This window comes from Barbus barbus, assembly GCF_936440315.1.
Source record: "Barbus barbus genome assembly, chromosome: 27".
Lineage (NCBI taxonomy): Eukaryota > Metazoa > Chordata > Actinopteri > Cypriniformes > Cyprinidae > Barbus > Barbus barbus.
In genome coordinates this window covers 25,161,804-25,232,160 of record NC_136755.1, presented here as the reverse complement: position 1 = coordinate 25,232,160, position 70,357 = coordinate 25,161,804, and the positions used below count along the sequence as shown (strand labels likewise).

The 70,357-nt window shown below is 35.9% G+C and overlaps 2 protein-coding genes across 2 annotated transcripts in view; both read right to left on the bottom strand.

Moving 5' to 3' along the window:
• LOC306846904 (cell adhesion molecule CEACAM5-like) overlaps positions 1–2,247 on the bottom strand; it is a 13,351-nt gene extending 11,104 nt beyond the window's left edge. The window contains exons 1-4 of the mRNA XM_079380595.1: positions 2,156–2,247; positions 1,891–1,944; positions 1,142–1,426; positions 218–499 (exon numbers count right to left, since the gene is read on the bottom strand). Of these exons, the coding sequence (XP_079236721.1) occupies positions 218–499; positions 1,142–1,426; positions 1,891–1,944; positions 2,156–2,204 (670 nt within the window). The 5' untranslated portion in view covers positions 2,205–2,247. The remainder of the gene's footprint in view (positions 1–217; positions 500–1,141; positions 1,427–1,890; positions 1,945–2,155) is intronic.
• A 7,919-nt stretch (positions 2,248–10,166) lies between these two features.
• LOC306847467 (glutamate receptor ionotropic, kainate 5-like) lies at positions 10,167–59,154 on the bottom strand (the record flags this gene model as incomplete). Its single annotated transcript, XM_079381412.1, has 19 exons — positions 10,167–12,725; positions 14,260–14,426; positions 16,678–16,806; positions 25,606–25,831; positions 27,357–27,522; positions 31,587–31,760; positions 31,877–31,986; positions 33,243–33,356; positions 36,630–36,833; positions 43,288–43,395; positions 43,783–43,887; positions 45,358–45,510; positions 46,120–46,281; positions 51,439–51,492; positions 51,842–52,020; positions 54,605–54,770; positions 56,050–56,147; positions 57,799–57,963; positions 59,028–59,154. 19 exons carry the CDS (start codon positions 59,152–59,154, stop codon positions 12,111–12,113), a joined length of 3,222 nt encoding a protein of 1,073 aa, XP_079237538.1. The 3' UTR covers positions 10,167–12,110.
• Between the last annotated feature and the right edge of the window lie 11,203 nt (positions 59,155–70,357).

Sequence of the window (70,357 nt, the reverse complement as noted above, 5' to 3'; positions counted from 1 at the left end):
AGTGGTGCTTTTTTCTTTAGACCTTTTTCCAGCTTGAAAGACCTGTTCACTATGAACTGTCACTCCATGGAAAGTATTGCCTAAATGTAAAAGGTTACATCATATGAGCTTGGAACAACATAAGGGTGAGTAATCAATGACTACTCTTTGGCTGAACTGTTCCTTTAAGACATTTGAGTGTTTGTCTTAGACTGTGTGGGTGTGATCAGGTACCTACAGCTCACAGTGAGATTGAAGGGAGCGCTCCTCCCTGACTCAAGTGCGTTTTCTGCAATACAGAAGATGGGTCCTCGCAGATCTGTACGGCGAACTTCAGCGATAGTTAGCTCATTGCCATCTGTGTTTACTTTCATATGTGTGCCATCCACCACCAAAGGGACTGAACCGTTCAGCCACTTGTAAGTAAAGGAGCCTTTGGCAGAGCAGGAAAGAACCACGGTGTCGTTGACCTCTACAGCTTCAGGTAGATTGGACGAAATCTTGACGTCAGTTATGGGTTCTGGAGAAAAGAGAAGAGAACCATGGATTGGGTTCATTCAGAAACATCTTTGCTCTTGCTTAGACTTTCCCAGGGAATGAAACCCAAGAGAAACCTAAGGTTAAGTGCCTTGCTCAAGGCCATAATAGTGACAGGTCATGACTTGCTTTTTGGGCGATACAACCAACATCCTCTAGATAACCAACCCTGAGAGTTGACAACATACATATTACATCAAGAAAGTCTCCTAGACAGATCTAAAATCTCTGTAAACGCTTGATTTCCAGTCAATGGATGAATCATATTGCAATACGTTTAAAGCAAATCACAAAATGAGTCATAACTATTATCCATTTGGGTAGATTCAATCATATCATTCATCATTCATCATTCTCTAAAACCAAATGCAAATGGCATATTACCTGAAATTAACCCACTGTTCAACTGTGAAATTAACTGTTTTTGTGATTCAGTGCGACACTGTCTCAAAGAACTGCTATAAAGTTTACTTTTTGTATTCAACTAATGCTTTTAACAAATTTGTGCAGGCCTTGAACCTTCAACCATTCATTCATCTTCAGACCTTCAAACACTAGGCTTCACCAACCAGGTGTCTAGTAACTATACAATAAACCTGGATTGCACTGGATAGTCAACACTTACCAAGAACCTCTAGATCAATTTGTCCAGACAGTTGTTTTCCGTTAGTAGTGACTATATTGAGAATATATTCCCCTTCATCCTCCTTCACCAGCGGCCCAAGCTGAAGCTCACACGTCGTCTTATTGTAGATGATTCTGCTGGCATATTTCTCTTCAATGTTATCTGTGTTTGTTGATGGGACACTTGTAATTATCGGTGCAATTACTGATCCTTTGTTGAAATTCCATGCTACGGTTAGAAAATCCTGTGTTGAGGTGATTGTTGTCTTGAAGGTCACATATTTACCTGGTTCAATGAGGTAAGGAGAAATCTAGATTAAAACACCACTGTTAAGTTCTTAGAAACCCATCTAATATTTTATGAATAACTTGAAATGAATATTTTGATTTAATGAACAAATGGTGGTGCAACCATCTACTGAAATAATACTCAAATACTCTCCTTGCACATTGAATACATGAGTACACAGCAGGTGTTCTTGTCACGTGGCAACAAAATAGTTTAGTTATGCCACACTTAATTTGATTTGGCAGACATTTTTTTAAGTAGGCTAATAATAATTCAAACTATTAAATAAAATTATATTCTAAAATAAATAATACTTTGTGGCAAACATCTAAACAATCAAATTACTGATAGCACTTCTTTTTTAAGATTTCCAGACATTTTTTAAAATCAAGAATACAAATATTTTTGTTAATAGAAAACAAAAACACACTGAACCATGGATAAACCACACAAGGACTCACCGATAACGCCGTTTGTTTTGTCATTGAGAAGCGGGCTGCCCTCGGAACAGCATCCTATAACAGGAACGATTTTCAGTCAGGACACTTAATGTGAACTAATGCATACAAATTAAACTACACATTACCACATTATGTCCTGATGTAGGCTACTGTTAAAAAGCTTTCAATGATTTTTACATACAAAAATTTAGTTTTTGAAATTTAAAAGTAAAAGACTACATGTGCTAAGTGACAGTTTTGTCTTTAATATTTGTTTTTAACTTACCAAGAGCGGCCAAAATGAGCAAAGGCAGCTTAAAGTTATAGAAATCCATATGGAGTCTCTGGAGGGACAGACAGGAATGCGAGACGGTGTGACTTCTCTGGAAGAACTTAAGTTAACGAGACACACCCAACCAGTTTATCTGAAAACCCGCCCCGTTCAACCTGTACTCTACATGTCATCATTTACCGTGCTTTATTAAGAGGAAACATTGCCCCCTAGCCTTCATTTATCACTGGCATTTTGTTTCTTACCATATAAAAACACACAGCATGTTGCTTATTTGCATAGAGTACTTAAACAGGAAAGGTAAACTGTCAGTATAAATAATAACTGTTTTATTATTATTATTATTATTATTATTATTAAATAAGCATTAAATATTACAGTAAAGTATGCACAAGATCAGGCTGTTGTATTAACACTGCAATATATGCACATACAAATAAAACACTAATAATAAAAAAATATTTAAATACATATTTAATTATATATATATATAATAAAATTAAATAATGCACAAGATCAAGCTGTTTTATTAACATTGAAATATATATCCATGTTAAATCATGTATTATGATAATATTTAAACATATAGGCTAATATTTGTTATATAAATATGTAGATAAAGGGTCATTCCTGTTATACAGTGACTTTTCTGTCTCTATGATTTACTTACTCATATTTTCTCTAAAATAGTCACATATTTATAAGATTTGCTTAAATTATACATAATAGGCCTACTTTATCACTTAAACGGAGATAATAGACATTAAAAATATTATTTAGTTTTTTTTACACACCTTTTTATTGATACAGGCATTCAGTTTTATCATGTCCTCAGTGCAAAGTAATCAACTTACACTAGAAATATAAACCATGAAATAATAAAAACCTCAAAATATTTTTTAATTATGTTATGGACTAGACTAAATTTACATATATTCTAATCAAACATATAAATCATGTGAAACTAATATATATATATATATTTTTTTTTTTTTTTTTTTTAACCATGTCCCTAAAGTCATCTTCCCCGTTAGTATGTACTCCCTCGCCTTCCAAAATAGACTACAATTCAACTGAGATAATTTTCAGGAAGTGATATTGTTTTTCCTGGAATTCAAATGTACAAATGGAGGTAAGTGTCAACTCTCACTCCTACCTTTTTTTTTTACGTTTTTGAAATGTTCTCCTGCTTGTCACACTCTTAAAGTTCCACCCTGTTAGGCTATATTATGGACAATGTTTGTCCGATCAAAGAAAAATAAAAAAAAAACATATCTGACATAGTTATAAAAGTTACGTTCATCTATAGAAGGTTACAAAATACAAAAATACAGCATAAACAGTAATATTGTGGAATAATTTTACAGTTTAAAATAACTTTTCTATTTGAATACATTTTAAAATGCTATTTAATTCTGTGTTGGCAAACCTGAATCTTCAGCATCATTACTACAGTCTTCAGTGTTACATGATCCTACAGAAATATGCTGATTTGTTGATATCAATGTTGAAAACAATTGCGTACAATTGTTTTTCAGGATTATTTGATGGATAGAAAGTTCAAAAGAAAAGCATTTATCTGAAATAGAAAGCTTTTGCAACATTATAAATGTCTATACTGTCACTTTTGATCACTTTAATGCATCCTTGCTGAATAAAAGTATTAATTTCTTTCCAAAGACAGAAAGAAAGAAAGAAATTCTTACTGACCCCAAAACTTTTGAACGGTAGTGATAATGTTACAAAAGCTTTCTATTTCAGATAAATGCTGGTCTTTTGAACTTTATATTCATCAAATAATCCTGAAAAAAAAAACAATTGTACAAAACTGTTTTCTACATTGATAATAATAATCATAATAATAATAATAATACAATTTTCTTGAGCAGCAAATCAGCATATTAGAATGATTTCTGAAAGATCCTGAAGACTGGAGTAATGATGCTGAAAATTAGGATTTGCCAACAGAAATCAATTGCATTTTAAAATGTATTAAAATAGAAAAGTTATTTTAAATTGTAAAAATGTTTCACAGTATTACAGTTTTTTCTGTATATTTGATCAAATAAATGAAGCCTTGGTGAGCAGAAGAGACTTTTTTTAAAAACATTAAAAATCTTACTAATCTAAAACTTTTGAGCGGTAGTGTATATAATATATATATATATAAATACTGTGCAGAACCATTAAGCTACCAGGTCTCTGATAGAGAAGCCGAGCTTGGAGGAAAAAAATACCACCCAACCAGAGCGAGCAGGGAAATATAAAAATATTTAATCCTGTTTTTTTGGGTATACTCATAATCCTCAGTCTAAAATGAGTTAGATAACATATTAAATTAACTTAAAGAGTTGTGAGAAAATGAGATGTGCATCAGAGCAACAAAGGTATCAAATCAAAGAACAAAGGTAATAGCAATAATTGTAGCTATATGGACTAGTCTATATTTAATTTATAATTTATGCAGTTAAGACTGTAAAGTGTTTGATAACTTTATTTCTGTATATTACCTACAAAAAAAGTTGGTCCTTTAAAAGTTTTTTTTTTACATGTAGTTCAAATGCTGAGATGGTTCTTTGCATTATACTTTTTTCCTGCCTTTTATTTTTCAAATCTGTAACTGTCAAAGCCTGATTTCTGGTTTTCTGTAGCTCAAGACAGACTGTCAACATACTCTTAACAGCTAAATTATTTATTTCTTAAAATCTTTTATTAGATAAATATTTAAATTGTAAATTTCAAACTGTATTAATAATATAAAGATACTGATTAATGAAAATAAACTGTTATTAAAAAGGGTATTTACAACAGCAGGTCATACATAGGACTTTCAAAGCACGCTTCTTTATGGAAACTTATAAAAAAGGGTTCTATTTAGCACCAAAAAGGATTCTGCTATTGTTTCAAGCCAAAGAACCCCAATTTGGTATTGTTTAGAACCATTTTTCTTAAGAGTGTACCTGTTAGACGGGTAGGATGGCCACATAAATATGACATTTTTATAATGGGTTTATGTGAAGATTGTTTTAAGTTCACTTAAATTAAAACTTATTTTTAAAGTCTGATAAATGTTGAGTTTGATTGTAGTTATACCCACATAGCTATTTTTTGTATTGTTTTGAAACAATATTATGTAGGTGCAGTTCCACACATTACAGATGGCAAACCATGCTCATTTGCTGTTAGAACCTGTTAACACTGGTGTTCCACCCTGTTATGCTCCATTCCACCCTGCTAGACAAGTCATTTTAAATAAAAATTTGAAAGCAATATTAAATGTTTGCATTCCTTTGTCTTATTTTGTGAGGTGAGGAGCATTACCAACATATATATGTTTTTAAACAAAAAATTTTATATTATTTAACATCCTATTGGCAAAAATGGGCACAAAAAAGTACCTGTTCTTAATAATCTAGACATATTCTATTCATTAATAATTGTTTTGTTTTTGTTTCAAGAATAAAAAATACCATTATGGCATAAGGGAGATATACTATCTTATTATTGCTCATTATTGTTTAACATTTACATTATTACAATTTTGTGATAACTATGTATATGTCCCTAACAGGATGGAATACATTCACAGCGAGTGTCTGAACAATATACCCATAATTATTATTTTATTATTTATTAAGTCACTGAGCTTGACCAGTATGTGTTCCATATAGTTAAACATATCACTATTTTGGTAGAATGCTAAAAACATGAAAACCATGTAACTTGTTTTCCAAAAATTATGAAGCCAAAATGTTACCGGATACCAGGAATGACCCATGTATGAAAATAACAAAAAATGTATGAATTTTTTTTAATTATGTAAACTAAAACTTATAACCTGTTTAAGAAATCCTTTTCTTAGGAACCGTTGCATTAGATAACATTAAACTACTATGATGTGTAATGTCGGGATGAGGATATGTATTTCTTTCTTCTACTGACTCCTAGTGATAAAATGAGACACTTCATGCATATGGCTGTAGCAGAAAATAGAACAACAGCCAAAATTAGGAATAGAGTTAGTAATTGGTAAAAGGGATCTGATTTTAAAAAGCTTAAAGGAACTCAACAAAAATATTGGTTTCTGTAATTACTTTTTCCCCCCTCGCATGCGACAGTGTCTTATAGATCAATGTACAACCTGAATTCCGGAAATGTTGGGAAATTTTACAATTTTATGCACAAAATGAGCTCATTTCAAATTTGATGCCTGCTACAGGTCTCAAAATAGTTGGGACGGGGGCAAGTTTACCATGGTGTAGCATGTCCTCTTCTTTTCAAAACAGTTTGAAGATGTCTGGGCATCATGGTTATGAGTTTCTGGAGTTGGAATTTGGTCCCATTCTTGCCTGATATAGGTTTCCAGCTGCTGGAAATCATGGCGTCCGTGATTTCCAACAAGAATGTCAAATTTATACTCATCTGACCATAGAACACTTTTCCACTTTGAAACACTCCATTTTAAATGAGCCTTGGCCCACAGGACACGATGGCACTTCTGGACCATGTTCACATATGGCTTCCTTTTTGCATGATAGAGCTTTAGATAACATCTGCAGATGGCACGGTGGATTGTGTTTACCGACAGTGGTTTCTGGGAGTATTCCTGGGCCCATTTAGTAATGTCAATGACAGAATCATGCGATGAGTGATGCAGTGTCGTCTGAGGGCCTTGTCCCTTACGCACAGAGATTTCTCCAGTTTCTCTGAATCTTTTGATGATGTTATGCACTGTAGATGATGAGATTTGCAAAGCCTTTGCAATTTGACATTGAGGAACGTTTTTTTAAAGTATTCCACAATCTTTTTAAACACTTTCACAGACTGGAGAGCCTCTGCCCTCTGAGAGACTCTGCCTCTCTAAGACATCCCTTTTATAGCTAATCATGTTACAGACCTGATGTCAATTAACTTAATTAGTTACTAGATGTTCTCCCAGCTGAATCTTTTTCAAATTTCTTGCTTTTTAAGCCCTTTGTTGCTCCCGTGCCAATTTTTTTGAGACCTGTAGCATCAAATTTGAAATTACACTTATCCACTAAATGAGCTAAAGTTTCTCAGTTTAAACATTTATGTTCTCTATTTATTGTGAATAAAATATTGGCTCATGAGATTTACAAGTCTTTTAGGTTTCATTTTATTCAAATTTAAAAACCATCCCAACATGTCCAGAATTCGGGTTGCATTAACATCTGTTCTCTCTTACGTTACTATTGTGAAATCATGAGAAAATGTGACGGCCCTTGTGTTTTACCTCTAGCTGTCTGTTTAAACATGCTCTCAAGATGCTTTGGGGCTTTAAATATTTTTAATTTCCTATTCTTTGCATAGGAACATTTAAGGGTTTGTCTGTATTCGCCCACTGCCACATTTTGCTCTCTTTCCTCATCCATCCTGCAGTCAAAGAACGCGCAGCTGGGCTTGTGTGTGATTCTGCGAGAACACCTTACAGAGACAGATGCCTTTGAAATACACGGCCGACTATGAAGCTTTACAGGTGTTCATACTTCTTACAACGATACCCTGGAGAGCTGAATGACAGAGCAACAACACTGCTGGCAGTCGGTCTGCTCAAGAGTGAGCTGAAACTGAAAAACAATTATCTTAAGATAACACAATTTTCTACCTTTTTCTAATTTATGTCTACCTCTAGCTAATAACTGCCCAGGGGTGTTGCATATGGGAACTGAGTGATTTGACTTGCCATCACATGTTTTCTTATCTAGTGCAGGGCCCTAAATTAGACATTTTTTAACCTTCAGGGGGAAAACAATCAAGTTGATACATATTTTGAAATATGTAGTGCTGAAAGCTGTCAGTATAGACTAATAATAATTTTGTCTTCAGGTAAATTCTTGCCCAGCTGTAAGTTGTTTACTATATTACTATATATAGTTTTACAAGATACTGTCAGATGACGGCTTGTTTAAGGAATAATAACGTATAATGCAATGCCATGGTTTTAGGACAATTTTATGAGAAATTACTCCTTTAATTGACTTTTCTATGCACTGAAGGATCATTATTTCAAATTTAAGATGTTTTCTTATAAATTAATCATGATTCAAACAAGGAGAAAATCCTACTTACTGTTAAAAATAGTATGCAATATTCAGAAATGTCAACTATAGAAATACTATAAAGAAATCGGTTTTAATCACTTTCGCCATGTACATCAGGGACATCGTGCATTTGTGTCTTTGGAGGGGGGACTAGGGACAGTTCAGGCTCATTTGGTGTCCAAAACAAGATACAACATGACCAAACAGGGAAGACACTCTTTAATTACTTAATTTTAATGCAACTGTAAAATTTCCAGTGAGAGTCCTAACTTAAGCCTATTGTTTCATTTTCTAAAACTGAAGATGAAAATGAATTTTCTTTGACTTGTAAATGATTTCAGAACTTTCATTTTAAAGCTGTGGAACTTGCAACTTAATTAGGCTGACCAAATTTAGACGTGTACATGAATGATTTCAGCCACAGCGTTTCACCATTTTACATGCAAAAATTGTGCATTTTGATTTTTTTGGAATTTAATTAAAAATCCACTTGACTATAATGTTAGGGACCATGTGCGGGGCATGACACATTTAAGGTTAAATATTTTAAATGCATGATTACAGCATCCCTCTCTGTAACGTTCTTACCCTTTCACTAGGACTAGAAGACATTGTTTAAAAATAGATTCTCATTTTGTCCTGTTCTGTACTTTCCTTTAAGCCAGTGTTGCTCATTTCATTTGAACTCACAGTCTGTGCTTCTTCCCATGTTTTCTCATTTTGCTGCCCTAATTTTACCCCAGACACCCAGGCTAGAACATCCCATAAACATACTGCATTCTCCTGTGAACATCTTGATGAAGCCACTATTCTCAGGTAATGCTTCTGTCAACCACTGGAAGGCAGCTTTGTACAGATTATTTCACCGTTTCTCTGTTGCATGTAAAAGGACAAAAAGCAGGACATCTGCTCTGTTTAGTCATCTTATCATATCCCTTTGGCTGCCCTTATGTAATTCAGAAGCAAATGTCAGGTTGGGAATGCTTTGATATCATCTGTCCTGTTGAATTCTTAATCTTAAATGATGTTTAACAGTTCAGTAACATCAGGCTACTGTCTGCATATATTTTGTTAAAAACACGTGTGAAGTGTAGTGTGACTCACCTTGACTCACCTGCGCTTGTCCTTCTAAGAATGCTTAAACATTTAATTGTTAAACATAATAGATACATCAGATTATGTACAATATACAAAGAGATAGCTGTAACATTCAACACAACAATTGTGTCCTAACAAGGCGAGATGCAAGTAATTTGTCTATCCACAATGAAAGCCGAAAAAGCTGCACGGCATGATACAAACACAGGTAATCAGAACATGTATAACGTTTAAGCTGCGTTCACGTCATGTAAACATTTCAGTAAACATACTAGCGACTTCCTGCTGTCACGATAGCAGCAAGAAAGATAAAATGATTTGTAGGAGACCTCTAAAAACACCCAGGCACTATTAGAAACAATTTGCTACTATAATAGCTTCTGTATAATGAAATATTCACGGTTAAAACATTACTTGCACTGGAATATGACAGGAATATGAGGCTATGTGGAGTCAGTGTTGGCAACTAATTTTCAGGGGAAGTTGCTAGGAAAGTCAATTTGTTGCTAAAACTTGGTAAATGATGTTGTGATGTTATTGCGCAATGACATCATCAAGTAATCACAATGCAAAATTGTGTCACTGCATCAAAACTCAGCAACAAATACTATTTTACTATTTAAAATGACTTTTTCTAGATATTTTTCTTACATGTACTAACTGATCAACAATTGCAGGGACAAGCTAACAAGGTGCATCATAAATGAACAATTAATTCAATTATTAATATTAAATTGGACAATTGCAAATAACTTAATTCACGTGATGTGTGTACTGCTAGGCATCTAGCAGGGGTCAAACCAGATTATCAACTAACAGAAACATCAAGGGGCGAAAGTCACAGTTTGAATCACCGTTTTATTCCAAACATGTGTCTATATATTTAACGAAAGAGGGCAACAGCCCTCCTACATTACCCCACAGTTTTATTGGAATATTAATAACAATATAATCTGAATCATTTGCCTTATTTTCTTCATTGTGGGAGTGATTCTTCAAGCACTGGTATAGAAATCTTTGAAAATGAATGAGAAATAAAAAAATCAGCTTTGATTAAAAAATGATTATCACATTTTCATCTCCCTTGACACAAACGGACTCACTCTCACACACAATCATAAAGCACCAACATACGAATGCTATAACGCTGCAGATTCTAAACAGGGCTGCTATGTTTACACTTTGGATATAAATGGATATTGGCATCTCAACAAGCACCCAGACAGCAACTTCTATACACTTCAACAAACCATTCATGATAGAGGCTCATCATTTAGTTCTGTAATGAAAAACATCATTAATTGTCCTCTCACATAATCAGATAAATGCCCCTTCAGGTGCACAAAGGGTTTTCTGTCTCGTCTTGTTGTTATTCTTGTCATTGTTCCAGGGATGAAAAATGTTTCTCAGTGTCCTCGCGAATTGCAAATATTGACGGGCAGCTTGTTAAAGTCAACATGAAATTGAAGCTGATCCTATTTAGTTTCTTTACACACACATTCCTGGTCTTATTGTGAACGATTCACCAGTGTATGTTAGGGAAAATGCTAAAAAATTAACTTTCTTGCTTCTGAAATAACTCGCTTGACATCATCGAGGTTGTTAGTATTAACCAACAGCCAAATTGGTATTATTGTAGATTACTGTATTAAGTTCAGTAATGCAGCCTTTCTAAAAGCTTGCCAATAATTAACACAGTAATTCAATGACAGTTAACAATAATACAATGAAGGTTATGGCAAAAATAGCAAATAAAGTATAGATTTAAGTATAGATTTGGAAAGCAATGTTACCACTGGGATTTGCTGAGACGGTCTCAAAGGGTGAATCTTGAACTCCACAATCCAATGATATTCAGATCTGGAACGCTCACATTTTGCGAGATCCAATCAATTGTTGATGGATAAAATCCCACCCTACATATTCCTCCTTGAATATCCTGTTTTACCTGGAAATATGTCACATTATGGAAGTAAACTGGGTTTTTAATGCTTTTCATGTTGATTTTAACCTTTAACGGTTGGTGTTTTAAGACAGAAGATGAGAGACTGAAACCAGGTGCGTAGAGGTTTAAGAAGAGGTAAACCAATTCCTGACCACAAAAACTCCCCCAAAAACGTACAAAAATCTATATACTTTGTCTTCAGAGAAATTAACAAGAGGGAAAAAAACAGGTATCATTCAAAAAAAGAAAGAATGAAACCAAAGAAAAAGCTAGAAAGGAAAACAAGCAAGAGACATTCAGGAATACAAATGAATTGTAACCCTCCCCCCTTATTTAAAGAAAAAAAAAAAAAAAAAAATCTGTATTTGCACCAAAGTCATTTCAGTTCAACGTGCACACATTTTAGGTACAGATTCTATCGTCCTCTCACAGGAGCGTAGTCCCCAATCACAAAGCAGTGGAGAAGATCCGCACGTCTATGCAAAACTAACAGCTGTCCTCATAGTTTTCCTCCGCGTTTCCCTCTATGACATGTTGCATAGCATACTTTCACGGGATATGCATTACATAGTCTCAACAGCATGCCAATCCTCACTGGCTTTCTGAGCGCCGCTGTAAGACGTGGTGTTAAAACCGGACGCTTGGACAGCAAGCAATTGAATGAATCATCTTTCTTTCACTCACTCAGTGTCCATTAATGTAAATTTGCATCCAAAAATGGCCTTTATTTTCAGTATCCCAGAGGTCACTTTGACTGGAGGCGTGGGCTGAGTCTTTCCATCTGTCCTCCAGCACTCATTTACATAAAATTTTTGTCCCGACAAAAATTTCCTTACTCTCGGTCTCAGTCCTGCTTGCAGAGGAGATCGGTAGAGGGAGTTTTAGTGGGCGGCAGCGGCCTTGGAGGGGGCATGGGTTTGGCCCTGCATGGGCTGCCCGAGCCTCCTCCCTCGCTGTCGGTGTTAGTATTGGAGGTGGAGGAGGGGGGTGGCGGCGGCAAACGCGGGAGAGAGGACGTGGCGGAAGCCAGCGGCGAGATGCGTGAGCAAGATGATGTGGAGCGAAGGCTCTGGATGCGCCGGCACTCCTGGCATACCCGCACGTGTGTGCAGCCACGGGGCGCCGCCGTGGGGACCAGAGCGGGTGCGCTACTGGGGACGCTGGCACTGAGAGGGTCCTCCAGCAGTCGCTGAGGGCCCGGGCCCATTTCCGCAGCGCCCCCGCCAGGTCCCGGTCCAGCAGTGCCGCTGGTTAACGGTCCTGTCCCGCTGTAGAGTTTGCCGTTGCTGAGACGCATCTCCCTCACGAGCCGCATCTGACGGGGAGCTCCTAAAGGGAGACGGGCTGGGTGCCGGAGGATGCCCTGGGACGAGAGGGGCCGTCGGCGCCGCAAATGAGAGTTCTTTTTACAGGAGATAACATTTCTGAATTCAGTCATCATTTCCTGACATACTGACACCTTAGTGAGGATCAAAGAGGAAGAGAGAGGAAAGAGAGTCAGGAAGGAAATATATAAGGAAAAAGACTAAATGAAAATGGACAGGAGTAAAGTGAAAACAGAACATCATTTGCTCAATTATCTGAAGTGGGCATTGCTATTCGTATCTCATACTGAAAGTTAGGGCAGTGGTTCTCCACCTTTTTCACTTCAAGAGCCCTCATTGTGCACAACAACATTTGAAGGCCCAATGACTCATCCAGCTGCTTGTTATTGATTTCATAAGGATTTGTAAAACTATTTTCACTAACATTTTCTAAAATATTTTGAGCATGGCATCAATTTATAGTTATAAAATATGTTAAAATATTCATGGAATTATAAGGATTTAAATTTACGTGACTACCTGTTCTATTTTAGAATTAGGCAACTTCAGATGTGACCCTGGACCACAACACAGGTCATAAGGGGTCAATTTTTAAAAATTGAGATTTATACATAATCTGAAAGCTGAATAAGTAAGCTTTCCATTGATATTGGACAATATTTGGCCGAGATACATTTGGCCTTTAAAGTTGTCTAAATTATGTTCTTAGCAATGTACAGTAGGAAATTTACAAAAGTATCTTCATGGAACATGATCTTTACTTAATGTCCTAATGATGACATAAAAAAAATCAATAATTCTGACCCATACAATGTATTTTTGGCTATTGCTATAATATACTCCAGCGACTTTTGTGGTCCAGGATCACATATATCCTTGTTTTTCAAGACAAAAAAAAAAATCCTGGTTCTTCAAAGAGGGGGTGAATTAAAATAAGAAATATCTTGACCATTAGTTGTTTCAGCCTATTTTAATGCTTAATCTTGAGGCCACCTTGGAAGTTTGCCGAGGACCCGTAGTGGGCCACGGTCTCCTAGTTGAGTTAGGGGTTTATCTATTCGCTGGACTAATAAATGAATGTAAAAAAATTAAATGTATGCATTTGATAGATCATTTTATAGCGACTTACAATGCATTCAAGATACATATAACATTAATTGCTGTTGCTAATGGCATGCTTTGCCACTTGACCTACAGAAATAACCTGCACTGAATAACGTTTTGTGCAATGTAGAGTTTTCAGAACCAGAACAACTACATCTTTATTTTCTCCATTTGTCTAAAACAAAACGGATAAAATATGTTCTCAAATCTTGTGGAACTCATAAAGGCTGTGATCCATCATTGTGCCCATAAGCATTGCACTTCAGTCTCAAAATTGTTCAATTTTCCATTTAATTAACCAAAAGTACTAAAATGGTCTATAAAAGCACTCAACTTGTCCCTAAATTTACATTAATGAATCTGGCAGATGCTTTTATTCAAAGCAACCTATATGCAAGCACACACTGCATATACATTTTATCATTTCTGGGAATCAAACCCATGACCTTGTCACTGCTAGAGCCATGTTTGAGCTGCAGAAATATGATCGTTACACTGTGAGAAAGCTATGGAACAGTTATATCACAAACACAGACAGCTTGACTGGTTGGCGTCGTGACCTACTCGTGAGTGTCTGTGGTTTCGGATGGGGCAGGAGTGAGGGCGTACCTCATCTGTCTCGGCCGAGCGGCGTGTGGACCACACAAATTCCATAATGGCTACAAAAACAGCTATTATGAGTCCACATATCAGCACCACGAATATCCCGCCGATATTCTCCATACCTAGACCTGAAGGAAAAACACGGCAATGTGAGTAACACAAAAACGGCCTTCCACACACACACACTGTGGATCTAATTAGAGATCTGCATTCCCGCAGGATTCCAGAGGGATCCTATTAAACTATATTTCAGAGATGTAGGTGGGTGTAGGTTGTATTCCTAAGAGTTATCAAGCGGAAGCATGAAGCCAGGTGGTTTGAGAAGAATATTTTAATTTCTCTGTTTTTAAAAACTAAAAACAAAGCAGAAATGATTTGTTTAAATGAATTGATTATAATAATAATGATAATTTAGACATTTATTTCTATTAACACGAACTTGTTTGATTTTGTATGATAATCAACTTCTGTTGTGTGTTGGGTCACCATTAAAATTTGAATCCTGAAGCATCAACAACTAAGAGGAGACAGGGATTTTCACTTCCCTTAAGCAGGATTCAGGTGGTTTAGTTGCCAGCGATACTATTAATTAATTCACTTGCAAAGAAACACCAACTAAAAACTTTTTTTGTGTGCAAGAATAAAAGGAATTCTACGTTTAGCAGAATCACAAAATCAGAGCTCATATTATTTGACATTTTCTTGCAGACCTGTAAATAATCCTGAGAGACTGTAAATGTCACTTTCTGGTGAATATACAAGGTTTGCGAACCACACTAGAGAAATTACACACACAGGCACACGTGTGTTCATGCCTGTGGACCAAATAGCTACCATTTTCCCTCCATTCCCCCTGGGCCAGCATGAGTCTACAATACACAGAATGCAAATTTCACCAGACCAAATAAATAAACACTCATAGTGTTGGCAGAGTCATTTGAATCAGATGGATGTAGTACATCCTATATGCAATATTATAACAATATTGAGAGCGACAGGAAACCAACTATTCACACTGCCACTGTTTGTGTGATTTGAGCAAATCTCATTTTTTATATTTCACACAAATAGATGTTTATTTGAAGAGCAGATATACTTTAGGTAGGTTAGGTAAGGCAGCCAGGTAAACGAATCATACCATGCAAAAATTCAGGATTCCCGTACTTTATGACCAATGAATTTCTATTATCCACGTTTGTTTATAAAAATCAATTTGGTGACATTGCAGATTGCATTCACAAATAGTCATTTATAACCAAACAAATTCTTTAGAAATGACCATATCTAGAAAAACTTCCATTACCTTTTAAGATTTAATTAATATTCAGGACTTCACCAGGCCTGGAAAGCACAGTTGTGAAAATCTCTGATATTATCAGGTTTTCCAGGATGATCTGAGAGAGCCCTTGTGTATTCATATATATCCACTTCTAATCCAAAAATACAACTATTGGTATTGTTAGACATAAAATATTAAGGCAAGATGCTTCAGGCAAAAGCATTGTTTTTCCATGCACTGGTCTATTATGAGGTTTTGGGCTCTTTTGCTTCCATCTTTCAGACTAGTGAAAATAAAACATCCTAAATGCACATTAAGTGTTTATTTTATGACACTTTATCTATTTGTGCCTGTAGATTTAAATTACACTAAATTGTAAAGGCTGTTGTCTCAAAATAAGTTTTTTTCTCATACACTAAGCCAGAAATCTCCATGTCAATAGCTCTAACGTATACCAAACATGACAGTTTTATTCTATCTATATTCTGAATGTTTTCACAGAGAGGTTTATCCACATATCAGTTGCTTGATTTATATAACATTTTATTCCTAAAGACATGGTGAAAATGTATTTATTGTTGACTGTGTTTTCTGATTTATGGTGTGAATCGGAGATAAAAGAGATATATTTGTTGTACTGTACGTCAACAAAATGTAACAAGAATTTGAAACCTGGCTTTATCCATTGTTTAGATTTCTGTTCTGGAAATATATCATGCCTTATTTGCATATTTAAACATATGTTTATATATAAAACTTAAATCTTAATGTACTGTGAACTGGTGAATGCATGGTGATATCTATTAGTTATATTTACCCTATTTATTTTTACCCTGTTCACCTGTGGAGATAAGGAACCTTTGGTTGCCTTACATTCTTTTACTGCGAAGACATTCATCAGGTTTTAGTATTCATCTACAGGATAAAAGGATGAAAAACTATAGGACAAAATGAATACATTTGTCCCAGTGACACACACATGCAGGGTATTACCAGAACCATATATTAAAATGCCAGTACTGTTGGTATCAGGATGTACAGTAACAGAACGATATGTAATGTTGAGGTGCTAATGAGTAAAATAACAGCGTTTCACTCACCTTTGGCTCGATGGTCTTCTTCTTTAGGACACTTTCCACCTTCCCACCATCGGCGCTTTAGGATTTCTAATCTGTTGTTCTCTTGCAGCTGCAGTACGCCTAACGTGATCTCATCTCTGAATGGTGAACCTGCAAGAGAGTGAATGAAATTAGCTACACTAGTTTAGCTGTTAGCTAACTGGACTCCAAGGGTTACCTTAAACGTTTGCGAGGCTGAAAAACTTACCACCTACCACAGACAGGCTAAGGCTAGCAATGCTATGTTAAGATTAGCAATGATACACAAAAAGTAAACAGTTTTTGCCGTTTTGGACACCTATAGTGACAGGAACTGTTATAGGAAATGACCCAAACCAGTGTTGCCCTCAATAGGACTCTGGTTTAACGTGCCAGAACACATACGCTAACTGCTAAGACATGACTGAGAATGTCTTAAGTCAACTGATGTTGTGCAAATGAGTTAAATTAGCCAGTGTGTCAGAATGAAAATGAATGTTATAATAGGTTAATTCCAAATTATTTGACTTGTTAGAACATCACCCTTCATTAAACATTACTGTATCACAGCTAATCATGTCACGCTAATAACGATGTGACGTGAAAGGATGTGTTCATCAAATTATAAGATGTTATTTAAAATTAAACACTGCAGATATGCACTGGAATGGATCAGCTGTCAATGAATGTTAGTTTATTTTTCATTCAAAGGCTGTGAAAGTGAAATACATTGCAGGTGCATGTTTTTGCACCTCAATATAATAAGCACAAAACATTTATTTTCTGTGTCAACATCACTTACATCAAGCCCTGTGTTTAAAGTTGCAATTTTCTCATGTCATGTAAGCTAAGAAATATACACGCTTTCAAAAATACCTTCAACCTCATCAGAGAAAACCAGTGGCATTGCTTCTTGCATGTTTTGCGCTACTTTCAGTGAAATGTCCAGTGATTGGTGCGGAAAACATGTTCATTTTTATCCGAAATGCCATTTTTGCATGCTTCAACAAGTCTTTGAGCTGATTTATTGTGACTCAAGTTTCACAGGACTCGTATCTGAGCACTTTGCATCGCTGTACCAGGTGAGCTACCAAGCAAGTTTACATCAGGAAAGCCGTATGGAGATAATTATGTGATGCAAACATAAAAATGTATTGGTTTACAAATGCACTATGATAAAAGCGTTCTCGACATCAAAATCACGATGTGATTGTGCAGTCTTTTTTTAATTGATAATCCCCAGTAATAATAATTTTTATGAAAAAAATGTTGTTTTTTTACGGAAACTGCAGTTAATTGTTATGCATAGTTTGTTTGTTTTTTGTTTTTTTGGTAGGTAGAGGCACATTAACCTATGTTATTTCTAAAATTATTGTTTTATATCTTATAAAACTATTTGCAAATGCCTATATTTGTTAACAAGGATAAATCTGGTAGTTAAAACTGCACAGTTTTGAAAGGTCACCAACTGGATATTGCATTGCTCGGATGTAATTACATTCTAAGCTTGTTATCTCAGGTTATAAGGAATTTCTTTCACCTTCCAGCACTGAAATGTTTTGAGAAGTTTAAATATTTGTTGTTTTAACTGAAAATGACCTGATTGAACCTCACTATTGATGCTGACTACTCAACACAAAAGCACATACAGTACATTAAACATGAAAAGGTATTCACAAACAATTTTATTACTGTAATGTGATGTACTTTTTGATTGAAATAGAATATTTATAGAAGTACCTATTCTGACGAATCATGCAATTTCATAACATTTGTTATGCATTCAATGCATTAGGTACCTTTAGCCTTTAATCTATCTATATTTAAGTATCTAATATGAACTAAGAAATCATATGACCAGTATATCAAAATAATATTATACAACATCAATAAATGCTTTCATTTTTTTTCCTAGTTTATGTAACTAGTCTTCAACAAATTTAACCTTATTGTGAGGCATTACAGAAGGAAGACATTTGTATGGGTGTGATCAACTAGTCACTTGAAAGGTCAATTTTGATTTAATGTTTTACAGTCTAACCCAGTCTAAGGACTCTGTGGTGACAGCATCTGCACTCCAGGTTGTTATGGAAGTGGATGTGGGGTGTCCATGGTGACCAGCCTCTTCATGAATGAGTGGATGAGAGGATTTTATCACTTGGCACCAGAACTTTGGAAGGCGACCTGAAGAGATGAGTTAGAACCGGGAGGAGGGAATGAATGTTTGAGGTCCTGGAAGACATTCTATGACCTGGAGATAGTCTTTGAAGACGGATGCTGCTCCTGGCCTCTCATTTCAAATCTATTTACAGGATCATGCGATTATGAGCGTATGGTGATGTTTTGGAGGGCAGTTTAGCCTAGTGGTCATGAGGTTGTTGGACTGATCTTCCTGGAGGACAGAAGATCAAAAACAGCAAGCAGCACTGGTAATTTTCTCACTGTATCTATTAACCTACTGTAGGTACAAGTTCCCCACTGATGCTTGCGAGTATTCATAAGCATTCCAGTTTCATATGTCCTGTCTTTTACTCATACTCTCATAATTTTTTCTGCTAAAACAAGATTTGTTAATGTTAACTATGTTAATAGTCATTTTTCCCATACTATAGAAGTCAATGGCTACCGTCAACTGTTTGGTTAACAACATTTTTCAAAACACCTTCTTTTGTGTTCAACAGTTTATAGATATTCATATATTTTTGGAACAATTTAAAAGATGAGTAGATGATGACAGAATTTTCATTTTTTTTTTTAGGAACTATGCCTTTAATAATACCCACTAGTGAGTATTAAAGCTACTTCCCGAAACCTTTAACGCCACTAACAGTTTTTACTAAAAATCTTTGGACTGAATGGTTTGGATATCAGTGTTGTAATTGTTAGCTGAAAGTAAAACAATTTGAATCTTTTTTAGTTGATTGAAATAAAGCTGAAATAAATCAAAATATAATTATTAGATAAAAGAACTCAAACTTAACTTAAAAAACTCAAAAATGAAATTAAAGTTTAGAAGTGTTGCCTTTGCAACCAGCTGAAATAAAATAAGTTGAAATTACTAACACTGAAATAAATATAAATTAAAATTAAAATATATAAATAAATAAAATACAAATGACAAAAGCACTTTTTTTAAACTTTAACTGAAAATAAAATAAAACTAAAATATAAAAATTTAAGTTAATTTAAAATACCGTGAAAGTATATAAATATCATTAAAATAATAGTGTTGGACATGTAATTCTCATATATTTTATTGCTTTTTATTGCTAGCAGTGTTTTCAATTTCTGTCCAAGTAGATTTCCACTATTTCTAATCCTCCTACAGGTTTCATCAGATTTCATCAGAAAACCCACAGACCATGTCAGAAAAGAGGTATTAAAAGGTTTCTGATATAACACACTGTTCAAGTGTAACACGTCAAAGACATGAAACAATTCTTTACAAATCTTAGAGACATGAAACTTGATGTGTGTTGCTGCCAAGAGCAACAAGAGAATTTGGTGACAGCTCTACCTTCTCCTCAAAGCTTCATAAAAATACAACTTTTTAGCATTTTATTTAATATTATTTCATGAGTTAGAATAGTATTTTAATAGTATTTAAAAGTATTTCACTATCATGAGATAAAATGTATAAACAGAGGAAAATCTACTCTACTGGTGATAGATTTACTTCTTTGTAATCTTCTAGTGATAGTTTTAATTAAAATCCAAAACAATCATATTTTAAACATTCATATTTATATTCTGTCTTGTCTCTGTTCTTACAAATGCCAAAAGTAGCTGGTGGGGATCCAATACAGGACAAAAAGCAATACAATTGCTTAGTATTTTCAGTGTTGACAAGTAAATACATTTTGCATTTCAGATATTTGCTGATCAGCTTCAAAAGAATGTAGAAAAATATAATAGAACTATTAGCTTGCTTAGAAGTCTTTGGGAATTGGAGCAGTAGGCCTACTGTGCGAAATCACCACATGACGCCAATAACACTTTTATGGCCTATTTCACTTTCACAGCTGGATGTAAGCTTCTTAAATTTTGACTTGACAAGCCCCATTGCACTCAAGTCCAGAAAGCCCTTCTACATTATTCCAACGCATACAGTGGCTCAATAGTGGCCATTATCTCACCAGCCCAATTCTTTAGCCACGATTAAGACCTCTCTTTTCTAGCTTTCCTCGTTGTAACACCCACTAGTAAGTATTAAAGCCCTCAATGCAAAACACATATGCCATAAATTGTTTCTTTTCCCTCCCTCATATCTCTGTCTGTCAAGGAGTAATTGCTGAAAATGCCAAATGTCAAAGACAAAGTCAGAATTGCTATTTATCAAGCGTTGTGAAAAGTGGCAAGCCATCTATCCAGGAGAAAAATTTGAAAGAAATGTGCAATACCAGAGCGTGAAGAGATGCTATCATTTCTTGTTTGTGTAATGTTCTCTGGGCCATCATCATATTTATTTCTGGCAGAACTAAAACACTATTTTTGATTTTACTTTTTATGCAGAGGGACAATGGAGAGAGAACAATAAATATTATGGAGAAAAAGAGGGAGCGACTTCAGAAAATGCCACAAACCACACTCAAACTGGCAACATCCACTTGAGCACCACGGCTCAACATATCAGAGTATGTGAGGTAACAGCTAAGCCACATCTCAGACACAACTAAAACACAGAAAGTTGATGTTTTGCCTAATAAACAAATGTTGGAATGTGTTTAGAATTATATATTCATATTTATTTACTGGCATATTTACTGCTAGAAAAATAAATACATATACAAATAAAATGTTTGACTGTTTGGTTAATTAATATAAATACTGTACATTTAAAAGTGCATAATTTCTGTGCCACTAGAAGTCATTTTTTCATTTTAGTTGCCTCTGCACATTACACTTGGAGAAGAGAAAGAGAACTATGTGATTTTTTGACTGTACTAAAGCATACAAATACCATAATACATTTGCAGATATTTAGGAAACAGTTAAACAAAAAAAAATAAAATAATAATAATAATTCTACAGCCAGTTATTCTACTTTGAAGTGTGTATTCCGTGTCAGAATGTCTGTTTTGGTTTGATCTGTGTGATTCTGCCCACTGCCAATTTAAAGGGGTGGTTGACTGTTTTTTTTCTAGGCTTGATTGTGTTTATGGGGTGCAGTCAAACATGTGTTCATGCTTAGTTTAAAAAAAACATTATTTTTCACATAATTTACCTTTATTCCACACCTCTGTCCCTTCTATGAGAAACGCACCGATTATTTCCTGGTTTTATGAAGCCCCTACCTCAGAAATATGTAAAGGGCTCAGATTGGTTAGCTGGTCCAGTGTGTTGTGATTGGCTAAACCGCCTCTAGTGCTCGTCTGAACGTCCCGCCCCTCAGCTCAGTGGCATGCGTCCCGGTTGTGTTGTAAACAATGGTGTTGTCTATATTGCTTATCCATTTGAGCCCGAATGAGACGCAGAGGATATTAGTGAAGAGGATCACACATAACCTGTGCAAGCATGGCTTTTAATGGAATGTTTTTTGTTGTCTCATACCTTTAGATACTCTGTTATTTGTAAGTGCAACTGCTTCTGTTAGCTTTTAATATACGGTTTTATCTGAATTAAAGCCTTAATACAGCATGGCAACCGCACGCATGTATAACACTTCTCATTGCTGTGTGAAATTAAGTGTATAATTGGAACAGTTTGTTATTGGAGCTGATCTGACGATCTGAATGAGAGAGAGAGATGCAAAGCTTGTGCAGACAGAGCAGGACGATGCGAGGAACAGTATTAAGAACTGCTGCTTTAAAATATATGATTTTGAAACTTGTGAATCCATTAGAATCGTAAGAAGACCGAATCATGATTCATATAGGAATAGATTTTATGTGCACCCCTAGTTTTCTCTTCCTCTTCTCTAAAGCAGTGCAGCATGGCCTCGCCCCCTTCGTTGCGTGTTCCCGGGGGCAGGGTTTATCTGGGTCCATGACGTATCGGACCCAGGGAGTCGTTCGTTGTAGTCCCTTACCAGTCGTTTTTGTAGGCATTAAACTGCCAGAATTTTAAAAGAAGATATCTCCGTTTGCACTGAACTTTCAGCGTCGTAACTTTGCAGATATTGTTTATGCTCAAACAGCAACATAACACATTAACTAACATTAAAAACGTGAAATCGCAATCAACCACCACTTTAACCAATAGTATTTCGACACCCTGGGTTGCCAGATGCCGGAAAACACAGCGTATTGCAGCCATGGAAACCAGTAAAAAATATGGATCAGTGAATGCAGATTGTATCTGACCTTAAAAGCTTTGGCAACCATCGAAAAAGCTGCAGTTGATAAATCAACTGATCAGCGTAAGGCTTGTTGCCTAACATTGTCAGTTATCCTCATTCTTTGTGGTACCTGGCAACCCGTGTGAGCATCGAGTCTGAGGTGGCAGAAGTATGGAATGCCAAAGCTGCCGTAATTAGAAATAAATAAATAAATGTACTAAGAAATGTAAAAAAAGCAAAAATAAATCATTATTTATAATTTTATTTCCTTATGTATTTTTTTTTTCCACATTTATTTTTTTTTTCTTTTATTAATTTATACATTTATTTATTTCCAGTTTTATTTATTTTCACATTTATGCATTTATTTATGTATTTATTTATTTATGTATTTCCACGTTTATTTATTTCTACATTTATTTATTTTCACATTTATTTATTTCTACATTTTTTCATCCGTAGGGTAATGAGGAGGGCGTGTTTTACCGCAGGAATAGCAATCGAGCCAGAGTAGTCAAGGGGTAAGCTTCGAGGCCACAGTGACACCTCGTGGTGCCCAAACGAAGTACAAGAAGTGTAGCCTACATGACGCGCCTGTTGATAGTGTGGAATGAATGACTTAGATGGGCAATATGGCCAAAATCTTATATCATGGGTTATTTAATTTCAGGTGGGGAGCTGTTTTGGATGGGAAGCGTGCAGTCTGTGATCACGTACATTTGCTGAAGCTCGTGAAAGCGTGCAGATGCTTTCTTATGCACGCTGTTTTGTTAGGTTTCACTTTCAACACATAACATGTTTCAAAGATTTGGGATAGGAGGAGGCATCAGTTACTGTAGAAGATTTGTCACCTCGTGCCACTTCCTGTGTGGACAGTCACCACATCAACTGGGTTCTCTTGGTGTAGACACGGTTTCGGATTAATCATACGTCTTAGGCTGAGTCATCAACTGGAAATATCCAGAATTAGATCAAACAAAAGGTGTCCATGAGAACGGAGCTAGTGAAACACAGATGCCATGCATGGCAGCCTAAAACATGTTTAATATTTGCGACTGACACCAAACATCAAGCGTCAAACATCACTCAGCATTCATTTTGTAATTTTGTCTAATATTTTTTCTTTTGTTCTTATTGTAAAATATTTTGTTATTGGTTTGCTATATTTCTTGTTTTTCATTTAATTCATAAGTTAACACTGCAAATTAAATGGTTTCATTTTTTCTGCAGTCAAAGAAGCATAGCCTAAATTATGTCAGTGATTTTTCCCATTTGAAATATTATCAAGAATTATTATTTTTTTTCGATCTGCAGACTAATAAAGGTTAAGAAAACATAATTAGCCTATAGATCTAGACTACAGGCTAATTCCATTCTGTCTTAACTTTTTACTTCTTAAAATTCATTATGAAGAATTTAAAATCAACTTCATAACAAATAGGCTAGCCTAATGAATTTTCGTCATAAGGAATATACGAACATAACGAATATCCTAGCTATTCTTCTAAATGAAAGTGTTTAATAAATGTCACAGCAATTTGTCTTGAATATATTTTGCATTAAGTCCGAAGCTTCTCTTTCTTTTTGGAATAATTGCTTGAGAAGACACATTTCATTATGTAGGTTATTTTCAAATACCTAGGCCTATATGTTTAATTCCCTTAATTATAACATTTCTAGCGCTATTTTTAAACATTTAGTCAAGCAGTAATCTATTATCTCATGCATGTCTAAAATCAGGGATTAAAAATGAATTGGTTATATATATATATATATATATATATATATATATATATATATATATGTGTGACCCTGGACCATAAAACCAGTCTTAGGTCGCTGGGGTATATTTGTAGCAATAGCCAAAACTACATTGCATGGGTCAAAATTATTGATTTTTCTTTTATGCCAAAAATCATTAGGATATTAAGTAAAGATCATGTTCCATGAAGATATTTAGTAAAATTCTTACCATAAATATATCAAAACTTAATTTTTGATTTATGCATTGCTAAGAACTTAATTTGGACAACTTTAAAGGTGATTTTCTCAATATTTAGATTTTTTGCACCCTCAGATTCCACATTTTCAAATAGTTGTATCTCAGCCAAATATTGTTATATTCTAACAAAGCTTATTTATTCAGCTTTCTGGTGATGTATAAATCTCAATTTCGAAAAATTGACACTTAAGAATGGTTTTGTGGTCCAGGGTCACATATCCCTCCAAAAGTATTGGGACAGTAAAGGCAAAATTGCTCTGTTGGCTTATTTACAAATATGATTAAAAGATGAATATGAGACAAAACTACAGAATGTCACATTTTATTATTGGGTGATTCAACACATAGATGTTTTACCAGCTAAGAAGATCAGCACTTTTAGAGTTTCATCCCTCTATCTGATGTGAGCATAAGTACTGGAACAGTTGCCTCACAGGTCTTTCTAAGTGATCAGCGTTTGCTGCTTTAACCACTTGGATAAATAGGACTGATAACCGCTAGCTTTTTCCAGATACTGCATTAAAGACCTCCTTGCTGGACACTCAAAAGTATTTCTACTTATATAAGAAGGTTAAAATCAGATTTTGATTTCTCTTAATCCTTTATATCCCACCTGAAGCCTTTCTCTCTCTTTCTTTTCTGTCCTACTCACCCAGAGGCATGCCGATGCCGTAGCCCTTGGTGTCCAGCAGGCCTCCGATCTGCGTGAGGTTGCAGTTGAGGCGTCGGTAGTACTCGTTCATGGTGCTTTCCAGAAGAAAGGCGTACTTGGAGTTCAAAACCCGTGCTATGCCCTCCTCCGTGCTCTTCACGAACACGCTGGGCTGCTTGGAGTACATGTAATTCCACATGCGCTGGTACGTCTGGTAGCGCGAGTTCTGAGAGAGGCGATGAAAGTCATCGGAAAAGATGGAGAGAGAAAAGAGAGGTGAAACAGATATTGGAAGGCAGAGAAAAATCAAAGATGAAATTATATTAGCGGTGACATGAGGACAGGTGAATGAATAAAGAGGCATTTTATTGGCAGACATTGAGAGTGAACTAGATTAAGGTGAAAATGTAAGGGAAAGAGAGATGGATAATACATTATTAATGTAATGGGGAAGTGAACTTGGCCTCCAGTGTGAATATGGATGTAGCTGTGAGTCACTAAGCCAACTGCTTATGCCACAAACAGGACATGATGCATTATAACATGAGTCAAAGCACGCACAGACTAGTCGATTAGTTTTACCACTAATTAAAGGGTCTGTTTCGACTCTTTTTGTATCACATGGCTTAATCTGCATTTGTTTTATATGTGGTGGTGACAACATTTTGGTTTGGCTTTGGTTTTTCGGCCTGTATTTTAATTATTTAATTTTTTTTTTACATCAGGTAAATATTGAAACGGAAACTAGTCCACTACTTTTCTGTGCGACTAATCAAAAAGAGTAGTTAAGAAAACTCTATTGGGAAAGGCTGCATCTATGATTTGTGGAACTGATTTAAACTAAGCTATACTTTAAGTATTACAAAATTAGCCAAAGTATCAATAATAATAAATATTAATACATTTAAATATTACTCATTAATAAATACATTGTTAAAAATAAAATTTATATATTTTTTAAGTATTAATATTCATTAGTAGTAATACATTAGCAATAAAAATGTTATAAATGTGTAATATTTAAATTGTCATTTGAAGTTTTGGGCTCAGTAAGATTATTTTTAAAGAAATTAATATTCAGCAAGGATGCATTAAATCAATCAAAAGTGACAGCACTTATAATGTTACAAATTATTTCTATTTCACATAAGAGCTATTTTAAACTTTCTATTGATCAAATAATCCTGAAAAAAACTATTGCATAAAAAATAGCATAGCGGTTTTCAAACTTCTCGAGCAGCAAATCAGCATATGAGAATGATTTTTTGAACGCTCACGTGACATTAAAGACTGGAGTAATGACGCTGAAAATTCAGCTTTGAATCACTGGAATAAATTACATTTTAAAATATATTTCAATAGAAAACTGTATTTTTGATTAAATAAATGCAGTCTTGGTGAGCACAAGAAACTTATTTCATAAACAAAATGTTTTTTTACAGACCCCAGTGTTTTAAATGGTAGTGTATAAATATTGTCAGAATTATTAATACAAGACCTAACATTACCATTATTGAATATTCGTATATGCGAGGAGTGGGGCATGTGTAGAATTTTGTGAATGAACAGTTTCAGTTCTGCGGAAATCTGAAGCTTTTAGTGAAGTTTAGCCGGCAGATTCTGTGTGGGCCTGAATATGAGTCACTAGTTAAAACTGCCGCCATAAACAGGAAGTGATGCATTATGACATTGCATAAGCAAGTGACACAAATCTCACACATTAACAGTTTCACACAAACAAAGATACGTACCATGAAGAAGGTCATAGTACTTCCTCCTTGAATAGTCCCATACTGGATGTTGGTCTGATCAGCCAAGTCGTCAGCAGATTCGATTGGCACCTCCATCCTCTGGACCGTCAGGAAAGCTGCGAGGTTCGCCGTGTAGGAAGAAATGATGATCAGAGTGAATGCCCACCTGTTTCAGACACACACAAACAGATTGTTTATTTCCTATCAGAAATATGAGCATGTACATTAGAGACAGATGTTTACATTAGACACATCTGCTGATACACACAAACATCATTCAATAAAATATTGAAAATTTTGCAATGTTGACCACCAGATCAACCTGGTTTGATCAAATGCAGAATAACAAGCTATGAAAAATGAATCAGTAAATAGTGTTTGAATTATCGGTAATGTGAATGAATTAAGGCACATCAAACACATAAGACAAACATTTTAGCACATGAATCTATATATTTATGCCAGATATTAGAACCAATAAGATCTGCAAAAATTAGGTCATTCCACGTTTAAGCTGGAAAACTAGAAAAGTGTGTGCGTGTTTGTTTTAGTATCCTATGCTCTCCAAGACTGTACTTTATTTGATCAAAAATACAGTGAAAACAGTAATGCTGTGAAATATTCTTGTAGTTTAAAATAACTGTTTTCTACTTGAAAATATTTTAATATGTAATTTATTCCTGTGATGCAAAGCTGAATTTTCAGCATCATTACTCCAGTCTTTGTTGTCACATGATCCTTCAGAAATCCTTAAGAAATATGCTTATTTGTTGCTCAAGAAATATTTCTCATTATCATTGTTTAAAACAGTTGTGCTGCTGATGATTAGTTTGGAAACAGTGATACATTTATTTCAGGATTCTTTTTGTAAAGGAAAAAAGGACAGCATTTATTTTAAACAGAATCTTTTATACAATTATGTCTTAACCGTCACTTTTGATCATTTGGATGCATTCTAGCTGCAAAAAAAGTAATGATTTCTTTGGGGGAAATAAAGAATTTCTTGAGAAAAAAGAATGCATTTTTTTGCAGTTGCGAATGCTGATTTAAGTTATCTATAATGCATTTCCAGTAAGAAGTTGGAGAGCCCTTCCCAACACAATCACGGAGCTCCTCACAGCAGTGAATAATGGCCAGATGAAAGGAAACTCCTGAAGTCCTCAGAGAAAAAGCTTTCATGAGACCATTTGAAACTTTTCTAAAGTGACTAGCTTCCAAAAATACACAAACTGCCAAATTAGTAATTTGTCATTAAATAAAAGCTCTTTATCAAATATTAAAGTACACCAATTGCAGACACACGTCCCCCAGAGCATCACAGAGTCAGAGCCGTGCTCAGGGAAAGACGCCAGCTCTCCGCTTTCTGGGTCACCCCTGTGTGGGATTAAAGTCACATCTATTGTGTTTATTCACACCACAGATGATTAAGCATTCGGCTTCCACTACACACAGATCGAATCATTTCAACTCCATTGTTATTCTTCCTAAAAGTGGTTGTTCAACATAAATGACCTCAACAGCACAGCGCAGGATAGAAATTGAAGAGATGGAACAGAAGACAGCTTGACTTGATAGCAGAAAAAGCTAAATGAACTGAGTAACATGATTCGAGGTGGGCGACTAATCTAGAAATACACTACAAAAGTGTGAAGCACACAATGTATGTCGGCACACAAAACAAACATGCCCAAACAAACTTCAGTGAGAAAAGACACACTCTTAATGGTCTCTTTACACAGAGAACAGATTTTCAGTCCATGATAAATAGAAAAAATGCGTTCCCATGTGTGAAAATATGCCCTGCAGAACATTTTCTCACAAAGTAGGTCATTTTTTGGTCGCTTGGCCAACACATTAATAAAAACACCTACCAACAAATAAGATATAAGCAGATATTCAGTTAGAGGCACTTCATATGAAATCTTGAAAACTTAATCTTTCAACTGTAATTAATTTATGTTTAAACATGCCCCGAAATGAAGAGCTGATCTTGGTATTTATTAACCTTTAAGTAGATATTGCTAATATGTATGTGTTGATTTTTAACACCAGAAAGTAGTCAATTAAATATATAAATGGTTGCAGTCTTAACAACCTGGAGCTCAACTCTCTCAAAACAGTGGAGATGATCATGGACTTAAGGAGAACCCCCCCCTGCACTCCCCCCACTCACCATCATGAACAGCACTGTAGCAACAGTGGAGTTATTCAGATTTATGAGCACCACCATCTCTCAGGGCCTGAAGTGGGACATTCACACTGACTCTATTGTGAAAAAGGCCCAGCAGAGGTTGTACTTCCTTCACCAGCTGAGGAAGTTCAACCTGCCACAGGAGCTGCTGAAACAGTTCTACTCTGCCATCATTGAATCCATCCTCTGCACTTCAATAACTGTCTGGTTCAGCTCCGCTACCAAATCTGACCTCAGAAGACTACGGAGAGTAGTCTGGACTGCTGAGCGAATCTTTGGTACAACCCTCCCCACTCTCCAAGAACTGTACTCATCCAGAGTGAGCAAAAGGGCTGGTAAAATCACTCTGGACCCCTCACATCCAGCACACTCCCTCTTTGAACTGTTACCGTCTGGTTGACGCTACAGAGCTCTGAGAACCAGAACGACCAGGCACAGGAACAGTTTCTTCCCTCAGGCAATCCATCTCATGAACATTTGAACTCTTAACAATAAACATGAAGCACACAACACTATCATACTTTTTATTTTTATTTTTTATTTAACACACATACTTATTACATTTCAAATTTGTACCTAACATACCTGTACATACTGAATTGTCTATTTTGTATATTGTGTTTGTGCTATTTTGCATAGTCCATTTTGTATATTTGTACATTATTATTATTATTATTTTTTTGTCACTAAAACAAATTCCTCGGATGTGCAAACATACCTGGCAATAAAGCTCATTCTGATTCTGATTCTAAATATTCATACAAATTAAATTAATATACATTTAATATTTACATTTAAATATTAAAATAACTTTTATTTCTTAATTTAAAAAATGAATTACATTTCTGATCTTTTAACTGTTGTCACGCCCCATTTTTATCATAACAAAACAGCCTTTTTTTTTTTTTTAAATACTCAATTGTTCTCAAAATGTTTTGTGTATATGGTAATATTGCTGATAGTGATTCTATCAGCAAAACAAAAACAAATTGTTTTGGTTAATTGGCAAAAGTGCAGTACAATGAAGTTTACTTTTCATCATTTTTGAACAGTTTTAATGAATTTACTATAAAAGAGAAGTTAAAAAGTGGGTTGGATGGGACAAAAGCACAAAACCAAGAAATTCTGGAAAATCTAACCATTTAAGAATTATATTCTAAGACTAGAAAAAGCTATTAAAAAGAAGCAATATGAAATATAATGCTTGTATAACCTTCCTTTAAAATCCTGTAAAATAAGGATTGCCTTTAAAAAAAAAAATAATTTTACCTTTTAATCATACCTTAGGTTTTAGTAATTTATGTGCTTTTATTTATAGTACAGCATATAAAAAAAAATGTGTAAATGCATTTTTTTCCAGGTAGTTTAATTTTAACATTTCAAATTTTCTTAGTCTAAAGTTTGTGTTTTTTTTCCCTAATATTTATATTTTATTATATTTCAGATTTATTTCAGCTGGAAGCTTTTAGTGAACAGTTACTAAAAGTTGTAGATTTAAGGCACACAATTTTTTAAATCTGAAGAGATCGTCATCCACTTACCGACTTTGTAAATAGTTATAGAGGAAAAACTGGGCATTATACTCTAAACGACTGAGGTTCATACATTATCAGACTTTAAAGTCATTCTGATCACAAAAACCTCAGAAACATGCACCTTGTTGCTAAAATCGGCTCAAAATATCAAACATGTTTGTCCTCCGACTGGATGGAATCAAAATCTGTCTGAGACCATTAAACAATCTGCTATTTTCGATTAAATTTATCAACTCAAATCTGCAGACCGGCTCTGACTTCATCAACATCAACTTCTCCAGGCTGTAAATCGAGGCAAAAATCTTGTAGCATATTCCAGCCTTTAGTTTATAGCTTTGCTGTCACCTATATAAGTTTTTGGATCATGTGTGCAGGGCCAGCTGGTGTCAATAATGATATTGCACTCTGTGTGTTGAAGTGTCTTTAATACCCCCAGATACACATGCACACTTACTGCATGGGCTCTTACACTTCAAAGGAAGTGCGAAACATCGGCACACTCACCAAACGCCGCTGACACAGCGTGTGGACAGAGCTCGGGGCATGATCTCTGAGCCCTGCTGCATGAAACCACCGATCGGAAACCACAGGCTATTCCCCAGCGTGTACTGATTCACCAGAAGGTCCCTGCGGTCCCGCCAACACGGGAAGGGGTTGTACCACTCATACGGACTCAGCCTGATGGAGGGAGGGGAAGAAACAAAGAAAGAAGCTGTTACCTCAAGAAGAACACTGGACTGTGAATATAATGATATTCAAAATAGATGTGTCTATATTGAGTGACAGTGCGGTACCTGGCAGCCAGGAAGAGCACACAGCTAACAGCCAGATAGGCTAAAAGCATAAATAGCCAGACAGCTGGAGAAAAGGGATCCAAGAAGGAGAAATAGCCAGGCTTCCTGCCCTGTAGAGAGCACATAACAATACAAACAATGCTTTTACCACTCCTACAGCCAGAGACTCTCCAAACATTTGAAAGCTTTTCCTGATACAATCGCTGTTTGTTGTTGTTCTGCTGAGTGCATGCTTTCATATGAAGAGATTGGGTAAAAGTTTGATACGGACAAAACATTATGCACAATTTTTCATTTTTGCATTTATGCATTATGCATCAGGCAGGTGCTTTTATCCAAAGCGACAATGCATTCAAGGTGTACATTTGATAAATTCATGTCTTCTCAGAAAACTGATGCCGTTTTACTCGCGCCATGCTTTACTTTTTGAGCTACAGGAATGCAATTATTATTTAACATTTCAAATTTTCTTATGTGGTCGGCAGTTTTATTTGCCTTTTTTTCTTTAAACGAATTGTTCAATTATGCAGTAATGATTAAAAATAGACACTGTAAATAATAATTGAGAGAAACATTTTTATAATAACAATAATGGTAATACTAATTATTCTAAAATAATTAAGCATTAATTTTAATAACAACATAAAAATTTAAAAATTTAAAAATTTTGTTGTTGTTATAAATTAGTATTATCATAAATGTTCTTGATAGTTTTTGCGGGGAAATAAGTAAACAAATAATAATAATAATATTTAATATAAATAAATTATTATTTCTGCAATATTAAACATTAATAATAATAAATCATTATAATTATTATTTTTACTATTACAATTATTATTCTTATTATTAATGTTTTCTTGTTTTTATTATAAATTAATATTATTATTAGAAATGTTCTTTTTTAAGAGAGAGAAAAGTAAACAACAACAGTAATAATACAATTTTTTAATAATAATTATTATTATTATTATTTTACATTTTATTATTATTATTATTTCATTATTATTATCAATGTTCTTGATAAGTTTTGTAATATTGACCCAAGAATACTATACCGCCAAGCATAATAAACATTGTGTTTAAACATTTCATTTACTTCACTGTTTGAGCTATTAGCTGCATTTTAAATAATTTCCAGTATATTAATACCAATGTAGTATAGTCACAATTCAATATATTACAAATGTCAAGTCAAGTTCAAGTCACCTTTATTTATATAGCGCTTTTAAACAATACAGATTGTGTCAAAGCAACTTTACAGTATCAAATAGGAAAATAGTGTCAATAGTGTAAAATGACAAGATTAAACACTCAATTTTCAGTTAAAGGTATTTCATTATTGAATTCAGTGATGGTGTCTTACTATGTGGACGCGGTACAGGATACTGATGCCAAGGTTCATGAAAGGTTTGGAGAAATCGATGACCTTCTCCCTCTCTGATGTGATGGTAAATCCAGCCACCGCCAGATCCGCTTTCTGTAACAAACAGAAAAAGAGAGAATTACTAGTATACTAGATTGATATAGTGCTCTTAGTGATTTTGCCACCAGTGCGGATGCATCATGCAAAAACATTTTAGGTAACAAATTACATTTGCAGAGGTATTTGTCACCCATGATGTCTAATAACAGAGGTAATTTGAATAAAGTAGCACATTAATGACCTTAAACACACATGAACTACAGCAAAAGACAAAAACTAACCCTGATTTTTATTTCTCAAAGACAAAAATAAGTGCTATATTCATAGATTAGTTACAAAAACCTTTAAAGAAATGGGCTGAAGTCTTACTGAGTAAAATCAGGCATACATGTACTTCCTCTATAATTTGAGACCAATTAAATCAAGTGAGCTTCGGTCACTGAAACATTTTAAAAACTAAATGGACAATAAAAGTATTTTTAAAATGACCTATAATAAACCTGATGGACTTCCGGTACACCTGCAGTATGCTTCAAGGTATACTGCTTCATTGTACTAGCTATCAACTCTCTGTCGTGCTGATAATTTAACAATGTTGCTAAGCACTCATTGGCATATCATTGTGTCAGTTGTAAAATGCTTGACTGGGAGCAGGCCTGTGATTTGGTTACATGTTTGTTGGTGCGCCACGTGTGTTCCCACGATAAATATTGACCTTGGCTTCAAGAAGCACTCGAGAAGAAAAGCGTTTGACATTATCTGAGCTTCCTTGATGAAGACAAGGAGTGGCAGACAAAATAAAAGGGATATTTAGCACAAGGAGAAGGAGCAAAGAGATAGGAGAAGGGGAAAAAAAGGGGAAAGTCAAGGCTGGAGAGCTGGATGGATGAATGGACAGATAATAAAGGGATGTAAGTGCACTTCGATATGAGAGTCCTTGGGTAAAAGGAAAGAGATTTATTTCTTACGGGGAAGGAGAGAGATAGAAAAACAGGGCTAAAGAGTGCAATACAGCCCTATGAAAACGGAAAGAGCGAGGGGGAGAAATAAAGCGACGATCCTTGAGAGAAGAAACAGATACAGAAAGGGGCGATGAGGAATGGTTAAGAACAAGGACATGGTAAAGACAGGCTTCCAGCGAGGACACAGGCAATATTGTGGCCTTGAGAGATGAAGGGAACGAGGGATACGCATGAAAAATGAAGGGGGAGAGAATAAAAAAGAACAAGAGTGAAAGTTCCTGAGGAAGGAAAAGAACAATAATGAATAAAAAAACCCATTGTGGCATTGTTTTTGCCCTTTCTCTTTCCTTCCTCCAGGAGGAGGGGGGTGACAGTGTTAGAGTAACTAAAAGTAGTGAGGCTACTAACTTAATTGCATTTTTCAGTAGTGTGACAGTAGATGAACTGTTCCAAAAGTAGTGAAGTTGTTTTTTTTCCTAAAAGATGGGACATATTTTTTCACACTGCTTCACATAGAGCGTTATAGCCAAACAAACTCAGGTAAAAATCATATATATATATATATATATATATATATATATATATATATATATATATATATATTATATATATATATATATATATATATATATATATATATATATATATATATATATATATATATATATGCACATATATAGCCTACATATTGTAAATTGTTCTTCTGAAATCCTCATAATTTTTGAGCCCATTTATTTTTAAACCATTGCTTCAGGCTATAATCCATAATAATGCTTTCTCCACTGAAAAGCTCCACTGTGGATTACTTGTGGATTATTGTGATGTTTTTATCAGCTGTTTGGATTCTCATTCTAACGGCACCCATTCACTGCAGAGGATCCACGATGTAGAAACAAACTCTACATTTACATCCTGGATGGCATAAAATGGAGTAAACTATCAGCAAATTTAAATTTCTGGGTGAACTATTCCTTTAAACAGCTTTGACATCCCCCGAAAAGCTTACGTGTAATTACTCTAGCTGCTTCTATCGGAAGCTAGTAGTCTAACTTTGTCAACCTGAACAATTTGAAATAACAAGTAGCTTGCAGTTTGTCAAGCAAAGTAGTTTCCCCAACAGTAGGGGTGATCAATAGCAGTTTATTCTGCTTAAAAAACCAAGTGTACCCCAGATATCTCTCAGTCTGCTTAATTAATGGCTAATTGATTACTGAGAGATAGCTTTGTAAACCATCAAACGCTGGTGTTAGGCAAGAGCTGAAGTGCATGTCCATAGAGAAATATGGGTGGTATGTGTGCGTACAGTTTACACACACAATACGTCAACAAGTGCCAACAGTACACTAGTGTTAGCAGCTGTTATGGTATAGCGCCACAGGACAATTAGACACAGAAAGAACTGATTAGTATGTGTGTGTGTGTGTGTGTGTGTTGGCGTATTTCAAAAGGGCTTTGCCGAGACCTGCCCACACTGGGGTTAATAGAATGACATCCTCGTTCTTATTACTGCTGCCATTATTTTTAGCATTAGTGCAAATAGCGTTAATATCAGTAATCGTTACTCTAATGGAAACATCAGCTGGCAAAGGTTCATTGCGGAAATCCTGCTAATTGCATTCAACGTGCAAACATATAAAATAAGTTATATATGATATAGATGTTATTTCAAACATTTTTATGAATGAACATACACTTACATTAAACAAATAGTACCTGTAAATTCAGATTGGACAAGCAGTATTCAAAGATTTCAATAAATGCTACAAATATTTTTTATTTAGATTATCAATATTAATACAGCTGATTAATTACTAAACATTGGTACCTTTTATCATATTGCTGTTGCTGAAGTTTAATTACAGCAATTAAGGCATGTGTATTTTTAATAGACATAAAAGCAAAACAAATTTGTGGTTTAGCTTTGGATTTTAATTTTAAACATTAAATATTATACAATATATTATACATTACATTTAATAATATGTAATATATTTAATATATAATACTGAATATAGACGGTTGGAGGTTATTTCAGACATTTTGATTAATATAAAATCTCATTAAACAAATAGCTTTTAACACTAAATTCAGATTATACAAGCTGTAGAAATTTTTATTTTTATTTGATTAATATTAATAAATTTAATAGCTTATGGAACATTGGTGCATTATCATATTCCTGTTGCTGCAGTCTTATTAAAGCAATAGGAAACAAGTGCATTTCCAATGGATATAAAGCAAATAAAGCTCATATTATAAAAAGCCCAAGAGTTTCATTGAGGGTCAGGGTGACTGAAAAGTGTCTGTATTTTTACATAGTGTGTCCACAGAGCTTAATTATGGACATGCGCGCAGACATGCGTACCCTGTTGATGAGTTCCCCCACCATGCCAGTCCACGACCCATTAGGTTCTGGAGCTCCATACAGCCCGTCATCCACCAGTTTGATCCGGAAGGAAAACTTCAGTATGTCTGCCAGCTCCCACAGCATATCCACACAGAATCCCTCGTACTGATCATTACCCTGAAAGTCCTGGTATTTTGCCTTGCGCATCACGTATGGATTTTCCTATAAAACAGGACGAAGGTAACATTTAACGCTCTAATATTCCACTCTCAGTTTCTACACAGTGAAGCGCCATAAACTCAATGAAAGTCAATAGCCATACAATGGAAGTGATTTTGATTGGTGTTAAGCCATGAAATGACAGTAAAATCCAGTTAAATCCAGTTCCTTGGCCTTGACATGTGAAAGTTCCTATTTGGCTGCAGATTCCTGGTTTGAATGTATTATGTATTATTTCTTCTACAGTGTGTTGTCGCCTCTGGATAGCAAACTTATTTTCTTCATTTTACAAGCAAATGATGCAAATAAGATGGTTAACAATGAAGGGATGGCTTGTTATGCCATGAGATTTTTTTTTTTTTTTTAACATAAATACAAACAATAACACATTTTAAAACAATTACAGTCCAATACATTTGTATGTTATTAGGAATCGCTTAAATGTGTTTGTTGCCTTGTATGATAGTGGAATGAATAATGATGCAGTGAATATGGATGCAATCAATGAAGGTACTATAGAAATATTGCTACTATCATTTGTTGTTTTTAATTTACATGTTGATCTTCTGTGGTATTATCCACTCTACTTTCAAAATGGGCCATATTTCAGAGTGAAACACTAAATTAAATTTGAAAAATGCAAGGCAATTCTCTGTGTTATTCTTCTAGAATTGACTGGATGCTGAGAAGTGGGTGTTATATACCAGAATGGAACGAGACCGAAAGTTGATATAGACATTGATGCTTAAAACAGTGTTTATTAAAATCAGCTTGGTTAATATCACCCAATAGCCCGAGGTAGAAACTGATGACTTTTCCACAAAAAGACTAGGAAAGTGCATTAAAGGAAAAGTTCACTCAAAAATGAAAATTACCCCATGATTTACTCACCTTCAGGCCATCCTAGGTGTACATGATTTTCTTCTTTCAGACAGATACAATCGGCGTTATATTAAAAAAAATGTCCTGGCTCTTCCAAGCTTTATAATGGCAGTAAATGGGGTTTAAGATAAAGTTGGATGGATGAAGTCCAATAAATGTGCATTAATCCATCATAAAAAGTGCTCAACACAGTTCCGGGGGAAGGGTTTCTTCCGAAGTAAATCAATGCCTTTGTATAAGAAAAATATCCATATTCAAAATTGTATAAACCATAATTTCTAGCTTCCACTAACTGTCGTATACACGTGTTCATGAGAGAGTCGTGCTCCAGCGGATGACGCAGGATGTAGGTATAGCGTAAGCTCCAGTCAGAATTCGCTAGTCTCACGAGAACCAAGTTTTGTTTAGAGCAAAGGAAAACCAGTCTCCTTTTGGCTTATAGGGTGAATTCAGCTAAAATCAGGTAAAATGGGCCAAATAAGGTTGTAGCATCATATCTCTTTAAATTTTTACAGAAAATCACAATAAGTGAAGTGACATAGTGCCAAGTATGGTGGCCCATACTCGGAATTCATGCTCTGCATTTAACCCATCCAACCTGCACACACACACAGCAGTGAACACACACACACACCGTGAACACACACCCGGAGCAGTGGGCAGCCATTTATGCTGCGGCGCCTGGGGAGCAGTTGGGGGTTCGGTGCCTTGCTCAAGGGCACCTCAGTCGTGGTATTGAGGGTGGAGAGAGCGCTGGACATTCACTCCCCCCACCTACAATCCCTGCCGGCCCGAGACTCGAACCCGCAACCTTTGGATTACGAGTCCGACTCTCTATCCATTAGGCCACGACTTCCCCATTAATAACTGATCTTGCAATGTTGCTTCAATATTTGATGACATGTATCAATCATTTTTATTGGTCTGAGTTTTTTAAGGCGGGCAGGGCAGAGTGTTACATGAGGCTTGTCAGAGAAATTGTAAGGTAATTGAGCCTGACATAGAACATTTCATTAATCACTAATAAGGGTACTAAAGCAATTATAAGTAAGCTTACCAACAAAGCAAAGGGTTATGAACAATGTTTTGACATGCTCTTTCAAATAAAAAAAAGTTTAATTTATAAAAGAAACTTTAATTTTTGTGGAAAAAGGTAGAAATGGCTGGTTAAGCTAAAATGGGCCACAATTTTCAGATAAAATGCATACACACACACACAGTTTTAGATAGAAATTAAGACTGAAAATAGGTTTATAGGCCTACTGTAGATATGTTTCCATACAAAATCACATGCATGCGTACAAAAGACACCAATGCACAGAAACACACACCTATACAACATGATCAGTTCATTTTTAATTGCATTGTTTAATTAAATATGCATTCACTTTATATTTAATGAAATACATTTATGGTGTTGCTATGGCACACTAAAGACAATAGTGTCAATTTACTGTTAAAAATAAAACGATTTAAGCTGAAATTACCTGTGTTGTTCTCTTCTTATATTGGCCCATTTTACATGAATGTTGTGCCGTGGCTTAAGAAGGTACCTGCTGATACTCTAACTCTCATAATTGATACTTTTTCCACATTTACAAAATATAAATATATATAATAGACCCATGCTAATTTATAAGAATAGCTTATTTGATGGTATTATAAGTGATTTACCAAAACGTGGCCCATTTTAGCTGACTTCACCCTATGAAAATCCTCCGACATTTTCCTTTACAAATTCTCATTTTGTACTTCTAATTTGTGACTGGCGTTTTGTTTTGCTTTTTCCTCTGTGCTTCTGCATTTGTCACTTCCGCGTTCTTCACCACATTTGCCTACGTCATCCGCTGGAACACTACTCTCTCGTGTACACGCACACGACGGTTAGCGGAAGCTAAAGATTATGGTTTATAAAGTTTTAGATAAGGTTATTTTTCTTACACAAGCGCATCGCTTTGCTTCACAAGGCCTTTATTAACCTCCGGAGCCGTGTAGAGTACGTTTTATGATGGATTTATGCCCTTTATTTTGCTTCAAATCTCTACAGCCATTCACTGCCATTTTAAAACTTTTAAGCGCCAGGACATTTTTTTTTATTTGATTTTTTTTATATAACTCCGACTGTATTTATCTTACAGAAGAAAGTCATATACACCTAGGGTGGCTTGGGGGTGAGTACATTATGGGGTAATTTTCATTTTTGGGTGAACTATCCCTTTAAAAAAGTAAATAAAATCAATTTCGATTTAATGCTTAACTTCAATATTACTTTTTCATAATGAATTCGACACAACAACATAGGTTTGCTTAAAGACCTACTTTGTGATGGCATGAATTAATCTAGTCTTAAATGGATATTTCACCCCAAATTTAAAATTGTCATCATTTACTCACCCTCACCCTTTACTCAGAAAAAAGAAACTCATACAGGTTTTGAACAACATGTGGGGGAGTAAATGATGACTCATTTTCATTTTGGGGTGAACTATCCCTTTAATTTATGATTTGAGATTTTTAAGTTGGAATCTAATAAGCTTTTCTTAGGCAAGGCAAGGCAAGTTTATTTATATAGCACATTTCATACACAGTGGTAATTCAAAGTGCTTTACATAAAAGAAAGTGAAATAGACATTAAAATCAATAAAAACATGGAAATAAGAATAATAAAAACAAGGAATTTTAAAATGATATAGAAAATGATTTAAAATAAATTTAAAGAAAATGATTATACATAAAATGTATTGCAGTCAGTTCGGACATACAGCACAGTGCTCATTCAAATGCACAGTTAAACAGATGAGTTTTGAGTCTTGATTTAAATGTTGCTAATGTTTTAGCACATCTGATCTCTTCTGGAAGCTGGTTCCAGCTGCGGGCCACATAATAGCTAAAAGCAGACTCCCCTTGTTTTGTGTGAACCCTTGGTATTTCTAACTGACTCGATCCTAATGATCTGAGTGGTCTGTTTGGTTTATATTCAGTGAGCATATCAGCAATATATTTAGGTCCTAGGCCATTGAGTGACTTATAAACGAGTAAAAGTACTTTAAAATCAATCCTAAATGTAACTGGAAGCCAGTGTAAGGACCTGAGGACTGGTGTGATATGCTCAGATTTTCTGGTTCTAGTCAGAATCCTGGCAGCAGCGTTCTGGATGAGCTGCAGTTGTCTAATGGTCTTCTTGGGAAGGCCGGTGAGGAGACCATTACAGTAATCCACCCTGCTGGTGATAAAGGCATGAACAAGTTTCTCCAAGTCTTTACTGGAAACAAAACATCTAATTCTTGCAATATTTTTGAGATGATAGTATGCTGATTTAGTTATTGCTTTGACATGACTACTGAAACTAAGGTCTGTCTCCAGAATCACCCCAAGATTTCTGACTTGATTTTTAGTTGTTTGACCCCTAGAGTGAAGGTATGCATTCACCTTGAGAACTTCATCTTTGTTTCCAAATGCAATGACTTCAGTTTTCTCCTTGTTTAACTGAAGAAAGTTCTGGCACATCCAACTGTTAATTTCATCAATGCATTGGCAGAGGGAGTCAATGGGGCTGTAGTCATTTGGAGATAAGGCTAGGTAAATCTGAGTATCATCAGCATAGCTGTGATAGGCAATTTGGTTCTTCCTCATTATCTGACTTAGTGGGAGCATATACAGGTTAAACAAGAGCGGTGCAAGAATTGAGCCTTGTGGGACTCCACATGTCATGGCCGTCCACTTAGACTTATGCTCTCCTATACTCACATAATAACCTCTCCCTTCTAAGTATGACCTGAACCATTTGAGTGCCATCCCAGAAAGCCCGACCCAGTTTTCCAGTCTCTCTAAAAGTATGTTATGATCGACAGTGTCAAACGCAGCACTAAGATCTAGTAGTACCAGCACTGATATTTTGCCAGAATCAGAATTGACGCGAATATCATTTATTATCTTAATGAGTGCTGTCTCTGTGCTGTGATGTGCTCGGAAACCAGACTGAAAATTGTCCAGGTATCCATTTGACTTTAAGTAGTTGTTCAGCTGATTAAAAACTACCTTTTCAATAATCTTACCTATGAAAGGAAGATTTGATATGGGTCTATAGTTGCTCAACATGGTGTTATCAAGATTGCGCTTTTTCAGAAGGGGCTTAACAACTGCAGTTTTGAGGGAGTTTGGAAAAGTCCCAGAAAGAAGTGAGGCATTCACCACTTCTAAGAGATCAGCCTCTAAACAGTTAAGCACATTTTTGAAAAAGGATGTGGGAAGTGTGTCAAGATAGCAGGTTGAAGATTTAAGGTGCTGTACTATTTCTTCCAAAATTTTGTTATCAATTTCTTTAAAAACACACATAGTCACTTCTTTTTGAAATTGCGGTCGAATCTGTGTGACCTCTGCATAACTTGAGGATGTGCCAATCTCCTTTCTGATATTATTGATCTTCTCAGAAAAGAAGGAAGCAAACTCATTGCATTTGCTGTCGGAGAGCATTTCACTGGGAATCTGACTTGGGGGGTTTGTCAGTCTCTCAACAGTCGCAAAAAGAGTGCGAGTGTTGTTTAAGTTACTGTTTATAAGGTTTGAAAAGAAAGTCTGTCTAGCTGTGGCTAGTTCCACATTGAAAGCATGAAGGCTGTCTTTATAGATGCTATAGTGAATTTCGAGTTTCGTCTTCCGCCACATCCGCTCAGCTTTTCTGCATTGTCTTTTCATGCTCTGAACTGCTGTTGATTTTCTCCAAATTGATTTCTGTTTCCCCGTCTTCTTGCTGACCTTTATCGGGGCAATATCATCAATAACATTCTTAATTTTTGAGTTAAATGACTCCAGGAGAAGATCAACAGAGTCTGCAGAAATGGTTGGTGTTAATGATATTGCCTCCATAAATAGCGCACTAGTGTTCTCGTTAATGCATCTCTTTCTGATAGAGACAGATCTAGATTCAGTGGTGACCGAGATCAATATATCAAAGAAAATACAGAAGTGATCAGATAGTGCTACATCCTTGATTACAATGGATGAGATGTTTAGACCTCTACTGATGAGTAAATCTAGAGTGTGTCCACGATTGTGTGTGGGTCCGTGCACATGCTGACTCAGGTCAAAAGTGTTTAAAACAGTTATAATTTCTTTTGTAGTTTTGATTTCTGCATTATCTATGTGAATATTAAAATCCCCTGCAATAGCAAAACAGTCAAACTCTGAGGAAATCATTGATAACAGTTCAGTGAAATCATCAACAAATCATAAACTCAAGAAACAACATTATTACACTGTATAAGATCTGTGTAAGCAACCAAGGCTTCTGAATTATCTCATATCCTCCCTGATATAAATAATAGATTACTTTTACAAACATTTGTAGAGCCCATAATAACATTTAAGACACTTTAATGCAGAATTTGGTTTAGAGAGATGCTCTAAAAAGATCGTGCCTGTTCATGTGCAATATTTGAATCTGAAAAGCTTGTACCAGTGAGTGGCAAATTTGTAAAAGCACTATAATTCACAATGATCTCTGGTCTGAAACGCTCCTGCCAATGTGCTGCCAAACCCACACAGCCCATGGAGTCTTATCTGGAGAGGTTCTTACCAGTATTGTCGTGATGATGAGCGTCTTGTTGGCTAAGGTCTCGGAAGTGTTGATGTCTAAAGATGTAGAGTTCATAGCCAACGTGTTATTGGAGTACCAGACACCGATCTGCACATGTGAAGTAAAAAAATTAATAAATAATGCTTCGCTTTAATAGCAAAGACGACACAGTTAGAAGTACTTTCATGAGTAAATCTGCACTGAAAGAGCTGAATCATATCAAATATTTGTATATTTTCAAAAACATGTTTGATCTCGCAGGAGGGAAACAGGCAGGAATAAACGAGTTGATTGAATAAGACGAGGGGATGAAGGAGAGATAAAAGAGCATGAAGCGAGGGATCAATACTATGATCAATAAGAGAGGAGTGAAGTGGTGATTACTCCAGCTACCACCCATTCATTAGACCTCACAACCTCTCCCGTGATTCCGGATAAAATGCAAAGTTAGTGTTCATGAGAATGAGCTTGTGTGTGTGTGTGCGCGCACGTTACCTCTTTGTGACCCCCCTTGGATTTCTCAAGAATACGCAGTGTGTAATTGGTCCTCTGGCCTTTGCTGTTAAACTCCACGCGGCCTGTTAGGCCATCATACTCTACCTAAAATGAAAAAGAGAGAGAGGGTTGGGATTTAAACCAAGGCTAACAAACAAGAATGACTAATAGCATTAATTTTGACCTACAATATTATGGTAGAAATTATAGCGCAGGCGGTGAAAAAGAGAGAGAGACAGCCAGAGGGCAAACTTTGAGATGATTAAGAAAGTTAAGGTGAAGTGTCACTTCTGCTTCACCAGTGTCACCAAATGCAATCGCAAAAATAATGACTGTTTTCATTATTATTGGCAAGGGAGGTAAACACTTGGAGTTATGGAGACAAACCGAGAATGGCGGACGAGAGGAGGAGTGGAGATGGTGCCAAATGGAGTGCTGAAATGATGGAGTGATGGACAAACTGCAAAACAGATGGAGGGGCACAATGAATGAAAGAGCGCACTTGTGACTAGACAACATAAAAAACACTGTCTAGTATCTCACAGAGTGTAATAACTGTATTAGAATGATAAAATACAAGCAGGCCTTCAGACAGGTTGCAATAAACAATGCACATCTGGTGTTAAGGGCACAGCTATAATTGCTCTGAAACTAATGTCATTTGTAAAATTACTGTGGCTGGGTATAATCATCACAGAGGACATAAAAGTTATACTGCATTGGTCATCATCAGGCCTGTCGATGGATGGAACAACCGGGAACATTGTCCTGGGCTCTGTGACAAAGGCGGCTCATTAAGCACTCCAGCTTCTTGTGAAAAAAGGCATTTATTTTAAAATGAACATTAATTTTTTTGCATAAATTACAAGATGTTTTGTGGTTGTAGTAGCATAGCAAATGAGACCTGTGAATTCATTTCAGCTATTTTTTTAATTGAATTTGTATTATTTAAATTATTTATTATAATCATTTTATTAGAATTTTATGTCATCTATGTGCATAAATATTATCTATTTATTCATTTTATATATAAATATTTTTTTTTCAGATTTAAGTTGGTTCATTTGCTGTTGTTATTGCTGTTTTCTGCATAGTTTCACAGTGATGAACTGTGCTAAATGTTTCTTGATGTTAAATGATGCTCAGCGACACTCAATGCACAATAATGCATTAGCAAAGGTTTAGATTTATTGCAGAGTAAATTGAAAAGCAACCGTCATAAACTCTCTGAATCTTGTTTATCGACGCCAAGGGGGCCGCTGCATAGATTACAAAGAATTTTTTGTTTCCATAGCATGCTCTGATAAACTGTGCACAATAAGACAGGGAACGTATATTTACAAAGTAAATAAGGTCAATTTCATGTTAACAGAGCCTATAAAAAGTGGCACACAGAATCACATCAACAAAAAATCCAGATTAAAGCAAGGACACTGATGATTAGGCTTCTACAGCTCATCAGAGACGACATCAAAGTGGCATACAGTAAGAACAGCTGTAAAGACTAAACACTAAAGTCATCAAACGCAGAAGTCAGAAAATGGCTGCAAACGGTGTAGCCATGGAGACACGTACCATGCGCAGGTAGTTCATGAGACTGGTGCCGTGCTGCCAGATGAGTGAAGACGTGCAACTCAGAGGCTTCACTCCGATCTCCTGACTGCGGTTCAGTTCTCGCACCGCTCCGACCACCACATGCACTGCATCGAACATCAGCGCTGATGACAACTGTAGGTGGAGAGAGAGCATGATAGAAACGAGACGAGAGATACGCCGAGGCGAACATAGAAAGAAAGAAGAAGAAAAAGAGAATAAAGGAATGTAGAATTGAGAAAGACAGCAAATGAGGTCATTAGGGGGGCAAGGAGACTTCATGTCTATTAGGGCCTTACAGCAACTGTCTTCCTAACAGAGGTTCCTAAATTGGGTTGTGTGGCACACATCCTATTTGGACACATTCGAAAAAACCTTCTGGCAGAAATAACGTCTCATTATTCCATAGACTTAGTAGTTGCTATGGTTTACAGTTCGCATTTTTTCCCCATCTAAGCAATAGAATATCAATGAATATCAATAGAATATCAAATTACTGAAATTATGGAGGCTCTTGGATTTAAAAACGCTACCAAATACATCACTTTTATTCATATGCATCTCCTGACAGATCAAGTTTCAATTGCTTGATTTAAGAATGTTAGCAGAATCTCAACCTCTCAACAGCTCATACAGGTAAAGGGTTTGCGTCCTAATACTGAATTGCCACTGATTAATATATTTGTGAGTTGTAATGTTTCTCATATTTAGTGTTATTTAGTAAGTCTATCTTTGTAAGCTCACCGCTGGACCAGGATAGGGGCTGAGATCACATCCTTCCCTCCATGACAGGTTTAGACTCCTGATGAACTCTAGGTAGAAAGGATGACTGCTGTTCAACATGGAGAAGCCAACGATATTTGACTGATCATCTACCACATCATCCAACCTCAACAGAGGGAAATCCTGAGAGAGAGAAAGAGAGTGATTATAACACCTTTATTTATTAAAGCTATGGTCTACGATTTCAAAGATTGTTCATTATTAATAACCTCGTTTAGATGCTGGTTATGGTTCTACAGTACAATCCTAATAACATGAAGAGAAAAAAGAATGAAAAAAATCCATTCACTCTATTGGGTGCACACCCGCAGAGAAATTGACCAATGTAAGCTGTCCGGCCGGACAGCTTACATTGGTTAACTGCTCTCATCCAATCCCCTGCTCCACTCGCGTCTCCACCCACCGCACCCCACCCCGCCTCCTCCTGCGACATGAAATTTTGCGCGAAAGTAGGCAGCATCAACTCAGCAATGGAGAAAAACCAACAAACAGACAGCAGCAAGCGGCCCCTGCTCGCCCCAACAGTCAAGGTTAGAAGAAAGAGAAAGTCAATTGAGGAAAGAGCAGAGATTAAAAGAAAATGTGAAGAACGCCGGACTCAAAGCCGAATCAATATAGGGTCCACCATTGCCCGTTGGAGGAAGCTTCAGAGAAACCTTGGACTTAAAACCGACGCTGACATGGCTGACTTTTTGTTGAGCAGGTAAGCATTTATTTATACTTTTATGGTGTGGTGTATTACATAAATAGCTTTTTATCAGTCTGACAACATGATCATGCTACCGGTCGGCATTGGAATGTTAGCCGACATCGCACATGGTACATCTCTGTTCCATGTTTACTCCTGCTTGACTGAGTGACGTTGTTCAGGTCGTTTCCCGGTGGGAGGGATCAGGTAGCACAGAGGGGAAGGGTGTGCGTGTGGAGGGGCGGGATGAGTTTTTTAAAAATTCTGGCTTTCTCGACTGATTTTCAACATCGTAGACTACAGCTTTAATACAAAACATCAAATCTAAACAATACAAACAAGTTATAAACCTCATGTTAATTTACTTAACCTAAATCATTTAACAAAAAGCAATGCATAATTTTCAGTCCAGCACAACTTTTCTACACCCTGAACCCAGAGGTGTGTAGTAACGAGTTACATTTACTTCGTTACATTTACTTGAGTACATTTTTGGGTAACTAATACTTTTAGAGTATATTTTAAAATGGGTACTTTTACTCTTACTCAAGTATATTTTTAGAGAAAAAACGGTACTTTTACTTCGTTACTGTGGGCGACTCTCCTCTCGTTACTTTATCTTAATGCAATACAAGTTAAAAATGCTTCGGTTTATTCCAAACGCTACTTTTCTCTGGGCAATGAACGATGCCCATTCGCGAATGATTCATTCTTTTGAGTCGATTCTGTTTAAAGACTTTATCAAACCAGTGAATCGGTTCGCGAATCAGTTTGAATGATTCGTTCAGTTCCCTGCCGCACGCGCTGAGTCTCTGAAGCGGTTCTCACTCAGATAACAGAGAGTTTAAGAACATCAAGAGCGCTGAAGACGTGGCTTTGGATCTACAGTCAGTTGAAAGCACATCTGCAAAGGCTTGTTTGCAAGAGCTATATGAAGATCTTTATTAAATGAACACCGCGTGTGCTGTTTACTGTTCCACAGGTATAGGCCACGATACCACTATGACATTACCAGTTTGTTGTACATGTACCTTACATTAAATACAATGTATAATTTATACATTAAATAAGCTGTCACAGAGTATGAAATGAACACCCGCGGAACCCGCGTTAGCTCTGCGCAGCGGCGCGTGGCCTGTTCTAGACACAATTAATATTCATATTTTTATAATATTTAAGCTTGCAAAAATATAGGCTACATTTTGCAGAACAGAAGATCCGTCAATATGCATTGTTTCGTTATGTTCAGAGCAGTCATGTGAGGCGTTTTCAGAGGTTTCAGTGTCAGAGGTTATAGGATAATACATAATTTACTTTAAAATATAATTTAATTCAGTGATGCAAATCAGAATTTTCATCAGCTGTTACTCCAGTTTTCGGAGTCATATGATCCTTCAGAAATCATTATAATATATCGATTTATTACCAGTGTTGGAAACAGTTTTGCTGCTTAATATTTTTTGGAACCTGTGACATTTTGTTCAGTATTCTTTGATGAATAGAAAGCTAAAAAGAGCAGCACTGATAATAAATCAACATGATTTCTGAAGGATTATGTGTCTCTGAAGACTGGGGTAAAGGCTGATGAAAATTCTGATTTGCACTGGAATAAATTACATTAATATATATATATATATATATTGAACGGCAGTGTGTGTGTGTGTGTGTATACACATTACATAAATGTAATCTATATATCTAAATAAAAATAGACTATATTCAGTATATGATCCAAAGTAACTAGTAACTAACTACTTGAGTAGTTTTTTTATCTGATACTTTTTTACTCTTACTCAAGTAACTATTCAGGCTATTACTTTTACTTTTACTTGAGTAAATATTTCTAGAAGTACTTTTACTTGATTTTTACAGTTTTTGGGTACTCTACCCACCTCTGCCTGAAACTCTTCAGATTTCTATAGTTTTTCCATGAGTGATAAAAAAAATGAATTTGTGTATTATTCTTGCCTTTATAAGCCCCTTAAACGTCCATTCAACATTCTTTTTACAGCCATAAATAATTCAATTTACTAAACAGACTGCCATTTTTGCTTGACCTAAAAGAAAATAATTTTTTTTGTCTTTAAAATATATATAAAAAACAGGGAAATCTGAAGAGAGAGAGAGTGTTACCGAAAAATACGGTGAACATAGAATGCTGTGGTTTTTGCATTTAGAAATAGTTGAACTAACGCTTTAACTAACAGTTTAACTATAAATTACTCATGGTTTTGTCCAAGTTTTTAGTATAAACTGTATTTTTACCAAGCACTGCTAGTCAGTCCCGCTTGGCCGCTGTTTTATCATCCTGTTAGCTTGAGCTGAGGTGAATATATTCTCTAACACCTTGTCAGCACAGCTTTAATGCTATAAATATTTCAATTTGACCGTTTTACGGATAAAAACTCGGTCTGTATATTATTTAAAAGCATTAATATAGTAAAGAAGTTGCTGTAATAGTTATTGAAGCGAATTTTCAGGGTCATACTGGTAAAAATGAGAACTTAATCATTGAATATAAAGTAAAGAATTGAATATAAAGTATACTCCGCACAGTAAAGCTGAGTATACTGAGAGCTTTTAAAAGTAAAATGCATTTTTTGTAATGTCATTGCATTCTCTAGAAATTGCCTTGACTTATAATGATGTAGTGTGTCTTCAACCCTCTGTGATTGCAAACCTAAGCACAGCTTTTAATAAATTTATAGTAAACTCAAACAAATTCTTCAACCAATTTAATTAGCTACTAATGAACTGATTTGAAAACTACTGATTTATCTACTGAAAATCTTGTAGAAATGACAGAAATGGATGCAACAGTGACATACAACATAATAATAATAAATCTAAAATTGTATTACACATTTATAGTGATTTAATAAATCTGTGCTTCACTCAAATTCAATATTTACATATCATTCTTTTGATATGTAATGAATAGCTACATTAGCCCAGCCAGTTTTTGCAAATATCTGCTGCTCCCTATGGGATTGGGAAAACCCTCATCCATAAATAAATAGTAATTTACTGAAGGCAATATTCAACCCAGCTAGAATTCCACTCAACATAAGTGGTACCCACTAGGAACTTTCAAGGGAAATATTAAAAATGGGCTCAGAAAAAAATGATTATTTTAGCTGTCCTTGAGTACCATGGCTTTCACCTTGTCTACCAAATCAATCAGCTCTTGTGCTTTGTTATTTACTGGCAAGTGGATAATCCCAAGAGGTACAATAGGCAGTGAGTTTGTCAATGGTAAAGTCAACAAAGACTTTTTCTACAGCCGTGTAGCAGCAGCAGGGAAACTATTGGTGAATCCATCAATTGGTGCCAGAGCAAAGCAGCTTTTAGGTTATTTATCACAAACGGTTGCCATCTATATGGCAGATGAAGGAGGATCCAACTCCACCTACTGTATAAATACACCCATTCAGTTTTTCACAAATAGCTTCCCTATATGTCTGCATACATTGGTCCCCAAGAAGATTCCAAACACTTTAAGACCTTCTAGAGTTCAAGTGCATTTCAAGCGAAGCCGTACGATGTCCTTGTTCTGTCATTGACCCCCTTCAGCAGCAGTAGGCCTTTTGATTCCTCCTGAGGATGCTTTTCGTACAGTTTATGAATGGAGGTATGACAGATAATGTTACTCTCTTTGAAGGACTTGATAATGGCAAGTATCTTTCATCTTCCATCTGCTCTCAGTTAGATTGCTGGCAATGTGAATCTGACAAGATGACGAGCTTATTCAAGACGCAGACTTAATTTTAAAGACTGCTACTGAAAGCCATCACTCAACAGCCACCAAAGAATCGAATATACATTTGCAGTATTACCTGGAGGTTGTCTGCATTTGTCCCTGTTCTTTGGAAAAAGCTTGCCAAAGTCAGATTAATAAAAGGCTAAGCTTGAATTTGAAAGTTTAAATGAGCAGTTTTAAGAAAGAAAAAGACTGAATTACATTTTATTACACTTTATAAAAACTGTAGATAGAAAATTCTTTATGATGCCATAATGCTGCATTACTAAATTAAAACATTCACAATAAAATGTCATTCAACTCATCTTCTGTCATACTCCTATTCATGTATCTTTAGCCTTTTTTCGGTTGGCATGCTCTCAGCTAAATTGCTGCCTTACTGCAGAGTGAACTCTGGATTCCTCCCAAATCCAAGAAGAAAAATAAATAAAAACTTCATAAAAAAATGCAAGTTAAACAAATGTAATCTCTAAATGTTTTAAATATTTGCCATTTACTGAAGCCGTAAGAACCATTATGTTTGAACAGTCTCAAATCTTATCTTCCTTGATTCAGTTTGCCTCTCAAGGTCAAATGCTTTAGCCTACTTCACTTTAACTTGTAACAGTCGTATTAAAATCCTAAACTCACAACAGTAGCATATGCGACCTCAAAACAAGGACATAATCCACCTCATCCACGATGATGATGATAAACGGCATGCATGCGCTGTGCATCTGTGATGAGCTGGTCAATGGCCAGGCCTGCCGTCACTGTTACTGGATGAAAATGGGTTAAGGGGAGAAAGGGTAGTGTGTCATTGGTGAAAGTGAAAAAAAGGGGGTTTGTTTACCATTGTGGTGAGGATGTACTTGTAGAAGGCTGACGTCATGCCTAATTCTGAGGCCTAGAGAGAGGAAGAAACAGTAAGAGATGTTATATATCAGAAATCATACTACTGAGTTGAGTCATATGTCAGGTATCTGTTTTTCACTTGTGTTGAATATTAAAATCTGAAACAACAAATCAGGTATTTAAAATGCAATTTAAACTCGGCAATAAACTCAATTTAAGTACTTGTAAATCAAAGATAAAAGTTATGAAATTATTACATATTATTAAAATATATATTATATATACTGTAAATATACACGATTTGTTTTCACTTAAATTGGAAGAAAAAAAAATGAATTCAGAAAAAATCAAAACAGTAATTTTAATTTCTGACTTTTTGACCCCTATTTGACCACACATACCTTCTTTAGTATTAGTATTGACACTGATGCATTGGCATCAATGATAATAGTCGCAACTTTGTCATCACGGATTTCTTTCAGCAGGGGGGTGGGGTCCAAATTTTCATCAAGCATTCTGACTGAGAGTGTTTCCCGGGATATGAGGAAGTGACGCACAAGCTCCTCCAATCGCAGCAGGCCTGAGATGTAGCATAAAACCCCATTATAACATTATGCAAGCATTAAAAAAAAACCCATTGCCAACATATATTCCTGGGCGTTTGTGAAAAATTAGTAAAACTCATAAATATTATTAGAATTCTTTTACAATGACTGTACATTAGGGGTGTAACGATACACAAATATGACGGTTCGGTATGTATTTCGGTTTTAACGTCACGGTTCGGTATGATTAGGGGGAAAACTAAACTTTTTTAATTTTTTTTTTTAATAAACAGTGGTTTACTGAACAAATTGCTCTTTCTTTAAATAGATTTAGTTATAGTTTACATTTTCTTAGTGATAAAAATCTACCTCAGTTTATGCTTAAAACTATAGGGAGCCCTTTTACATTATAAATGTTACAATTAGGCCTAACAGTTTAAACCCAAACTTAAATTGAATTACTATTTATTTTTAAACAGATGATCAACACTCAACTTTAAAAAATAATTGTATGCAAACATATAAATTGCACATAATGCAGTTTTTAAATTAACTTACTAATAATAAAATTTCTAGGCTATTTGTTAAAATACATTCAATTACACACTGGCTGTCGTAGCATGTTTCATAACAGATACATTTAAAAATACATTAAATAATTAAGACTAACAGGTTTAGTAAAATATAGTGAGTATATCGTGTAATATTTCACGAAATACTCCTCTCTAGACTTCATTTCTCTAGTGAACTAACGCGCTGTGGACACTGCTGACTTGCTGAGGTAAAAGAAATGCTTTTTTGTTGAGTTTTGTTGATGTCTTTCCACGGTTGAAACACTGATTGAGCAATTACACGAGGCATGAGATGTTCAGTCATGTTTATTCGCATTAAAACTAGTAGTACAGCGGAAGGAATGATTGCATTCACTCGCACTCAGCTCTGCACATGTCTGCGGAGAACCGGAGCTGATCACAGCCGCTCAAGTCAATGCTTGTGTTGGGTTTATACCAGCACGTTTTTGAACCGTCCCAAAACCGTACAGCGATCTGTCATGCCACATCAAAGAGTGTCAAAAACGCCATTTATTATTTGAATTTCCTGGAAAAAAAAAATACTGTATTTGTTCGGTACACATGCGCACCGAACCGAAAGACCCATACCGAAACGGTTCGGTACAAATACATGTACCGTTACACCCCTACTGTACATCAGAATGGGCATTCAGCATAAATATATCAGGTGGTGATTAAAATAAATGTCATGTATCCATCTAAAACCTTTTAACAACTTCAATAAAATGTCAATTGCTGTTAACCTTACCTTTCTTTCCACCCTGCTCCTCCGTATTAAAGTCAGTGACTATTGAATTAATTGACTTTGATAGCCAATAAAGTTAATTCCGTATGTACATAAATTTGTGCTCTAAGCCACCACAAAATCCATATGGTGACGCCATTGATTTTGGACTGCAGTCAACAAGATGCATGGCTAACGATAACAGCAGGGTGAAGTGATGAAAGAGTGCTTTCTCAAAAAACCAAAACAAACACCATGTATCCATGCTCTTACACACATCCACATCGGTAAGGAACCAATGGGTAGATGAGCACATCCATGCATGCTAATGCGCACAGAGAACTCAAACCCAAACGTTACCGCCTGCATTTTAAACGGACAAATGCTTGCTTATACTTTAACACGAGCACAGATTGCAATAATTATATGGAAAAGGATGGGATAAGTGCAGATATGCAAACAGCAGTAAACAGTGGTGCATAAAACCAAAGCACTATTATCCAGACCATACCAATCAAGCGAGAGCTGCTCGCATCAGCAAGTCACGAGAGAACAATTTGCAGTCAGCATCGTAACGGCTCACATACGTTTCATTCTAGTGCGCTAACTACTTCTCATTAAGCTGAGTCAGCAAAGTAGAACAAATACAATTAATATTTCTTCTTGTTTGCTTGCTTGTTGACACAATCCTCAATGTGAGGTCCCTCAGATCAATAGCTCTACTCATCGTCATTTTTCAGTGACAATCATCTGAAAGCCAGATGTGCTTTTTAATTAAGAAGTAAAGTACTCAAGTGTTTCCAACCGTGACTATATTAACAGTTGAACATGGTTACATGTGGTAAAACCCCATACTATTCTATTTTTATACTTAATGTACTTTTCTTCAGTTTTTAGATGAATGGAAAATGTTGCAAACCAAATTTGAATTTGTGTTGATTATATACACACTATGAACTAATGTATGTGTGCTAACTGCTAATCCACACCACCAACATGTTTGTTGAATATAATGTTCATTTATCATCATCATGCAGAAAAATGAATCCACACGTATAAAGCTAAAAAGAGGTTTAATCTTATAAAAACATGTAATTTGCTGAAGCGGTGGCATAGACTTTAATAACATCATATAATAGGCACAAAGCCTAAAGATAATGCACTTATGTTAAAGATAAAATCAACTGCGGCATGTATCGGCTACTGTGAAATGAATTATAAGGGTGCTGTGCACAATGAACGGTTCAGTGTGATCTGTAACAGCAGAAAGACAGAATGGCCAGTTCATAATTGACCATGTCTGCGTTTTCCCTGCAGACTTACACTCTGCTTTGGCACAAATCAAGCTGGCTGTCGGGTAACTGAAAGAGCGCAGGATGGCACCGATGGCCAAGCTTAAGTCCTCGTTGCTAGGATACAGCGTCACTGAGGCAAAGCGGAGATATGGCAAGCGCGGAGTCTCCTCTGGACCAATCTTGATGTGAGGGATCTTGGAGGAACAGACAAGAATAAGGAGGAAGATTAGAAGAATAGATTGTGGGATTGACTAACATGGGGTTTTCCATGGCTGATGCCAATAGCTAAAGCAGCAGTTTTCAATCTTGTTCTTAGGGGACCAACAGCACTGTACATTTTGTACATCTCTCTTATTAAACACACCTGATTCAGAACATCAGCTGGTTAAGAAGGAGCTCCATTAACTAACCTGAGAATGTCAGGTAAGAGAGACATACAAAATGTGCAGAACTTCATATTTATCAAAGAAACCTGAAAAAACTGAAAAAATTGTTTCCACAAAAATACGAAGCAGCACAACTGTTTTTAACATCTGATAAAAATAAAATAATGTTTCCTAAGCAGCAAATCAGAATGATTTATGAAGGAACGTGTGACATTGAAGACTGGAATAATGTAAAAAATAGTAAAAATTTAAATAAATTAAAATAGAAAACAGCTATTTTAAATTCTAATAAGATTTCACAAAAAAAATGATCAAATAAATGCAGCTGTGTTGATCATAAGAATTTAACAACAAACAAGCAAATAAATAAATACAAATCTGACTGACCCCAAATTTTGTGGTGGGATGCCAATCAAAAAAAATAAAATAATAAATTACTATGATCGTTGCATTCCACTTGCAGTAATGACAATAGGGATGTGCGAAGATTCTAAATGAATCCCAACATTTAAATTGAGGTACCAGACAGAATGCTGAATGTTGCTATTTAAATGGAAAGTAGAATTAAAATTCTAAGCATTTCATATAACTGCAATTTTTACTATAAAATCAAAGTTTGACTAGAATTTAGACTTTAAATGTTGGTCTTTAGGCCTGAAGGATTTATAGGCCTTAGAGACAGAAGGACAGAATGACTGAAAGATCGCTGGACGATTGTCATTTTTTTTCTTTGAAATGCTGCATTAAAACAGCATTGTTCATTTTTTATTTATTTAGTAATTTCCAGGTTTCAATTATATTGACAATTTGAGATTAAAAGTGCTGACCACACTGTGTAAAACAGCCAGATATCGGCCAATTAATCATCCTGGCTGATATATCATTCTATCTCTCACCGTAAGGAAGGAGAAGAGAGAGAAAATTAGGGAAATTAGGGAAATTAGGTCAGAGGGGGAGATGCTTTTCAAGCAGCAAAGCAAAGGCACACAGGAAATAAGGGCCTGTGGCTGAGGAGCAGTATAAATTTATCATTTCAAGAAATGCTCTCACAGATACATACGCAAACGCCCCTTCCTTTCATTCTCACCTCTTTTTCCCCACATATATGACTGACAGTGGATCCGGAAGCAGGACTAGAGGCAGGACCAATGACAGAGACCACTCCCTTTGGCAGGATCTGACACACTGAGAGGGGTAAAGATATATATTATTAGAAAGAGACAGATAAATAGAGATACCATGAGAGAGAGAGATAGAGAGCGGGGTGATAGAGCAAGACTGAATGAGAAAGGGACAGGGTAGAGAGAGACAGACATTACAGTGGGCAGAGAAAAAGCCAACATCTTGGATGCCGTACAGTTCTGTGTCCTGTTCCTAGATGATATATCAAATTAGGACTCAATGCAAAGCTCTTTTTGATGAATTACATCAATAAGCACAACACAGATTTATGCTCTGCCTACAGGAGATTGCTGCTCTAATTCTACACAAGAACGAGGGGGAGAGAGAGCACACGGTGTATATTTAGATGAAAAGATTTTTTTCTTGCTTGCTTTTGAACTGTGTTGCACTGAAATGTTCAGGGCACTGTGCATGTGTGACATGGGTATGTAATTAATTTAGAATCAAATTAAAATCTTTTATCCTGTTACATTCACATGCTGTGAGTGTGTTATCGGTCCATTTTAGTCCAATGGTTAAAGCAAACTTGAATTAAAAATTGACTCTATTCTTGGCTTTATTGTGCACTCCTCAAAAGTACATATTCTAAAGAAAAAAAAAAATGTTTTTCATCAAATTGTAATGTGAAAATAATGTCAACCAACAGCCAAATGGCTTAAAAAGATTAAAGAAAAACATTTAAGCATTGCATTAATTTACTATTGCAGGTAATCAGCATTAAATCTTGCCAGTAGTTTAAATATGTTTACAATAACAGTATAATATAATAATAATTTAACTATTAATTGATAGTAAATAGTATATTAATTAAATATACATTTGAAAAAGAAATCATCCATACTTGACCTTGTACCTTGGCTTTCAATTCAAAAAGCATCCTCTATTAAATCTTGTCAATGCTTAATTTAATAGTTAATGAAAAAAAATATAACAGCAAATAACAATACATTATAAAAAGAAATCATCCAAACTTGACTTTCCATCCAAAAAGCATCCTGTAAAATGCCCAGTTTTAAACCTTCAAATTCAGATGAATGTTTAAAAAAACATAAACAAAAAAAAATTGTTTTCAGACTTGTTTTCATCATTGTTTGAGACTATTTTTTTTTAGAACATTGTAGGTGCTTCATGAAATCCTCATAAAATGTCATTTCATTTAAAAAGTCGTGACGTATTGTCAAGTATGGTGACCCATACTCGAAATTGGTGCTCTGCGTTTAACCCATCCAAGTGCACACACACAGCAGTGAGTAGTGAACAAATCCACACACACACACACACACACACACACACCGTGAACACACACCCGGAGCAGTGGGCAGCCATGCTGCAGCGCCCGGGGAGCAATTGGGGGTTCGGTGCCTTGCTCAAGGGCACCTTAACAATCACGGAATAATATAATATTAATAATAACAATACAAAAATAAATTTGACCTTCAGCTTTGACTTTCCATTCAAAAGCATCCTCTAAAATGCCCACTTTTTTTAATCCAATCAAATTCCAATAAAATCCTTTCCCATCCTACAATTTGCTGGATTTTCATTCAAGTTGTTGAGGTTTCATTCAAAATATTTCACATTACAGAAGTAAAATTGTGAATGCCGTTTGATGAGGGTACCACGTGTGTGTGTGTAGTCGTTTTGTTGGACTCACTCGTGTCTGTCGTCTCATACTGAGAGTCTCTCTGCAGCTCAAAGATGTCGACCTCCACACGGGCTCGTGCCGGGCCCTCCATCACACTGTTGATGTTCTCTCGGGCCAGAGCCAATGCCAACCGCTCTCCACGTCCACACGCTGACTGATCATCTAAAATAGCAGCTGAAGAGGAACAGAAAAAGCTCTGTGTTTTGTTTCTGCTCTTGAATTTAATTGAGTTTTCTGATGTTGACGACTGAAGTTGCGTTTGTTATTGCAAAAAGATGGAGTTACTCATCAGGATTGAACAGAAACAAGTTTGCAACGAATGTCGCATGTTGCGATTTGAACTGATTAGATTGTGCTATTGAGTGCATTTTCTTTGGAGGCTTGCCAGAGATTAATTGATGCTTTATTGTTCGCAATAATCAAGGCGAACATGCTGATGCTTGAAGCAATCAGTCACATGCTGTGAAGCAACAGCCGAGTACAAGCCACTTTGAAAAAGGCTCCTGCTTGAATCCGATAATACTGGCTAATTTCGCCTGAACTCTGCTCTGAATGGATTCAAAACGGATTAATCTTATTTTTGATAAATCAACAAAAAAGTAGAAGCAAACGATCCTAACATACATTTCTAAGATAATCACTTAACGCTCTCTGTTCTGCATAACAGGTGTTTCGCTGAAAAAGATTAGGCCTAGTAGGATGTCAGTACATCAAAAGATGCGTTTAAACATTAAATCAAGAACAAGCTTTGTAGTCACTATAAAGGTGGGCTTCACTGTGATGCTTGCTGCCTCCATTACAAGAAAAAAATATGGGTTATCAGGAGACTCTACCGCTGCTTATTCCAATTAAAAAGTGTTTTATTTTTCACATGATCTCTACAGATAAAGCTGGAAGAACTGAGGCAGAATTAGACCTTCTAATGGGTAGAAAGTGGATGAGGTTAATGCCGCAGTTGCATAGGTGAAGTCCAGTAGTACTATTACTATTATCCCTGACTATTAACTTTTCCAACACCGTTTGTGCTACTGACACGAATGATACCTCAAATTATGTGGCTTTTTGAGGAGATTCTCTCAGCAATGTACTATTTTCACCGGGTACATGATAAAACAGGCAAGATGATCCCATAGTGTTGACTTGGACCAGTAAAGCAATCACTAGAGACACCCTAGAAACAGAGAGATGATGTGAAGATGCAATTGTGTGTGTTTTGTATCAGGAAGTGGTGGACTCACCCATCCTGACGGCTGCGAGAGAGGGTGCCTGGGTGTGAGAGGACGGGGCCATGGTCAGCAAAAGCAACAGCAGGAGGAGGAAGTGGAGGTGAATCGATAGCAGCAGCAGCGCTGGCAGAGCCGGCATCTTCCACTGCTCCTCATGGAGAAAGGTCGTCTGGCTGCCTGCACCCCCACCTGGAGGGCAGGTACGAAATTATGCGTGAGAAGTCATCCACTGACATACAGAGTTAAGAAAGAAACTAAGGATGCACGGTATTAAAATTCTGTCCGATATCGAAAAGCAGATAATAATTGTCATGTTATAGCCAGTAACCAATAATGGGCTGATATTAAAATTCTATTATGCCTAAATACATACTATTTTGGCTAAATAAAAATTAAATACAAATACAAAAAATATTAAATTGTCATGTTAAATGTTTCCAGTGAATTTCGACATCACAGCATTATAAATGTACAATATGAAAAATGGAGATTCTTTTTGAGATTTTTTTAAAGATTGCATTACTAATTTTTAGTTTAACTGTTTAATTGATGTTTTTCAAAAAGAGAGATAAAAAGGGAAAAAGGCAGTATCAGCATTTCTTTTGATATGTTAAAGGTGCTGCACAGTTCACCAAAAAGATTCACTCCACCCATAGTTCACCCTCAGGCCATCCAAGATGTAGTAGTGAGTATATATATATATATATATATCAGTGTTGGGTAAGTTACTTTCAAAAAGTAATTGATTACAGTTATTAATTACTTCATCAATATTGTATTTAAATGACTTTACTAATTACTCTGTCTGAAAAGTAACTTAGTTACTCAATAAGTAACTTAATTATTCAAATCGCTAATTAGGCTACATCTTAAAATCCATATAAACCTTAATAGAAATTAAACTCTTTATTCTTTGAATTAGAGTCAAACATAGAATAGTTTAACCTTTTAGCTTTAAAACAACTGTAATACTTAAACTTTTTTTATGTAACGTTTGGATAACAAATAGAAATACTCAGTTTGGCAAGATGTTCAGGAAAAGCCCAACTAGTAAAATCCGTACATGTTTATGTAAAAATAACACGTTAACCAATAAGAATAAATGACATAAATGATCTTCTCTGCTGAATAAAGCCATGTCAAATCGCGCTGCTCTTATGAGGTAAATTCCTGATAGTAGGTCTTCTTTCAAAAATATTAGGATGAATCTTGATTTTATCTTTTTTTTTTTTTTTTGGGTATCTAGGTGAGGGCGTTTGTGTGCAGGTGACTACATATCATGAGCTCAGATACGGGAAAGTCTGTACTTCAGTTTCATACGGATTACATAATCAGATAACATTCGTTTTCGATTTTAAAAGTAGACACTTCAGGCTTTCAGATACAGGAAAGACTGTACCTCACTTTAGTTTCATACGGATTACATAATCAGGAATATTAGTTTTTGATTTGAATTCGTTCATTTAAACGTAGAAATTTCAAGCTTTCAGATACGGGAAAGACTGGTCTCGCTTTACTTTCATAGGGATTACATAATCAGAAATATTAGTTTTTGATTTTAATTTGTTCATTTAAAAGTAGACACTTCATATACAGGAAAGACTGTACCTCGCTTTCATAGGGATTACATAATCAGAAATATTAGTTTTTGATTTGAATTTAAAAGAAGACACTTCAAGCTTTTTAGATTCTATTGATTTTAGTCTTATATGTATCTGAGTAGTTAAGGTTTCTCTGTGAATCAGGAAAAGCTGAAAGTGAATGTGCTGGAAGGGTAAAGCCGCTGCATTAAATTTTATCTTTAGACAGTAAATTTAGATTTCAAATTCAATATTAATTTTAGAACTGTTGAAATTATTTACTGTATGTAACAAGTATTTTATAAGTAACTGTAATTACTTTAAAAGTAACGCGTTACACCCAACACTGATATATATATATATATATATATATATATATATATATATATATGTGTGTATGTATGTATGTATGTATGTATGTATGTATGTATGTATGTATGTATGTATGTATGTATGTATGTATGTATGTATGTATGTGACCCTGGACCACAAAACCAGTCATAAGGGTCCATTTTTCAAAATTGAGCTTTATATATCATCTGAAAGCTGAATAAATAAGCTTTCCATTGATGTATGGTTTATTAGGACAATATTTGGCTGAGATACAGCTGTTTGAAAATCTAGAATCTGAGGGTGCAAAAAAAATCTAAATATTGAGAAAAATCGCATTTAAAGTTGTCCAAATTAAGTCCTTAGCAATGCATATTACTAAATGTATTGATATATTTATGCTAGCATATTTACAAAATATCTTCATGGAATGTGATCTTTACTTAATATCCTAATGATTTTTGGCATAAAAGAAAAAAACAATTTTAACCCATACAATGTATTATTGGCTATTGCTACAAATATACCCGTGCTACTTATGACTGGTTTTGTGGTCCAGGGTCATTTTAAATAAAATTACGACATAATAAAATAAAATAACCTAGATAACTGCAGTAGATGCTAGAATTTGAATTAAACATGCAGCATTTTAATATTATTCAGTGCAAACATGCAACATATTGAGGTCATGTGAAAACAATTCTGCTAGCCACTGCATTGAGTAAATGCACACTATAAAAAATATTCAGCATATAGTATATAATGCACAACTTGCAGGAAGCAGCTATTATTCCATTCCATACATAGTCCTTGATTTTGTTTAACTTGGCTGTTGTCCACACCACTCTGTCCATGTGTTGCATCACCCGCTTAAGCTATTAAAGGCTTCCTCGTTGACCATTTTGGTTTACAAGCAGCACAAACACGCCACTTTTAAACATAATATGCCTGTTTTTTCAATGCCCTTTACTAACACACAACACAGGTTTATATTCCCATGCACACATCAAGAAAGGAGATATACCAAAATGCCGGTTACTTGTCCCAGCGCTGTAATATAATCCATGCACAAGATGCTGTGGATATGATGTGATAAAATATTCAGGACAGTTGCCAAAGTGTACATTGCTGTTTATTAGCACCTGAAAACATATTTGCAGCAGTTGCAGTGACTTGCTGAGGTTTTTAACTGGAAACCGAAAACCACATTTTTAAAACCATGATGGATGATTCAAAATTGGCATTTTGACAGAAAATATTAAAGCATCTGGTCTATTGTGTTTGTATACTTACCATTGATTCACATAGTAATTCTGGGCTGCTATATATTTTATTGAAGAATAACATGAGCTTACAACATGAGTGGTTTTTCAAAACTTTTCAGGCAAGGAGGAAAGTGCATGTATGCAAGCATAAAAATAAACACAGACCTTTCAATTCAAATGTGTTCAGGTGACTGTAGACCTAAACAGGACTGATATAGACCTAAATTATTACTGTGCATGAATAAAATAAAATAAAATATGGTATGCTGCTCACAGATAAAGCAATCTCAGAAGAGGTGCATGTGTGGAAAAATGAGCATGTATACAAATGAAACGGTAAACGAATTACCAGGGAAATCAAAAATGTACAAAAAATAGACCAAGACAGAAGTTTTACAACCAAGTCTGTCAAAGTGACGTATAATTATTATTTGTACAGCAACCTTGGCACAGGCCGCATGCTGCGATATAAAACAATTCACCACAAGTAAACCTACAACAGAATACAGAGAAGCAGAGAGAATTGAATGCAGCCAGAAGAAACAGACTCAGAAATGGCTTTGGGAGACAAAGAGGAGAGCGAGAAAGATTGAACGCTTGACGAATGCAGCATAATAGAGCCAAAAAGACTCCAGTCTGCTGTGTGTCTGTCTGTGTGTGTGTGTGTGTGTGTGTGTGTGTGTGCATGCATGGGCAGCACAAAACAGAGACACAAGTCAACCTAAAGATCAAGAGTCTCATTCCTAAAGCCGCCGTCAATCCTGGGCTGCCTGTGTTTGAGTTTGTCAACAGCTTGCTTTGTATTGGCCTTCTCCGGCTCCATGAAGTAAATGTTTATCTTTCCTGCCAATAAGGCCCTTTGAATGCATTCAAATTGAAGTCTGAATGGAACCAAAATGAAGCGAGCGAACCAAAAAGGGAGGAGAGGACAGAAGAAAGACAGCCGGGATGAGATAGCACGCGAGAGAATGCGGAAATAGCGTGGAGAGAAAGATGAAAGTAAACCGAAGGAGATAGTGAGAGGGGGAGAGGGTCGGAAGAAAAAGAAAGTATTAACCACACACAAGTAAACACCACATGAGGCGACAGCATGCTGAATGGGCAGAAATTCAAGCTTGGCTGTTTCAGTTATTTAACTGTTAGCTTTCCCATCCACCTGCAATGAATTTAACAGTCAATGTAATTGGCTGTAGGCTCGCCTAATCAATGGAGCTCTGCTTTCGCTCTCTATAACAATATATAATATGTTTAACACATCCTAAGACCGATGCATGGACATTCACGCCTCGTTAACCTTTATAAATCTCAACAGTGACCACCATATTCTTGGCCCAGTGGCCTGGGTTCCAGAAGTCATATTCCTTTTTTTAATTATGAAGTATCACATAAGCTGTTGTACAAAAAAAATCAATGTGGCTGATGCTTCAGCTCCGCTTTTAACACCATCATCACAGAAACCCTTCAGAATAAACTAACCCAGCTCTCCATCCTCACCTCCGTCTGTCAGTGGATCACCAGCTTCCTGACAGACAGACAGCAGTTAGTAAAGCTTGGTAAATTCACATCCAGCACTCGTACCATCAGCACTGGAGCTCCTCAGGGTTGCGTACTCTCCCCACTGCTCTTCTCCCTCTACACGCACGACTGCACATCTAAAGACCCCTCTGTCAAGCTCCTGAAGTTTGCAGACGACACCACACTGATCGGCCTCATCCAGGACGGTGACGAGTCCGCTTATAGACAGGAGGTTAAGGAGCTGGCTATCTGGTGCAGTCTTAACAACCTGGAGCTTAACACGCTCAAAACTGTGGAGATGATTGTGGACTTCAGGAGAAACCCCCCTGCTCTCCCCCCACTCACCATCATGAACAGCACTGTGACTGCAGTGGAGTCATTCAGATTCCTGGGCACCACCATCTCCTAGGACCTGAAGTGGGACATTCACATAGACTCCATTGTCAGAAAGGCCCAGCAGAGGTTGTACTTTCTTCGCCAGCTGAGGAAGTTCAACCTGCCACAGGAGCTGCTGAAACAATTCTACTCCGAATTGCTGAAACAATTCTCATTGAATCCATCCTCTGCACATCAATAACTGTCTGGTTCAGCTCAGCTACCAAATCTGACCTCAGAAGACTACGGAGAGTAGTCTGGACTACTGAGCGAATCTTTGGTACAACCCTCCCCACTCTCCCAGAGCTGTACTTATCCAGAGTGAGCAGAAGGGCTGGTAAAATCACTCTGGATCCTTCACATCCAGCACACTCCCTCTTTGAACTGTTACCGTCTGGTCGACGTTACAGAGCTCTGAGCACCAGAACGACCAGGCACAGGAACAGTTTCTTCCCTCAGGCAATCCATCTCATGAACACTCAACAATAAACGTGGAACACACAACTATAATACACTATCCATTCACCACACTCACTTATTTTATTTTTATTTCTCATTTCTAATTTGCACATACTTGACCTGTACATACATAGCTGTCTATATTATATATTGCGTTTTTGCTGCTTTGTACATTGCCTATTTGGATATTATTCTATTATCTGTGTCCTGTCCTGTTGCTGTCTTTCTGTTGCACTGTGGAGCTTGTGTCACTACAACAAATTCCTTGTATGTGTAAACATACTTGGCCAATAAAGCTCATTCTGATTTATATATATATATATATATATATATAAAAATCGGGATATAAATAACTTGTAGCTGATGCACACTTTCTAAACCGAGGCATCACATTGTTAACTTTTTATATATATAAAAAGTTAACAATGTGATGCCTCGGTTTAGAAAGTGTGCATCAGCTACAAGTTATTTATATCCCGATTTTTATGGAAGTGCGCCCTCGTGTACACTACATTGTAATAATTCGCGAACATGTCATTTGTGTGGAAGACGTTCAGCACAAGCACAACAAACACAGGAAAAACAGGTATCAAGAAGCCAACAGCCATTGGTGTACTGGCGCACAAATAAGAGCCTCTTTCCTGCACTCGCTGAAGTTGCGCGAGCGTATCTGTCTGCGCCCTTCACAAGCGTAGACAGCTATAACGGTTGTTCAGCGCAGCTTCTCACATGTTGGATGAGAAACGAAACAGACTAACTTGTAACAAAGCTGAAATGCTTCTTTTTGTAAATAAGAACTTGCATGCACTTTTGAAAAGCCAGAAGTAAACATCAGTTCTGTACAGTATGATTATTTTTATTTTACCTTAAAATTACATTGACTTAATTTGATTTTAAAAAAGCACCTGCTGTAGAATCTTTGTTTTACGCGTTGCACAAAACATTATTTGATTGAATATTTTGGAATAATTTATTCATATAGTTTACTTTGGTTTTATTTAGTTTCACTGGCAAAGAAGACCTTTTTACTTTATGCCAAATTTAAAAACGAAAACAAATGCTGAATGCTGATTATGTAACATATTTGTTTGGACTGTTTAATGTTTGTTGTTTGGATTGTAACGATGCAGTTGCATTTTCATATGGTTACAGTTCATGTTTTCATTTAAGGCCAGTTTTATGTAATTTCAACCTAATTTAAAAACAAGAGATAAATTACAATACCAACTTTGTTTGTATTGAATGTACTTACTGTGCAGTTACTGCCGTTAATTTCAGATGGTTACAGTTATTGTTTTCAATAGCCAAAAGCCAGTTTGGCCTGTTAAATACCAAATAAACATCTTGTTTATGTATACTTTAATTCTTTCTTGTTTGTTGCTTAAAGAAAAAAAACAAAATCGGAAATCGGTATGGGCCAGTTTGCTTGTAAAAAAATCGGTATTGGCCATGGAAAAATCATGATCGGTGCATCACTAGTAAAAACCGATTTATTTATATATAATTACTAGTGGATGCGCTATACTTTTATCATTTAGAAAGTGACCAATAATCTGTGACCAATATTTTATATGTAGATTGATTTCTCCTCTCTAAACTGTGTCTAAAGCACGTTCTCTCAACACCACTGCTGCGTGAATATGATGAATCACAAAAGCATGGAGACCCGAGGAAAAGCAGGGATTAAAGCCCAAAACCTGACTTAAAATAACCTAACAAATCAATCGGGTCTAAAGCGGTTCCATAAACGACAAATTAAATTCACACAATCTCACTAATTTGTGCACACTTATTCTTAAGCAGCCTTTAATGTCGATCATGGATCAGATCAATCCACAATGGCAAACAGCGAATATATCTGTGCTCTTTAATGCATTTGAGACATTGTGTTTTCCTCAGTGCATGACTGGCATGTCACAGGTATATTTTTAATTTGTAAATGTTAGAAAGTCATGCAGACATGTCTATTTTGCTGTCAGGAGTGGGCGAGGCTGCATACGCGCTAAACAGACAGAACGCAGTCAAATAGGAGCGAGTAAAATATAAATTTTGCTAAAATATTTGTTGTTGGACATTAAACGTGTCTTTAGTGGAATTTTTTGATAGCAGTAACTGTAAAGGGACTACTGTAATGGGTAAATCAAATGTAAGTTAGTACAGGGTGGGTGGGTGGAGGGGGATTACTATTTTTGTTTTTATTATTATTTAAAAAATTTTCTCAAAAATAATTGTTAAAAAAAGTAAGCTAGTACAGTACTAATTATTAAGATCAAAATTAGTTAATGTGTGTTTCTTATAGCAGTTAAAATAGTCATTTTCTTTATTTTAATTTTTAATTAAGTGATTTTAACTTTTAATTTAGTCATGTTAACGCTTTAAAGAGCAATTTTAGATTGTAATGTTCTAAAGTTTATGTTATCTGTTCTGCAAACTATAAAAGGTACAGCTGTCATTAAAACCTGGTTACATAGACCAGATTAGTTTCCCAGCAAAAGTTGTCACAGTGACTAACCTTGATCTAGGCCTATGTTAAATTTGCTTTATGGAAACAAATCATTTGACAATGAGTCAGACTAACTGAAATAAGCCTAGCTTATTTGGTTAATTTGTTTTATGAAACGGGCCTAGAGGCATTAAAAGTTTTCTCCATTGCATCGTATTGCATCGAATCGCATTGTGTTGAATCGAAGCGAAAGCGGATCGCACTGCATCGTAATAGGGGTGAATCATATAGCATTGCATCGGTAGCTGCTTCAAATGTATCTTTAATGTATTGTTGGCTATGCATCGAGATGTGTATCATATCGGCCTGAGTCATGAGATGCACACATCCCTAATATATAGATATGTATGTGTGTGTGTGTGTGTGTGTGTGTGAGACCCTGGCTGTGAAAACCCAGCTAAAGTAATTTTGTATTTACTATTTTCTACATAAAATCATACTTCATAAGGTAAAGAACATTTTGTGAAAATGTAATCTTGATATCTTTAATATTAACTGAGGCCATGTCAAAGACTGAAATCATAGTGAAATTAATGGTTGAAATCAAACTTTGATGCTTATCTTATAATTTGATTTTTAGACTTTAGCCTGGATTTCACAGACAGGGTCACATATATCATATTGTTATTTTGAATCATTGTCTAATTCTAAATATTAAATAAAAAAAAAATGTAAAATTTTAATTTAAATTTTTTTTATTATTATTCTTAAAAGACATGCAACATTGAGTAAATATGAAAATCAATGAATGATTGATTTTGCTTCATTATCAATCTATTGTCTAATAAAAAAAGACTATGTTCTTTTATGCTTTAAAGTCCCCATTAAATTGGAAGTTTTTTGCTTTTATTATGAATATGTTAGCCTTAAGGTTATCTAAGCTTGTGTGCTCCAAAACAACGGCAAAGTTAAACAAACTTGAAGTCTTTCATTTTCGCCAATATGGATCAATGATTTTGATGACATCACATCACCCTGCTTTTCAACTTCTCAAACTTTCTGTCCAATCAAATGCGCTCTAGAATCCGAAGTGCCCCACCCCCGCACTTTAAATAGATGGTGAAACTGCGGCACTTGTTCACAGAATTAGTATTTTCTGGTGAATGACACATTCACTATATAGGGGATAGGGAACAAGTGTAAATATGTTTTCCATTGGGGCGAAAGAAGTCTGGTTTTGGGTTGTCATGTCCTTTCAACAGAGAATGCTATATTTTAAAGCGATATGAATGAGATTAGGAGGAGAAAACTGTTAGACAGACTTAGTATTAGAAACAGCACTGACGAGTAGAAGAGATAACACCGGTGCCATTCACCAATATATCACATATTTTTAAAACTACACATCCTCAGCATGATTATAAGTAAAAAATATAGAATCTAAAGGAGTAATCCAGTGGTGTAGTCTGCTTGATACGCAGGTATACGGTGTATACCCACTAGCAAAGGTCAAGGATTTCCGTATACCCACTTAAAGCGCGAGGATACGTAACAACATCTTTGTGACAGAACTTTCACACGTTCATTCATAAATTCACCCCCTCTGTGTTGTGATCGAAGCACTGACTTTCTGAAAATCACGCTGTGTTTCTGTTGATGACCAGTGCTATTGCGCAACTCTTTCATTTCAACTGATTGTCTGAGGCCATCCTAAAAATGTGCCACTGCTGTGCGTCGCAACGAAAGAGCACACATAGAGGGAGACAACGTAAACTTAAGTGAACGCAAACAGTTGAGAAAAAAAATCAAGATGTGTATCATATTGGATGCATTGTCTCTTAAAGTGATCGCACCTAATTTACTAGCTGCTGTCGGCAGGGGCGCCGCTACGGATTCTGGGCCCCCTGGACAGCATATTCACTCGGGCCCTCCTATAAAGGAGGGGGGGGGGGTCTCAAATTAGACGCTCAGGCCCTAGCCTGGCCCGTGTCCGAGAGCTTGACAGAATGCAGCCCGAGTCTGACCCGAGCCTGTCTTTTTTCCCCCTTCTCCCAAATCAGATTATGCTGTTTCAGCTATTAAAAGAGTTCAGTTTTGTATGTAATGGCCAAGTGATTAGATTTCATTTAGTTTTTTTATTAAGTTAATTTAGAAAAACATTTGGAGCATTTTTGTTTTCTTAAAGTAACGACCAAGCGGCCAGCAACAGACAGCAGGCTGATCATAGCCATATTTGATCAATTTAGCCTTCTCAAATCATCACGACTTGCCTAAAATAAAATCTATAGATATACTGAAACAGTTCAAGCATATAACAATGTTTAAACGTTAAACCTAGATAAATGTGCACTGCATCCTAGTTTGTGCGGAGAGTGGAAGCTAAAGCGCAGGACATGGAGGCACCAGAGCAATCAATTGCATTTTTTTCAATGGAAACAACTTGCGAAACAACAAAAATGTATAATTTTTGCTCATAAAAGTAAGAGTAATACATCATTCGAAACTGTAAATGGTCTACTTTTATTTGTGTGCACTGACAATATCAACAAAACTTTTTATAAAATATATAAAATAATTTTATAAAATAAAGAAAACGCAAAAATTAACCGAAAGTCAGCGAATACTTGAAATTACTTAACGAAATAAATAAAATCGAAAACAAAAACTCTTTCCTTATAATCCGTGAAGATGCACTTCTCTCTTAACACAGTCTCATCCCAACTCGTCACATATTGACGCTTGGTTTTTGCGTCAAAAACCTCTTTTTGACGCTCAAGGTGCCCCTTTAGCGTCACTTTTCGACGTGAAGGGAAGGTAATTTTTTTTAAATAGGAAACACTTAGCGTATATTAATCATTTTTAAATAAATTATGCCAGTACTTGCATCTGCCTCCTATATCTTGCGTTTTCTTCACAGATGGTAGGTTTGGGGGCAGGGGTTGGGTAAGTCACTATTTTGACTGTTTACATTCAAAAATCACACCCCTACATATATGCAATAATGGCAACCTTATTATGACGATAAAATTCCCAATAGCGCGTTAGCATATCGACGCCGAAAAGTTACGCTTCCCTTCACGTCGAAAAGTGACGCTAAAGGGGTACCTTGAGCGTCAAAAAGCGGCGCAAAAACCAAGCGTCAATATGTGACAATTGGGGCGAGACCGGATTGTCTCTCTAAAGGCGCGTCTAATGAGGAGATGGCGAATCAGGATCATCATCATCTTTGCGACACTGACACAGAAAACACTAGTTTATTAGTAAATAATTAAAATATCTCCTTACTATTTTCCCCCAACACATTCATGGTAATTACTTTTGCTGGGGCTTTGCAGCAAGCTTCAGCCTATTGCGCGCATTTGAACGCAGAACTCT